Raw genomic sequence first — 69,700 nt, 5'->3', positions numbered from 1 at the left:
TCCTGGCAGGCTGAATTTTATGACCTCGTCAAAGAGTCCTTGCTTCAGCTCTCATAAACTGGGAGTGGCCTCACATATGACATTTGGTTTCTGTCCTCCCTACTTGTCTTCCCCCGAGGAACCCCATCTGTCCATCTGTCACCCATACTCCCACAGCCGTTCATCCGTGCACGGGGCCACCGGAGTGATGAAGGAGGAGTAAAGGATACATAGTGGAATATTATTCAGCTATAAAGAAAAAGAAAACTATGGAATTTGCAGGAGAATGAATGGAGCTGGAAAGTATTGGGTTGAGTGAGGAAACACAGGCTGAGAAAGACAAACCCCACGTGTTCTCTGTCATATGTGGTTCCTCGCTTCTAATTTTTACACATGTGTGTTTATGTAGGAGTGTGTGTGTAAGTCAGACAACTAGAAAGGGGCCCATAAGAGAGACTTGGGGGGGGGGGGTGAAGAAGGTACTAGAACATGTGATAAGGACATAGGAAGGGGAAAGTGCGGCAAAAAGGATAAGAGATGATGGGGAGCAGAGGGAAGAGGGGAAGGGGTGGGAGTGAGGAGCAGGGTCAAGCAAAACTAATACAGACCTATCTATACAGACACATTCCATAAGGAACCTGATACCTCGCTAGCTAATTTTAAAAGTAAAGGCCAGAAAGATGGCTCAGTGGGCAGAAGCTCTTGCCTGACAACCTGAGTTTGATCTGGGGATCCTAAAGTAGAGGGAAAGACCTGATTTCTGAAAGATGTCCTCTGACCTACACCACACACACACACACACATACACACGCAGGAGCATGCATGTGTCTACACTCTTACACACATATCATGCACACATACACACAATAATAATTTTTAAAATAAATATTTCAAAAGTATGTGTAGGCCAGGGAGATGGTTTAGTGAGTAAAGGTACCTGCAACCAAGCCTGACGATCTGAGTTCAATCCCCAGGCCCATATGGTAGAAGGAAAGAAGCAACTACAAGTTTCCCTTTGATCCACACATGGACACCGCGTTTGCATGCACCTGTGTATACACATACACACAGAAGAAATAAATGTAATTTTTAGATTTAAATTTAATAAAATTAAGAGAACTAGCTGTGGCAATGTGCTTGTCGTGCTTGGGATTTCAACTCTTCCGTGTGCGCCTCATAGCCAGTGAACCTCTGCCAGTTGCCATCCATTGCTTGAACACTCGTGGTAATCAGGGGGCGAGTGGTAATACTTATATCTGAAACCTGGGCTCTTAGACTCCAATTCAGGATACCTAGAATTTAGGGACAAGAGACCAGCATTCAGATACTGACTCCATCAATCATTCACCCCGTGACACTGAGCATGTCACCTCTCTGGGATCCCTAGTGGCCTGGTGGGAACAGTAGAGATCAGGGGGCTCTTCTGTCTACTCCACATAGATACAAAGAGGATCCAAAGATAACTACGAGTGTGTTTTGAAAGCCCCTCCATACTTTAGAAGTGCTGGTTAGCCAAAAGGATGGTCTTTGGTGATAGTTTATGGTAAGGGCAGCAAAGGCTCATGGGTATAAGCACTCTGCTGGAGTTTGCTGATGTCTCTGTGCCCCCTTTCAGGAGCAATACGATAGCAGTATAACCAACCCTTCAGACAGTTTATGAGCTGGTCATCATGTAATCCACCTGTTTGGAGCCATGGGCAGGGCTGGAAGACCATTTCCCTTGTAGTCTTCATCTACCCTGAGCCTAAAACCACTTAGACCTTCCTGGTCACCAAACACATCCCAGAGATGACCAACCGCAGAGTAGGAATAAAAAGATCAGAGCCAAATCACTACCAGATGCCTAAGCAAATCAAGAGAGGAGACCCTGAAACTTGTGGACCAAAGACAAGCTCGGTTCTTCCACCTCAAACCCTGGACTTGCCCAAGCGTAGGAGATGGTCCTGCTTGTTCTTCCTCCGTGGAGTCGTTTTGCAAAGCTGGCGTTTATGGAAGCGTTTATGTGCTTCTGAAGTTGTGCTTCTCAGCCTCTTAAAAACACTTTATAAGCTTCTCTCTGAGATTACTCAAGGAGGGTGATTGGCTGTGAAGAACACGCCCGGGATGGTAGACACCTCCACAGCTGCCTGAGAGTGGCTCCATGCCACTCTTGCCGGTCAAGAGAGTTGGGGGTACGTCAGCCTCTGCACCCCAGCTCTAGCTGCCCCATTAGCAACCTCCTTGTGACTGCTTCTCTCCCGGCTCTCCTACAAGGTTGAAGACCACCCTGTCGGGGAGCTTCTTGACTCAGCAGGGTAAACACTGTGGGTTGAGCGATCTTGGGTTGTTCAGGGCTGCCCTGTACACTGCCCAGTGTCTGTGACACTTCTCACCTCTGCCACCTGATGCCGTTCTCTTCTCTGTCTCCCTGTCTGTCACCCCCTCCTGTTAGGCCACTTGCCCTGGGTTTCAAGGTGGGAAGGAACTCACCCTAACTCCCTGCTCCCTTTACAAAGGGGCCCAGGTGGGAGGACACAATGATACAACAGGCTTTCCCAGGGCCTGCTCATTCATTCATTCATTCATTCATCCACTCGCTCAATTAATATTCCCTGGGAACCTACGCTGCACCAAGTTCACTCTAAGTGTTGAAGAGAGACGGTAGAAAAAGATGAAGTTTCTGCATCCACAGAGCTGGCACCACTTCTTGGCCTAGTTACAATGACCAAAATTGCCTAGAGACATTTTATATGTCCCCTGGCAAGGGGCGAGTGATGGTATCATCCCCAGATAACAACTGCTAAACTATCAGCACAGACACTGGGTGATCAGACTTCCCCTAAGCCCCTAATTCTATCTTCTAGGAAAACCATGAGTCTTTCTTCGTTGGCCCACCCAGGCAATCCTTAACACGCACAAACCCAGTTTGCCTTGTTTACCCCACAGTGCCTGTCATGCAAAATAGCCAAGACAGAGGCCTTCTCAAGCCCTCTCTACAGTGTTTCTAACATCAATCAAACACTCACTACCCTAAGGAACAGGAGACCTGGACTCCGGGCCTAGCTCTGCAGCAATTCCCTGAGCGAGCCCAGTGCACTATAAGCCTCAGCTCGTCCATGAGAACTGAGGCAGGGCCTCAGACACCCTGCAGTTAGCTATCCACACGCATTCCATGGAGATTACGAGTCGGTGGGGCATGGCTGTGGCTTATTCTCTATCCCCCATTATCCTGTCCCTATCGCTCATCTACAAAAGAAACAGGAGTTTCAGAGGTTCAAATATGACATGCTTGAGGCTTCTTTTCTTTCAAAGCATCCGTGTACTTCAGAAGTTCCCTTTGTCTTCAGCATCACACACCACAGGGAAATGGCAAGAGGCCTCCTCCCTAGCTTCTGCTCCATGGGCAGTAGCAGCATAGACCCACCTCCCCCTGTGGTTCCTGAGGAGGGCTCCTTCAGAGATCAGTGTCACTGGGCACCAAGCAGACATCCCAGCAGGCCCAGGCTAAAACGTCATCTCTGGCCAAATGCACTGGAGACCTCGAAGTACAGGAAAAAACTTAGGGAACATAGGCGTCTGAGCTGCTCGCTGCCTTTGGGCCTCCTTAGCAACAAGTGAATGGATATCTTGTCAGTCACAGAATTGTCAAAACTATCCCAAAGGGGGCTTGATAAATTAGAAATTATGTCATTGGTTTCAAAAATCAAGACCACTCTGAAACCCACAGTACAGGAACCGAAGTCAAACGCACTGTCCCAGACACTAACCACCTGATGGAATATTGGTGTCTGCAGCCTAGCCCAGTTGTCCAAGAAGAGACAACTGACCAAAGAGGCAGTGTCTTGTGCATGCAGAATACAGCAGTCCCTTTGGCCAGGATTCTCCACCAGCTTCTGACCTTTACTCTAGAGCAGTGGTTCTCAATCATCCTGATTCTGCCACCCTTTGATACAGTTCCTCATGTTCCGGTGACCCCCCTCAACCATAAAATCACTTTCATTGCTACTTCATAACTATAACTTTGCTACTGCAATGAATCATAATGTAAATATGTGCTTTCTGGTGGTCTCAGGTCACCCTTGTAAAAGGATCGTTCGGGACCCACAGGTTGAGAACCACTGTCCTAGACGTTCCTTCAGGTCTAGGTGATTTCAGTGCTCAGAGAACTCTCCATCCACCATGACTCAGTTGTGGGAGGACAGGGGAAGAGAGAAAATGCTACTGGGAGAACAGAAAAGGCCCCTTTTCTCAGACAAGTCTTAGAAAGCCATCAACCTCAAGATCAATAGCCAGATAAACATCTTTGTTGAAATTGAGTCTCATTGGAACGCTGAAGCTCTGCCTGGACTCAGGTAGCAAGCCCGATTGTCCCACCCACCCTTGAGCCATCGCTCCCATCCCGAGAACCCGCGGATGGCTTGCTGTAATGTGTCCAAGGAGGAAACGAATTTTCCCAGAAGGGATCCTTTTTTTTTCTGCTTCTCCAGGCTTTGGTCAGAATATGAGGGCCACCATATTACCATGGAACCCCAAAGACCAGAGAAATCAGACCAGACAGTAACCTGACAAGTAGTCTGGCCACCTACAATGGACACTGGCCACTCAAGATGGCCCGTGGCTGTCCCCCTTTGAGCAGCCTGCCGGCTCAGGCTTTGTTTTTCTGGTTTCCTCATATCACTTGCTTTCACCTTGAGGTCCACACACGGGTCCCAGAAAATTGCCTGCCATAGAAGATACCTGAAAATTAACTCCTTGTCCTAACGTCTTCAGGCCCCACCCAGGACCCCGCCCGCAACTAATCCTCATCTCCTCCACACAACTGTTCTTTCCTTATAACACGGAATTTGTTCAAGCGTGAAGCGCCTGGGATTTCTGGTCCCTCCACCTAGGAAACCTAGTGACTATATATTCTGCTCTAAATAACCATTTCCATAGCTCCTGCCAAATGTGCCGCCAGCTGATGTCAGGCGCTAGTACTGACATGCTGGGACTGGTACGCAAAGTCAAAGAGAGCACGGTGGGAAGTACAGATGCTTACGACGAAGAGATTGTTAACCATTCTTTTAAGTTTTCCGAAGGATCCAGAAAATGTCTCACTGGGTTTTGGTGGTGAAAGACTCAAGGACCATTTATAGACCTAGGAAGGACAGGGTTACCAGATCCGGCAAGAAAAAAACACATTCAATATTTTGGGGTATGGTTATACAAAAATGTTACTGTCTATATGCACAGCCAATTCATATGAGCACCCTGGGCTCCGCATGGAGGTCTTCAATAGGAACATATCGCTATTTAAGGGCCTCAGCCAAGCAAGATGCTACTCTCCCTTCCTTCCTCCCTGTGACCATGAAATTAACTAATACTGGGGACAAGTCCACCAAACTTCATTTGGAAAAAAATATGACCTTTGAGTCCCCATCTCAGTGACCTCTATGTGAGCCTTCCCGGGCTCCATTAGCAATCCTCAGAGTTTTGGGGGCTAAGTGATCTTGACCACTTCAGTGACGTTCTACTCTGATACCAGCTTCCTCCCACTAGGGTGACTCAGCCTGGGCAGGAGTCTCAAATCTCTCTCTCTCTCTCTCTCTCTCTCTCTCTCTCTCTCCTCTATTTCCAATATCTCAGGTGCCCAAAGTTCTGCCCACCTCCACTGTCACCAGCCCTCACTGGACCTAGGACAGTCTGGACACAAGCTAAGTGATCAAGGAGGTCCTTCATCCTCTCCCTGGCCGCCCTTGAGTGGGGATATTCAGGGGAGACGATGAAGAATAGCATTGACCTTAAACAGTGGCTCCCTATTCAAAACTCTAGGGCCTCAACTCTCTAAGACCCTAATACTGTTTTAAAACTCCCCCTGGGTCTAGCTTACCTTCGATAGGTCTTGAAATTCCCTCTTTATCATGCCCAGAATATCACCAGAATATTAATTCCTCAAAAGTACAAAAGAAGAAAAGTCTCTCCCCCAGGAGTGACTTTGGTTATTAACCCAAGCTTTGAAAGCCTGCTCAGAATGAGCCAAGTGTCTTCCCATAGTGAGTACCCAGGAAGCCACTGGGCCCAGCAGAAAGCCGTACCTCTCCAGTCCTCCAGGCCATGTTCTGCATTCATGTTTCAGGGCCCAGAGCCCTCTCCCCGAGGGCCAGCTCTTCCTGCACAATCATGTTGACCAACAGCTCCCATCTGGAGAATATGGCCTTCTGCTCAGAGGTGCTAAGGCCTGACTTCCCTCACTCAGCTTTTATGGTCTGAGAATTCCACAGTACAACCTTTTTCCCAGTGTGTTTAGAGAACCTGGGGTTTATGAGAGATGTACGGTTGGGCATCCTGGAACAGGGACATCAGTGTCTGCGTCCCCTCCATTCAAGTATCACTTAGCTGAACCACAAAGCAAACCCTCCCCTAAACGCCCCATTGGATTGGCTCGGCTGTCAGCATTTACAGATGCTGTGAAGTCCACATAACAACATCCCTCCTGCTAACAGCAGCATCTCGGTGGCCAGGCTCGAGCCTCCAGGCTATCATTAACTGCCCTACACACCAGAGGTTTTACTTTTAAGTTTCTCTGAGAGGCTCAGATGAAAGCAGTCGCATGGCGGTTATGACCGATCGTGAAAGTTAAACAGAGAATAAGTGTCAGACACCTGCCAACTTTACCACAAATTCACCCCTAAAAGGTGCCTGAATGAGTCTCAGCAGCCACCCATCCACCTTCCTCTCCCAAACTCCGTGAGGGGACACAATGTGCCCATTTTTCCCAGAACCCCAGAACAACTGTTCAGAGGAACATAGATCATGTACTCTGCTCTACCTCTAAGGTCCCAAGACTACCATCCAAAAGGACGTAGGCTCCCTGAGATACATGAATCCAAAAAGCGGGAAGAAAAAAAGGGTCCCAGGAGGGACATGGGGGACCCTGGGACAATATATCATTAGGATCATTAGGCCGTATTGGCTACACCCTTACAATGGCATCGCTTCCCAGCCTTATTGTAGGGTTTCCTAGGGCGGAACAGTGGGATTCCCATTCTAGGAAGGCTAGGGAAGTCTCATACTCCTGTTTGGGTGATCAAAGCCACCACCCGAACAAGATGATCCAAGTACCAAAGGAGTCTCAGGCAAGGAACTCTGCCCTCAGTTGCACCTTGGTCTCCAGAGCCTGGCTGCCATACCCAAATCTGGGGACAGACAGAAAGAGCTGCCTACTGAGACCAGGTCTGAGGCTTCGCCCCTCTACCTTGGATCCTAAGAGGTGACCAGAGGTCCCATCTGCTTTCTGGCAAGAGTCTGCCCTCTGCAGGGCCCAGGCAGGACAAACAGCCCCACAGGATGGGCAGACGTGTACTGGTCCATTAACAAAGGGAGGAGCCTTGAGGATGGGGAGGGACCTTTTGCTCAAGGTGAGAAGCCAGGAGCTTCTTAAGAATTGCAACACTAAACCACCATGGTATGTCATTTACCACATATCAGACTTTCCCACCGATCCACCAACCCCCTGCCTGGGCTCCTGACCTAATGCCGAGGCTCCCGGACATCCCAGGAATGTACCTGGTTGACTCTTCTGTCACCTGAGCGAGCACTGGGGCCTTGAAGTCTTGTTCCTCTCCCACATTACTGGAAGCGAGCATATGACCTCTGACAAAGTACCAACCAGCGTCTCAGGGAGCACTTTGGAATTGTGGATCCCGTCCTTTGAACTAGGTTTGTCGCTTAGAAGGTCTGAATTGGTCTCCTGTGTGCAAAATGGGCAGGACAGTGACAGTTTCGGGGATGATCGAAGATGAAATGGCATAAAGCTGAGGAGCCGGGGAGAGGATTCAGTGTGCAGGGTGTTGGCCTTTCCAACCTGGTTGTAACCTAGGGTCTCCTGCCTTAACACACACTCATTCACGGTCCGACATAGCTGGGAGTCAGGCGCCACTGGGTCAGGGCTGCTTGTTCACTACCACAGCTCTGGGAAGCAGTCACAGAGCCTGGTGTGGCCTGAGCACCTAGGACAAGCCCGTAGGAGGGGCGATGTTGACCCAGCAGGTCTTTTCTCCCTCAAGTGTCACCCCATACAGGTGACTAAGGTGATATATGGAGCCTAGGCAGAAAGACAAGATCCCCACCCACCCCTCCCACCTCCCAGGCCAGAGAGCTCAGAAAGGCTGCTTGGTGGCCTGGCAGAAACACCTGCTCCTGACCCGCCCCAACCAGCTTCCCCAAGACACCTGCTGGGACCACAGAACTCGTTAGTTGGGGCTCCTCACAGTCCTCCCTGGGATCGGAGTGAAAGGCTCCCAGGCCAGATTGAGTCACCTCCAAATGCCTCAGGGGTCTAGCTCCTGTCACTGAATGACCCCCCCCCCTCATATTCTACGGACCTTGCTAATAGAGAGTCAGGAAAGATTCTTTGACCTTGGGGACCAGAACCAGCCAGGAACACTCAGCTTTGAGAACTCCTAATCATAACTGGGGCGGGAGGCCCCATTTTTTTTCTTGCCCTTGGTGTGGTGTGCTTACTACCTCTTCCATTTCCCATAGTCCCTGGGTCCTCATCTAGTCCATTATTTCAGCTCCTATAAATACTCTAGGTATGAGGATGTGGGTGACCCCGAAACTATTTCTACCTCAAAGGGAGTCACAGAACCAGAAAGGTCACGACCGGAGAGTTGTTTGGTGAGCACTGACATACTGTGTGTCAGATGTTGTGAGTCCTCGACTTTAATAGCCCACATGAGAGGTAGCAATTAGCAGGAAAGGAAGTGCTCATAGTTAGTTCCTGTTTGTCTGAGAACTCGTTTCAAGATAAACGCCATCTTTTTTTCTTTCTCTTTCTCCAGAATCAATCCAGCCGTCAAGAAAACAATAGCATTCAACAGGTAGCGCCAGCCTAAACAAATCAACCAAAACTCAAAAAGGGTTGGGAGAAAAGGCATGGCCTGTTTTACTATGAGGCCTTAGCTCCTGGGAGAGCTCTGGACGCTGAACCTGACCTGAGCCCCACCTCCTTCTGTAGTGGCAAACAGAGTGGGCTCTGGAATGAGTGATTAGATGTCGTCTCTGCTTTAGCTAGCCCAGGCACCTGAGTAGCCCTGTGTGCCTAAGCCACCTGCCTGTGGCCTGCAAGTGGGAAGAGTCTTAAGTTACACCCGGGTGGGGTGGGAACCTAGAGAACAGAGACAGGAAAGAGAGGGAAAGACCAGAGAAAGGTGACAGGTAGCAAGAGTGCCAGAGACCCTCCAACCCTCCAGCAAAAATTCTGTGACAAAATTCAAATGTCACCTTGGAGACAGTTCCTTCATTCTTCTCTTCTTTCAACAAGCACTAGCTAAACCCTCCCCAAGACAAAAAGACAGCCCTACCCTTAGGGTCATACTGTCAATGTGAGGACAGGTGGGCACAATCCTGGGAGCACCCACAGGGGCATGCCACCCCGTCTGTCACGGAGAAGGGTCTTCCATCTCAATCTGCATTTTAAGAAAAGCTTTATAGTCACAAATAAAACAAAGATGTGCTCTAGAGAGGAAGAAGAGGAAGACTGAGGTCTCCAATAGAACAAGGGCTCTCCAGGTGCCCAACCACATGGCCACCTCACCAAGAGTATTTTGGGATAGCAGAACCTTGAGATTCATGGGGCAGGCTCTTGTAGGAGCCAGGGCTGGAAGGAGGCAAGAAGAAGTCAGATCATCTGACCTGGACCTACAAAGGATCGAGACCTTTCCTTGGCGGCTATGGATATCTCCAGAGGCATCTCTAGGTTATAAGACTTCAAATTTCAACCCATAACCCCAGCTTGAGTGAAGGGCAGAGTCAAACCGGAGGCAGGGAGGCCGGTGAGAATATTGTAGTAGCATATAGTAGTTCTCAAAGCTAGAACTAGGAAAGATACAGGAGCTAAACACTGTCCATGGGAAGGACTATGGAAGATGAGAAGAGAGGGAACAAAATGATACTGTCTTGGAACTCCAGGTCCTTGAGAGTGGAGCAAGGATGGATCAAAGGGGGTGGCCCTATAGATCTGTAGAACTTAGGTAGGGCGGGTGAATCTGAAGTTGGAGAGGCAGATGTAGGGGGTCATCAAACATGTAGTAATTGGGCCCACAGACATGTCCAGGAGGATCCCAGGGGAGGGTAAAGAACAGAGAGAAAACATTTCTGCAGTCAATTTGTATAGGACCAGCATAGCCAGAGGAGGCTGTGACTTTGGGTCAGGTCTCCAGAAAAGCAGGCTGAGGTGCTGAGTGAGTCATGGGTTAGTCCGCTGGGTGGTTTAGAGTCGCAAGACCTTGGGGTGTGCCAAGGAAAACAGAAAAGAAGGATATCTCAGGCCAAAATGGAGTTATCAGCCTGGAAGGCAGCCAGTTGGGGCTGGGATACCTGTCTTGAGCCTCCATTTTCCCAAAAATCCCATCAGTATCTAAGATGTCTGCTCATCCCACCTGTCCCCACCTCACCCATCACCCAAATCAGAGGGGTGGCAGAGGCCACCCTCAGAAACCAGGCCAGACACCAAAACATTTGCAGGAAATCAGGAACCTTTATTGCATTATCTGTTCTTTTTAGTAGAGACATCGAGAACCCAGAGTGGGAAGAGCAGGGTAGGGCAGAGAAGGCCACCAATCAGGAGAGAAGGGGGCGGGTCCACCCTCTGAGGTTGTCAGAGGCATGGGGACAATGGGACTGGCTTCACGTGCAGTCCTCTCATCGTTCAGGCACCATCAACTCTCCTCCTGAAGGCCAGGGAAGGACTCCAAGCTGAGTTAATACTTGCGGAAATCCACGCGACCAGAAGTGGAGGGGGAGACGGAGGCACTGGCAGTGGTGGTGACATTTCCTGAGACAGAGAGAGGACAAGAGGCTCAGGCTGGAGAACCCCCACTTCAGGCTGAGCCAAGACCCCGGGAAGGCTCACAAGCTCCCAAGTAGTTAAGAGGTATGTGGGCGAAGATTCTGTTACTGTCCCCAAAGGTGGCTTTCACCAACACAACCCCATGGCTCTGTGAGGCAGAGACATTCCTATCGATAAGTCAATAATAGAGTAGACGTTTCCACCCAATTCCCTCCATCCTGTACTTGGCTGCCTGCCCTGCCTCCTTCCCAGCCCACATCCACCCAAGCTCAGCATCTCAAACCCCCTCCCACAGAGTTGACTCCTCACCTCCAGCGTTGTTGAAGCCAGCCATCCTGGAAGGGAGGGGAGAAACAGCCATGAGCAGAGGGCAATGGAGGACTGGTGTCTCCTTGTCCTCTGATGTAGGAATTCTGTCACCTTTCAGAGCCTTGACTTGGAATCTCTCCCAACATTGTCTCCAGCCTGGGACCTTCTTTCCCCTGAGGTATCTACCACGTGTGCCTACCTGTCTATCTGTCTTGCCAATTTGTCTGTCTGAAAGCCCTTGAAGGGACATACTATTGGTCCCAAGACTCAGGGTGTCTGGTTCACTCAGCTCTCTGCCCCCACACCTTTCTCCCCTAAGCCCACAAAGATGGCTTAGTCTTCACAAATAATATGAATGCAGTTAAATCGTCATCTTCTCTCTCCTTGGTGCAGGGATAGAGCCAAGAAGGCACTCTGTCATGGAGCTATGTGGTCATTTGGCTGAACCACATCCCAAGCAACTGCTGTCCTGGATTAAATGCTCCTTCCACATCCCTCTTCCGGTCTATCCACAAACAGGGACTGGCACTGGGATGTACAAAGGTACTGACCCTGCCACCCTGCTACAGAGCAGTTCCTCAGTCTAACTCGAGAGATGAGGAGGGGGCTCTGACTCCAGTTCTTTTGCCAGGTTATTTAAGCTCAAGCAGAAGCTGTTGCCTCTCCAACAAGAGGAGGCTGATCTCTAAGACGCTGCCCGTTCTGCGAGCCTTTCTGTTCGTGTGACCCCTTTCTAAAGACAGTCGGTGCCAGGGACCTACTTGGCATCCTGGCCCTCGAGCAGGCTGCGGTAGGTGGCGATCTCCTGCTCCAGCCGTGTCTTGATGTCCAACAGCATCTTGTACTCCTGGTTCTGGCACTCCATCTCGCTGCGGAGCTCGCTCAGCTGGGCCTCGATGCTGCTGATGAGTCCCTGGATCTGCTGCAGCTGCAGGGCGTAGCGGCACTCTGTCTCTGCCAAGGAGCTTTCCAGGCCAGCTTTCTGATGGTCCAAAAGGAAGAAGTTATGAGGAGAGCCAGTCCAGAGGGAGACCTAGTAGTGGGGGGATCACAGGGCATGGGCAGCCGAGGGTACCATGCTCAGCTGGGACTGCAGCTCAATCTCCAGGCCCTGGAGTGTGCGCCTGAGCTCTGTGATCTCTGTCTTGCTGGTCTGGATCATGGCAGCACTGGAGGAGACTTCCTTGTTCAGCTCTGCACTCTGAATGTCAAGCAGAGAGAAGGGGGTGGTGGGGCTTAGCAAGAAGTCCTGACCAAAAGCCGTGCTCCCCTCCCCCCAGCACCACCCACCTTAGTGGGTTAGGAACACCAGTACCTTGCTCTGGAACCATTCCTCGGCATCCCTCCTATTCTTCTCTGCCAGGGCCTCATACTGTTCCCTCATCTCAGCCAGCACACGAGTCAGATCAATGCCAGGGGTGGCATCCATCTCCACGTTGACCTGGCCTACAACCTGGTTGCTGAACTCCTTCATCTCCTGTGGGGATAGGAAAGGAAGATGTAAGAGACTCCTTTTTCTCCTTATCTCTGAGTGGCAGCAGAATGTTCTGGAAGATTCATCAGGACCTCACAGTGGATGGCAGTGTCAGCCTGCAGCAGCGGGCTCCCCTTGCTCACCAGAGGCGGCTCAGCCCATGGCAGGCCCACCAACCCCTCTTACCTCCTCATGGTTCTTCTTCATGTAGGCCAGCTCCTCATTCAGGCTCTCGATCTGCATCTCCAGGTCAGTCTTAGACAGGGTGAGGTCATCCAACACCCTGCGCAGGCCATTGATATCGGCCTCCACACCCTGCCGCAAGTTCAGCTCAGTTTCATACCTGAAATATTTTTAAGAATTAAAGCAAAACATAAATAGCATTAGACGCATCCCACCCCATACCCTGAGCTCCTCTACGACTCCAAGGCCTTTGCTCCCGGATGTCCCAGTGCCCTCCATCAGATGGGCATTCTTCTCACTTAAGAGTCTGCTGGGAAAGACGTGAGGAAGAAAGACTCACTTGAGCCTGAAGTCATCTGCAGCCAGCCTGGCGTTGTCAACCTCCAGGATGATCCGGTTGTTGTCAGTGGTAGCTTCCAGGATCTACAAAACACAGAGAGAGGGAACTCTCTGGGACTGTGCTTAGAGAGCAAAACTCAATGCCTCAACTGTGCTTGAGCAAAGACGACCAACTCTGTGAGGTGAGAGCAAGGCCAGCACCCTCTATTTTCTCTTGAGCGTCCCCCATCGGGTCAGAGTGGGAAAGGCCAATGATGAACGCTCCAGAGGAACACCTGCTCAGGGCATCTTCCGATAGTCATATATTAGACCTGTTGCCTATCTAGGCCACTGTCTCGAGAGCTGTCCCCTTAAGGTCAGAAGGGGTTCACTGTGACTCCAGATCTATTCTGGTCATGTCCCTGGAGCTGGCCTCCCAGATAAGCAACGAAGAAACACATCCAATTGAGTCTCTTGCCCAAACATCTGCAGTCTAAGCATTAAAGCCTGTCCTGCATAACTGGGCTTGATCCAGGCTAGCAGATTTCTGCTCTAACAAGTTGGTGTCACGGTGTGACAGTCAGGCATCACTGAGGGCTTCCAGGCTCCGTACCAGCCTGAGCCTCTACCTCTTTACACCCCACTGAGTCATCATCCACTGAGAAGAAGTTCATGTGTGGTTCTTCCAAAATAAACAGTGAACGAAGATGTCTTTTCTCTCTTGGTTTTGCCATTCGCAGCGACTTTTTAAAACGTCATGTTTCCAAATAGCTCAGTAGGTTAAGTTATAGCAACTGAGTCACAAGTAACAGTTCAGGAAGTCATTAAAAAAAGTTGGCAAGAATAATGACATCAATAAACATGGGGTATGGGAGGGAAAGCGTTTGGGCCATGGCATAAGAAAACTTAAGTAGTAGAGAGTCTTGGTAGCAAAAAGGTGGAATGGTCCCTCTGCAAGAATATGAATTCCATCCACACCTGGTCCTCTGTGACACTATGTGTCCTAGCTCTTGATGCTCTGCTCCATACTGAGAAAGCCTTCTTAGCATCAGAGGCCTCACCTTAACCCGGAGCTCTTCAATGGTCTTGTAGTAAGCACTGTAGTCCCTCTCTGGGCTAGCTGGGCTCTGCCTCAGATGCCAGTCGCGAATCTTCACCTCCAGATCAGCGTTGGCGGCCTCCAGAGCGCGCACCTTTTCCAGGTAGTTGGCCAAGCGGTCGTTGAGGTTCTGCATGGTGATCTTCTCATTGCCAGAGAGGAGGCCACCATCGCCACCTCCAAAGTCACCGAAGCCACCGCCAAATCCACCACCAAAACCTCCACCATAGCTACCTCCAAAGCCACCTCCAAAACCACTACCAGCCCCGCCACCAAAGCCACAGCTCATGCCACCTCCATAGCCTCCAGCTGACCCTCCAGAGACAAATCGGGAAGAGCAGGTAGAGATTTTACGGCCTCCTCCAAGCTGGCAGGAACCAGCCCCGAAACCACCTCCATAGCTGGTGGAGGAACTCTGAAAGCGGCAGCTCATGGTGAGGAGCGAGAGTAGGAGCAGGAGCAGACAGGAGCTGAGCTTGACCAAGGCCAAGGAGGACTGTGTGGCTCTCCCTTGCTGGGCATGCCTTTTATGCACCTTCCACGGGGGTGGGACATCTTCTCTCCTCCCTTCCCCACCCTCTGACCTGATGCCAAGTGCACCTGCACCTCATTTCCCACAAGCCCAGCTACCTCTACTCTCTAGGGTGGGTAGTGTCGTTGGGGGTGACTTTTTTTTCCTTTTAATCCTTAACAAAAGGGCTGACTCAGAGGGAGCAACGTTCTGCTTGAGACTATCCTCTTGACAACCAAATTCTACTTCACCTTTCCAGTTACGAACATTTATCCCAGCCCTGCCCAGTATTAGTCTGGGGACTGAGCTGCAATGGTCTGCCAGAGGGCCTCCTCAGGGGAAGGCCAGGCTGCAAAGTGGCCCCGTGCTGTGTGGGATCACCATAGCCCTCACTACCCTTCTTTCTGCCTCTAAAAGGTCTGACTGGAATGTTCTGGAAACCCCTTGGCACTTCATCTATGCCAATACTCCCAACACTTCTGAAGACAAATTTTGTTAATATTAAAAAATTAACCACCTAAAACATATTTAGCCTGAGGAAAAATGTGGTTCCAGAACCTAGAGAGTTGGTTCCAGGGCTAGGAATACTTGCTGTTTGGGGAGAAGACATGAGTTCAGTTCCCAGCATCCACACGAGAGCTCACAACTGTCTGTAGCTCCAGTTCCAGAGGATCTCATTCCCTCATCTCGGTTCTGTAAGCACCAGGAACACTCATAATGCATGAAATACATGCAGTCAAACACTCATGCCCATGAAACAAAAATAAATAAATTTTTTTTTAAGAAATGGCTCTAAAAAGCAACACTAATAAGAGACCCTAGGGGACCCCAGAAGGCAAACACCATTGAGGGAACTGAGATCCAGAAGGAGGGAGTAGCCCCACTAATATGCTTAGAGCCTGAGTCTTCACACTCATTTTCTTTAATTTTTCAGTTTCATTTATTTATTCTGTGCCCTAGGAGAACACATGTGCTGCTGTATGCTGTGGAGGTCGGGGCACAGCTATCCAGAGTCAGCTCTTCTTCTACTGCGAGTGTGTCCCAGGCATGAAACTCTGGTCTGCTGAGCACCTCACCAGCCCTGGCTCAGTTTCATCCACCTTAGCAACAGCCCAGGAGGTGGCTTCGATGTTATGCCCCATTTTATACACAGAGAACTGAGTTTGTTTTTGTTGTTGTTTTGTTTTGTTTTTTGAGACAAGGTTTCTCTGTGTAGTTTTGGAGACTGTCCTGGAACTAGCTCTTGTAGACCAGGCTGGCCTCAAACTCAGAGATCCGCCTGTCTCTGCCTCCCAGTGCTGGGATTAAAAGCGTGCGCCACCACCACCTGGCTGCTGAGAATTGAATCTTTTTTTAATCTTTTTTATTGATTTTTATTGAGCTCTACATTTTTCTCTGCTCCCCTCCCTGTGTCTCTCTCCCCTCCCCGAGAATCTTAAGGGAGAGTCAGAACTAAACCCCAAGGCTAGTTCTACCTGCCCCCAGGACTCATTTTAGATCTGTATTTTATACAGTAAAGTTTATGAAGCCTGTGTCTAATTGCCTTGTCACCGAAGCATGCTCCCGTTCAACCGCTCTCCAGAACTTTCCAGCCCTCCATAGACTCACAGTACTTTTCCTGAGTATCTACTCACAGCCCACGCCCCTAATAAAATCACTCTTCCAACTTCTGTCAGCAGAGATGAGTCCAGAGGTTCTCTCCCAGGGGCTACTTGGCTCTCCAGAGGACATTTATTCATATCTAGAGCTGTTTGGGTTGTCACATTAGGTTGATGGCCCTCATGTGCAAAGGAGAGATAAGGAATGCCACTGAATATCTTGCCAATGCTCAGAAAAGTCTACTGAGTCAAGGTAAAAATAAAAGGGGGGGGGGGACCTTGGTCAGTCTAATACATGGGGTTTATAGTCCATTGTTCTGATTGTCTTAGCACACCTTCCAAAGCTGAAAAGGTTCTGGAGTTTCTGGGCAGGGCCCTCATGATATCTGCTTCAGTTTGTAAAATTTGACTGAGAGGCAACTAAAAGATTGTGTCTTGGGGATTAGGGTTAGGGTCTCTTTAAAAGATTGTAGAGTGTGATTGAAAAGCTCAGGGACTGCGTAGAGACCCTGGTAGAGGAAGCCCTGCTGGTCCAGCTGGAAGGAAAGGTCTCGAGGGACCCTCTCAGAACCTGGGATAGGAAAAAGGTTTCCAGGGCTGAGAAGGAAGGACCCCAACATGGGCCCCCAAGGAGAGGTGGCACAGATGTGAGGTTGTCCCAGAACTCCCTGTGCTGATTTAGCAAGACTAGAGAAGTCCTGAGTAGGGACCTTGTCACCTTTGTGTTCAGAGGTAAGCAAGGGGACCCCAGAGCAAGACCCAGGGTGTACTGGGGTGTTCAAACACCATGATGAGTCCAGGATTTGGGCTGACCCCTAACCCTGCCCAGCCCTTCCATCCCAAACTGATGGCTCAGCTCTCTCACTGGAAAGGCATGATTCAGCCCAAAGCAAGAACCCTGGCTCTGTCAAGGAAGGATCAAAACTAACAAAAAGGTGATTAATGAAACCTGCCTGGCCTGAGGTGATGATGCCCCAACCCTTCCCGGGGTTGACAAGCAGGTTGAGGCCAACGCCTCTACAAGTAACAATGTCACAGATCCTCCAAAGCCCTGGCAGAGCAAACATGGATGGCATGGCATGCCTCCCCTCACAGGGTCAGGGCACAGCCCTCCCTCCCAGAAGGGACTCATGGTGCCTTGTTACAAGAATGCCCTCTGCCTACACACCGTGACCCCCATTGCCTATGGGCACAGGCCAGGCCCTTCTGGGGGGAGCTGAGCAGACTCATCTAGGGACCCAGTCCCCATCTCAGCAATCGTGAAAACTCACTCTAGTTTGTCTGACAATTTTCTCCTTGGCTCTTGGGCAAAATAACATGAAAATCCATCCCATTTCCAGTTATGTTTCAAGAGCAGGAGGGGAAAAAAATCACATTCACTCACCACCAACCTCAACACTAACACATCGTCGTTTCGCCTTATGTTACGAGAGGGTAATTGCTGTTGGCTGTTTTATTTCTTCAGTTTTGAGATGGAGTCTTATGTATGCAGCCAAGAACCTTGAACTTCTAACCCTGCTGGGTCCACCTCCCGAGTTCTAGGATCACACACGTGCTCCGCCATACCAGATTTATTCCATGCTCGTCATCAAAACCAGAGATTCATACATGCAAACAAACTCACTACCCACTGAGCCACATCCCCCGCTCAAGTGAGGACTTTTTTTTAAATTTTTCCATTCAAAAATTTCCACTTCCTCCCCTCCTCCCATTCCCCTCCCGCTCTGCCACTCACCCTCCTCCCTCCCCCTCCAGTCTTAAGAGAGGGCAGGGTACCCTGTCCTGTGGGAAATCCAAGGCCCTCCCCTCTCCATCCAGGCCTAGGAAGGTGTGCATCCAAATAGACTAGGGTCCCAAAGAGCCAGTACATGTAGTAGAAACAAGTCCCAGTGCCATTATCAATGACTTCTCAGTCAGCCCCCATTGTCAGCCACATTCAGAGAGTCCAGTTTGATCACATGCTCATTCAGTCCCAGTCCAGCTGGATTTGGTGAGCTCCCATTAGATCAGTCACACTGTCTCAGTGGGTGGACCAACCCCTCACTGTACTGACTTCCTTGCTCATGTTCTCCCTTCTTCTGCTCTTCATCTGGGCCTTGGGACCTCATCCCAGTGCTCTGATGTGAGTCTCTGTTTCTATCTCCATCCATCGCCGGCTGAAGGTTCTATGGTGATATTCGAGATAGTCATCAGTGTGACTATGGGAAAAGGCCAGTTCAGGCACCCTCTCCTCTGAGGATTTTTCAGATGAAGTAGGTGAGGTTCAAGAAAGCAAATCACTATCACTTGCCCAAGGACACCTTGAAGCCAAATTTTGAATCTGGCTTCTGGTTCTACCTACACCCAGAAGTGGGGTGCTGAGGTCTAGGAGGAGTTCGTTCCATGACAGTGTGATTCATAGTAAAATATGAACATTTAGGGCATTTTGTTTTGTTTTCTTATAGCACACAATTAAAACCCTTAATTTTTGAGCAATAGGGACAGTGGGGACATCTTTTGTCCTCATACGTGGTCTTTAGTGTTAGTCAGACTCCAATCTCTTGGCTTTTGCTGATTACAGGAGCATCATGGTAGATGGTTCTAGGTGGGCTCATGAACAAGGGCTGGTCACCTGAATGACTTCCAGCCTCTCCCACCCAGACTCCAGCCCCCAGAAAGGGGAAAGCGGCTGGAGGCTGTGAGCATTAATCGTGCTTGTGTGATGAAATCTCCACACATATGCTGGAGTGTGTAGTTCAGACACCTCCTGAAAGACCCTACAGACCCCCTCCTCAAAACCCGCAGCTAGCATGCTCCAGGGGGAATGTCCTGTTTGCTTTAAAAAAAACTCTCCAGATCAGCAGCCAGCCTGCTCCCGTAAGAACATCCCATGTGCCTGAGAGAGCAGGAGATAGAGATAGAAAGACTGCAAGGCAAGATGTCAATAAGATAGGATATCAACAAAGCAGGTTAGCTATAAGATAGGAACAGGATGACTGTTACCAGGCATCCATGCTGAGAGAGGAAACCATTCATGCCCCCGCCTCATTCCGGTCAACCGATAACCATGCTTTTGCTTCTGTAAGCTTGCTTTTTGCTGACACCCTTGCTGAGAGAGGAAACCATTCATGCCCCTGCCTCATTCCGGTCGACCGATAACCACGCTTTTGCTTCTGTAAACTTGCTTTTTGCTCTTCCCTATAAAAAGACCTCCCCCCAGTTGGCAGGCGCGCAAGTCCTCTGAAAGACTTGCTGCCCGCAGGTACCTGTGTTTACTCAATAAACCTCTTGCTAATTGCATCCTGTGGCCTGGTCTCAGAGTGTCCTGGTTCTGGGGTCTTCATCAGAGAGGAAAGGTCCTCTCTGAGGGTCTTTCACTCCCAGTCCATGACCGAGGCCATGCCTTGTGCCAGAATGATGGCAGACACCAACTTGATGAGGACAATAATTTCTGTACTGGGGACCCAGCTAAACCTCAACTATGTGTTTCTTTACCCAACTGCTCACTTGGGGCCTTTAGCAATAATCACAATGCTTTTTTTGGATTTTGGGAGCTAGTCTACCAAAGATTTCAGCCCAAGAAGGGAGTCTTGGGGGCTCCGTGACTTGTACCCAAGTGAGACACATGTTGCAATTAACCTGTAATTATCACCTGAAACAGGGATCATTCAGTCTAGTGGGCCTGAGCCCTAGCCTTTGGGGTCTGTGCTAACTCCAGTGGCTGTCAGAGTTGCACCAACTTGTGTGATTTCCAGAGGGTATCCCAGGAGTGCCTGTTGGAGGAAAACCCCACACAGCAGGTCGCAGGTCACATACATGCCCTGAGTTGGTGAGATTAGTGGGAAGGAGGAAGTGCACCTCATGGACATGCAAGGACCTGAAGCGCTGAAGCCAGTCTGAAGTGACTTGTGAGTTGCACCGTGCCAAACAGGTGTCTCTGAGGAAGGGGGAACTGTCCTCTAGGCCCGGATCGACGATCTGGAGGGGTCTGCTCCTCAGTACAGTCCCCTCCCTGGTGGAAGCCTTGAGAGCCTTGGGAGGTGGGTCAATCATTCTCCACTCATCTTCCACTGATGTCAAAGGATAATGAAAATGCTCACTACACTCTGCTGAGGAAAGTGATGTGCTTTTTATTGCTAATTGATCGCGAGGACTGCGCTAAAGACATAAAGTGGTTTGCGGGCAGTAAAGATGAGGAGACTGGCTAGGCAGGGAAAGGTGCTTGCTGCCCAAGACTAAGGACCTGATTTGGGGGAAGACGCAGGCACATAATGTAAGCATCTATTGTCTCAGCCCTCCTACAGGAAAATGGGAAGTGGAGGCAAAAGACTCTCAGGAAGGTCACGGGCCAGCTGGCCTGACAGCATCAGCAATAACCAAAAGGCCCTGTGTTAAACAAAGTAGATCGTGAAGACCAGCACCCGAAACTGTCCTCCAACCTCCACATGGCACCTCCATTCACAAACAGGAATGTTCTCTCTCTCTCCTCTCCCTCTCTCTCTCCTCTCCTCTCCCTCTCTCTCTCCTCTCCTCTCCCCTTTCCTCTCCCTCTCTCTCCCTCTCTCCTCTCCCTCTCTCTCTCCCTCTCCTCTCCCTCTCTCTCTCCCCTCTCCTCTCCCTCTCTCTCTCCCCTCACCTCTCCCCTCTCCTCTCCCTCTCTCTCTCTCCCCTCTCCTCTCTCCTCTCCTCTCCCTCTCTCTCTCCCCTCTCCTCTCCCCTCTCCTCTCCCTCTCTCTCTCCCCTCTCCTCTCCCCTCTCCTCTCCCTCTCTCTCTCCTCTCTCTCTCCACACACACGCATAACTAATAAAATTAATACTACGTTGAACCTTATATTTGGACTACCTTATTTCAGAACAACTCTGCTATATATCACACTCTTTTATTAAATCTGGGGCAACTGAGGCACAGAGAAGTTAATTATATTGCCCAAATTCAAAATCTCAATAGTCAGCTAGGATGTAGCTCAGCTGATACCACGCTTGCCTAGCATGCATGCTGACCAGGGTTTAACACCCTGCACTGTGTAAAGAAGGCAGGGTGGGGCATGCCTGTAATCTCAGCACTCGGAAAGTTGACAGCAAAAGAATTCGGAGCTCAAAGTTATCCTTGGCTACACAGTAAATTCGAAACCAGCCTGGAATATGTAAGAACCCATTTCAGTAAAAACAGGCGTGCTCCAGGGTCTGCCTCTTTACTGCCTGCTAACCACTGGAAGTCTTTAGCGTGTTCTTCACAATCAATGGGCAATAATAAGCGCATTATTGTACTGAATTCTGTGAGACTGCTAAGCAGGGAGTCGTGGAAACCCACAATTTGTGACCAAGAAGTTGTGGGTTGCTGGGGGAGATGCTGCTGATAGCTGTTATCTGAAGCAGGTTTCTGCCTTGTGGGACTAAGCCCCCACCTGTGAGGTCTTTCTAACTATGGCTGTGTCAGAATTGAGCTGCCTTGAGTCAGATTGCAGCAGATCTCAGCAGACATCACAGAATTTCTCGTTATGTAGTCTCACAAGAGGAGAGGTTCGTTGCTTCATTCTTTTACGTTTGAAACAGAGTATTTGCATAGCTCAGGTTGGCCTCAAAAAGATTATGTGGTCCTGGATGACCTCAAACAAATTACATAGCCAAGGATGGTCTTGAACTTCCGATCTCCTACCTCCACATCCTGAGTGCTAGGATTATGAGTGTAATCACACCAAGCTTATTCTGTGCTGGAGTTCAAATCCAGGGCTTCACGCAAGCGAGACAGGCTCATTGCCCACTGAGCTACAACCACAGTCCAAGATAGGTTTTTTGTTTTGTTTTGTTTTGTGTTTTAAGCCCTGCTTTTTTAGATGAAGCAGCTGAGTTTCAGACAAGCGATCCCTTTGCCCTAGGACACCTTGAAGTCAAGTTTTGAATCTCAGCTCTGGCTCTGTCTACCATAGCTAGTGGTGGGGTACTCAAGTGTCAGCTCTATCCCCGCTGTGCAAGCACATCTGTTGGCCCTTCCATGCTCAGGCACTGCTAGCACCTAGCCAGAAGATGCCCCTGCTTCCCATGGTGGCCTATGATGTTAACGGCCTGCAGTGTCCGCCTTTCCAAAGACTTTCACCGATCTGAGTTCCTAAGCCCAGAAATTCATGGGAGTGCTCACTCGGTGAAAGATTCCCATCAGTACTGTGCCACTTAATACCCCCTTTTCACATTTGGGGAAACTGAGGCCTGGAATAGTATTAAACAAGGAAACAAGAAGAAATTCAAGGACTTTCAAAGCTTCTCGTGGACATCACAGTGAAACCATCCCTAAGCCGGCTTCAGCATGTCGTCTCTGGTCCTCAGCTTTGTGTGTCTTTACCAGATTGCTAATGTGCAGACCCCTCCCTGGCCTGCACCCTGAACCCTAGCTCCTACTGCAGTGTCTTGCTTAGATGGGGTCCCTCCTCCCTCTCCTGAGAAACAGACCTTCCTTCTGACAGTCAACCCAGGCCTTCAGACAGCTCTGTCCTTCTTGAGACACCTGCCTCCTACAGAACTCCTCGTGAATCACTTCAAACTAGCCTTGGTGCCTCGGGCCCTGGCATGTCCATGGTGCCGAATCCTAAAACCCCTTTCTGTCAACACAGCCTGCCCAGGAACTCAGCGGGGTCAGCAAAGACTTTGGATGAGATGAGCCTGAGTTTCAAGCCTCCTTTGGCCACCGGCGAGCTCGGCGACCTTAGGAAAGTTGCTCAATCTTCCAAGGCTTGAATAGCCCCAACTGAAAAGCAAGTATTAGAGGAGTGAGGACATAAGGCTTATCAAATACCTGAGATGAAAAAGGCATGGGGCAAGGAGAGAATTGCCCCATGGGAGAAATGCAAACCCATTGTTCGATGGCCAGGCTGAAAATCCTCCTGAGCCTCCACCCTGCACTGACACACAGCTTCGCCTTCCTCCCTCTCTGGTCCCTGCATGGCACCCATAGCAACCGAGCAGGTGGCAGATGGCTATAGCACTTCCTCTACCCTATTTGAGAACACAAGCCTTGGCTACATCTCTGAACACAGTTCCTGGTGCAGAGAATCCTGAGAAGATGTTTGGGGGAGCCAGTGGTAAGACAAGGCACACAGAGGCAACAGAAAAGGAACTACCCCAGCTCCCAGCCTCAGGAGCAAAGCTGTCCGGGTGGACCTCCTTCCTCCCATGGCCCTTACAGGTGACCACTGCATAGACACACTTCTGAGAGAAGGGAGGGTGTTCAGAACCGTGCATCCCAAGAGCAGGGAAGTGTCTATGTAAAACCCACACGGAGGGTTCTGCACGAGGGTCAATGCCCAGATCTTCTCTGAGGATCCAGGTCACCATGTTCAGCCAGACTCCTCATTCTACAGGTTGGAAAATTGAGGCCCAGAGAAGGAAAAAGACCAGCTTCAGCCTCCAGGGGGATTCGGCAGCCATATCTCTTGCCTGCTCTTGGCAGTCCAACCTGAGCAGAAGACAAACCCAAGACCATAACCTCCAGTCCTAAATCCAACCTCTCTCTGTAGGGATGGGAGGAGGCCACCTGCTACCTGCTTCCTCAGGCTGACTAGAACCCAAGGCCGACCTCAGCCCAGAAAATACAGAAGGTGTATGTCTTCTGCCCTGAAACCATTTAAAGGCTCATAGGACATGATCCATCTCAAGGTACAGGCATCTCCTGGGACAAGGCAGGAAACAAGACTTGACAAGTTCCAAGAACATCTTGACAGCACCACTGGGGATCCCAGGAAAGCAGAAATAGGTGCTCCATGCCAGCATAGTGGTTCACACCTATAAACCCAGTAGTCAGGAAGATCAGGAGTTCTAGGTCATCCTTAGGGATACAGGAATTTGAAATCAGGTTGAGGAGGTCCTGTCTCAAAAAAGCAAAAACAAGGATAAATGGGACACTAGAGAAAGACTTCACACACACACACATACACCTCTCTCCCTTTCTCTGTCCTCCCCCCCTCTCTCTCACACACACACATGCACATACACACACTCTTCCCTCCCTCCCTCTTCTCTTCTCTTTCACACACACACATTCTCCTCTCGCTCTCTCCCCTCCCCCCTCATTCATATACACACATTCTTCCTTCTCTCTCCCTCCCTCCCTCTTCTCTTTCACACACACACACACACACACACACACACATTCTCCTCTCTCTCTCTCTCTCTCTCTCTCTCTCTCTCTCTCTCACTCACTCTCACTCTCTCTCTCTCTCCCCTTCCCCCTCATACACACACACATACACACACTCTTCTCTCTCCCTCCCACTCTCTTCTCTTTCACACATACACACATTCTCGTCTCTCTCTCTCCCCTCCCCCCTCATACACACATACACATACACACACTCTTCTCTCTCTCCCTCCCTCTTCTCTTCTCCTTCACATACACACGTTCTCCCCCCTCTTTCTCTCCCCTGTCTCTCCCTCCCTCCCTCTCTTCTCTTCTCTCTCACACACACATTCTCCTCCCTCTCTCTCCTCTCCCCCTTCTCTCTTTTTCTCCCCCTCCCATCTCTCACACGCACATGCATACACAATATTTTTTTTTGTTTTTTCGAGACAGGGTTTCTCTGTGGTTTTGGAGCCTGTCCTGGAACTAGCTCTTGTAGACCAGGCTGGTCTCGAACTCACAGAGATCCGCCTGCCTCTGCCTCCCGAGTGCTGGAATTAAAGGCGTGCGCCACCACCGCCCGGCATACACAATATTTTTACATTTATTTGATTACTTATTTGTGTGTGGAAGGGGTGAGGTTGTCCTCAGTGCACTAATGGAGGTCACAGGAAAACCTGTGGAGGTTGGTTCTCTCCTCCCAGGTAGATCCTGGAACTCAAACTCCAGTCTTCAGTCTTGGCAGCAAGCCCCTTTTACTCACTGAGCCACATCACCTGTCAGAGAGGCGACTTCTCCTCCTCCCTAGACTGTCTGGCTGCAGGAGAAAGCAAGCAGATGCCACCTTCAGTCTGTACCCTCTCTTGCCTTACTGCACCTTCTGCGGAGGTGTTTGTTGTTCGTTTGGTTTGGTTTGCAGACTGAAGGCAGAAAAATACTGGCTTGTCAGAAGGTCTGAGGCCTCTCCTTGGGGGTCCAAAGGCCTGTGAGGCAGAGCCGGATCAGGCTACAGACTTCTACCATGGGGAGTCAAAGGCAGCTTGCTACAGAACCTGGCTGTCCTCAGGGCAGGGAGAAGCCTAGATTGCCGTGAATGTCTTGAGCTTCCTTCCACGTGAGCGTAAGCCACGGCACGAGAGACAAAGGTCAGATGCCAGGACCATCTTTCTGACATCATTTCTTCATGACACTTGAACAGACTGCCTGGAGGTCAGAATAGGTTCCAGTGAGCACACTTCTTTAAAAAGATGTGTCTCGGTGTCTGCTACCTCCTGTCACTGGGGGAAAATTGAGGACCTGGGGTCAGAGGGACTTATCAGGGCCCAGTGTTCCCTTTTCTGGCTTGTGACCTCATTCATATTATTTCACATTCCTGGGCCTCCACTTCCTTTTGTGAAACTGACTCGGGAAGCTGACACCACTCCACAGTGTTGCTGGGAGACTTAATGACAGGGTATCACGGAAGCACTGCCCATGGCTCAACATAGTATAGATACTCCGTGAATCCCATTTCCTGCCTCCAGCCTAAGGAAGTCTGGCCTCCCTGTGCTGTCTGGAGACACATTGTCCCTTCAGTCTCCACAGAAGAGCAGGCACTGTCTCCATCAAGTGTCTGTGGAGAAGGGTCTTTGCCCATGGATACAACACCAATCCTCTCCAGGGGCTTGGTGTTTTCCTAAAAGACCAGGGAGAGCTTCCCACAGCCTTCTCCTCCCAGCAGGACTAAAGGCTTCTCCCTTCCATCCCCAGCCTTCACCCAGACCTGACAGCCCAGCTGAGCCACCCAGATCTCTCCACTCCCTCTTCTCCTACACTCTGCTCCAGGCAATGGGATCTGGGGTCAGAGGATGTAGCCCCAGAACAGAGGCAATAAGCCAGAGTATATGGATACTGCTACTGTAATGGGCCCTGGGGGATACTGGAAATTGTGAGCAAGCACAGAGGACTGGATCAAGGAAAACAGTGAAGGCAGAGTTACTTTTAATCTTGAGAAAATCAAAGGGGACTTCTTGAAGCCAGCATCTTTCCCTCTAGGTGACTTATGTGCCCTTTAGAAGGAGGTGTCTGCTTCAAAGGGAGAAAGTACAACTTTACAAAGGGACAGAGATGGACTTGGTTGGTCATCTTGAAGGCTAAACTGCCCAGTTAGACAGAAAGGAATGTTCAGTGTGTGCGGTAAGGATAGAAGCCAGGAACAAGGTCTCACAACAAGCTGTGACGGGACACAGCCTAGGATACCAGAACAAGAGCTGGTTAAGGAGTCAGGGACATAGGAGGTCCAGTCCAGCCCCAATGCTTACTGCCCATCCACCAGGCTACCAAGCAAGTTGTTCATCTCTACAACAGCAGGGTCCTCATCTCTAAGATAAGAAGGACAAACCCTAACCACCTATGGTGGTGAGTACTGAATCAGACACACGGACGAGTGTGCCTAGCATAATGTCAGCCAAATACAGCAGTCCCACAATTGAAAACAATTATTAAACATATGTTCTGTACTAGGTAGCCCAAAATACCCTACTGTCCCAGCCCCACTTCTGCCCTTCCCAGTCCTCCCCATCCCATGGGATAAAGCAGAAAAGTGAGCTATTCTGGGGCCACAGCACTCTGCACACTCAAGAATGGATGAGTACACACTCAAGGAAGTAGTGGTGCACGCCTTTAATCCCAGCACTTGGGAGGCAGAGGTAGGTGAATCTCTGTGAGTTCGAGGCCAGCCTGGTCTACACAGTGAGTTCTAGGACAGCCAGGGCCTGAAAACCCTGTATCAAAATGTGTGTGTGTGTGTGTGTGTGTGTGTGTGTGTGTGTGTGTGTGTGTGATCATTCAAGGAGAAAAAGTAAAAGAAACATAGAGGTAAGTGTCAGAATGGTGACCTCCTCAGAACCTGATGCCACCAAGACATACTGAACTCAAGACCACAAGGCATTTGTGAAGAGGAAAGTGATTCTTTATTGAAGGGGCAAGCACACAAAGGTCAGTTGCGTCGTGCACCTCCACACTCAAAAGGAAGCAGAGAGAGCTGCAATAGGGAAAACAGGCTGAGCCCAGGAAAGGGAAGCACGGAGACCCTCTTCAGGTCACTCTCTGAAGGCACGGACTGGAGTCTGCTTTTCCATCTCTGGCCAGTGCCTCTCTCAGCCCAGGGAGAGCAGGGATGCCAAGGGTCTTTTCTCCTACACCAGATACTTAGATTTCTCTCTTACGGGAAGAAACCACCTTTCCATCGACTGATTCCTCCACACTAATGTGGAAATTGCTGCTGCTGCTGCTGCCACCACCACCACCTCCCAGGGAGGCTGCAGAAACAAAAGACAGGCTTCTGCATGGGGGACTTCCAAAAGCAGGCTTAGGCCCTGGGAAAATGGACAGCACCCCTGCAAAAAGCCACTGGCCAATCCCTCTGGAGCTGCCAGGAGGTCTGGTGAATTGCTGAGCAGAGGTGAGAGCTGGTAACCTCAGGAACGCCCAGCAGTGCATGTTACGGAGGATTTTAAGCTATGCACAAACAGGAGTTACAGTGTGTGTTGTATCACACCTGCATGACGGTGAGACCAGGTAGAAAGGCAACCCCTGGTCAAAGCCTGCTCAGCCTGGAATGTTCTTAGGAACCTTCTCATCTCAGTCCCACCCAGAGTCCTTGGGGCAGGAGGTTATCCTGGAGCAGGCATACCCCAACTTATTGGGACATCTGTCTCTTCCTCCTTCCTCCCCACTGTGAGTAGAATGGTGCTGCCAATACTCGGCTCCCACCCACACCGAAGGGTTTTACCCTCTCTCACCTTCCCTGACACCAATGCCAGCCATCCTGAAAGAGAAGGAACACTGGATGTTAGCCAAGGAAGGAAGCTCCGGTCTCCCTAAGGGAGCCCTCTCCACTCACACCACATGTGACTTTTCTAAGGGCTAGGGTATCCTGGGGGTCAGTCCCTCAGGCCTGGCATCCCAAACAGACAGATTGGGAGCTGTAGTCCTGTCATGTCATTTACAGGTGAAGCACAGGTCCAGGGAGTGGAAGCAATGCACAGGAAGTAACAACCGAACACCAGAACAGAGACTCCAGGCTCCTTATGTCTCTTCCCACTCAATAAATCACATCTTGGGATAGCCTGATTTCCTCTTCTGATGGCCCTGAACCCCAGCCCATCCATCCCCCTCCTTTCTCTCCCTGCACCTGTACACCTACTTAGCATCCTGGCCCTCAAGCAGGTTGCGGTAGGTGGCGATCTCCTGCTCCAGCCGTGTCTTGATGTCCAGCAGCATGTTGTACTCCTGGTTCTGAGCTTCCATCTCGCAGCGGAGCTCACTCAGCTGGGCCTCCAGGCTGCTGATGAGCCCCTGGATCTGCTGCAGCTGGGTGGCGTAGCGGCACTCCACCTCTGCCAGAGAGTTCTCCAGCCCCGCTTTCTGGTGGGGCAAGAGATCCATAGACCCATCAGGCTAAAAGGCGACCCACTGAAGGTAGAGGGGTAGGAAGGAGAGTCCAGAATGACAGGAGTGTGTGGGTAGGGGTGAGGCTTTACCAGCCACGGAAGATGGGTACATGTGTCACCCAACAGGGCCAAAGTGACCATACCATGCTGAGCTGAGACTGCAGCTCGATCTCCAGCCCCTGCATGGTGCGTCTCAGGTCTGTGATCTCCGTCTTGCTGGTCTGGATCATTTCTGTATTGGAGGCTACCTCCTTGTTCAGCTCTTCAGTCTGCAAGTCACCCATGAGAAACATGAACCTCACGGGCCTCCTCAGAGGCCCATAGAATCAGGAGGAGTGGGAGGGCAGAGTGGGGGAGGGAGGCAAGTCAGACCCACCTTACTGAAGAACCAAGCCTCTGCATCCCGGCGGTTTTTCTCTGCAATGGCCTCATACTGTTCCCTCATCTCAGCCAGCACGTGGGTCAGGTCCACCCCAGGTGCTGCATCCATCTCCACGTTGACCTGGCCAGCCAGCTGACTGCTGAACTCTTTCATCTCCTGCAGGGCGGGGCGGGGAGGGGGCAGGCAGGTGGACCATTTAAAGACAAGTCTATAAAACAGACCTAAGAATCTGGAGTCCTGGAGCTAAACCTGACTGTCTCTAACTCACAGTATGACCTTAACACTTCATATCACCCTATCCCTGTTCCCCACGGGGGCATGAGGACCCCTCAGCTCTGACGATCTCTCTTGTTCTGGGTCCTATGCAACAAGGACCTTCAGATAATAAGCCCATGAAGCAAACCAATCTGCAGTTCACACCTAGCCTGGCCTTGGGTCCAGATTACCAGAGAATAGTGCCTCCATATCCCCCAGGGCCCCTGGGGTACATTTCTGAACCACTAAGCCCTCAGCAGACTGAGACAAAAGACCTGCGGTCCTGCTCTTCTTCCTACCCCCCTGCCCTGCTGTCACCTCCTCGTGGTTCTTCTTCAGGTAGGCCAGCTCCTCATTCAGTTGCTCAATCTGCATCTCCAGGTCGGTCCTGGCCAGGGTCAGCTCGTCCAGCACCCGGCGCAGCCCATTGATGTCGGCCTCCACACTCTGGCGCAGGGCCAGCTCATTTTCATACCTGGGGAATGGAAAGGCGCCAAAGTCAGGAAAGGTGAGGGGCCCGGGTTTCTGAGTCAGAGAGGAGAAAGGCTGGGTAGAGGGGGTGCCATAGACAGGGCTGTCGCCGTGGGAACACACTTGAGCCTGAAGTCATCCGCTGCCAGCCTGGCGTTGTCAATCTCCAGGATGACACGCGAGTTGTCGATGGTGGCAGCCAGTATCTGCAGGAGACAGAGAGTTGTACCTAAGGGCTGCTGCTTTTTCTGTCCTCTGCCCAGGTCCCCCTTTGCCAACCACTCCCCAGCTTCGCTTCCTGTGTGCTGCAGTTGTACTGACCCATGCTACCTCTCCTGTGACACCTTCAAGGCACAGAAAACTAAGGAGGCAGCATTGCCTGGGATTGCCTGTGGGACATGACTAGCCAAAGCCACGCTGCAATGGCTACAGTTGGCTTTGTCCAGTAAGAGACACTATACCAGTGTCTTCTTGGGCACAGGTCACAGTGGCTGCCTCCTGCAAGCCTTGACAGAGCTCTTCGTCTCCAAAACACTGCAATCATTGAGATCTTGGACAGCAGCTAAGGAAAGCATTTACAACTAAGGAAAACAGTTCTAGTTAGTAAAAGGGAAAGTGAGGGGGCGGCACAGCCTGTTTTAAGTTCCCTGCTCCTCTAAGATCCAACAATGCTTTCAGCAATAAAGATATCCTTCAGAGTTGAAGCAGCAAACGGTTCTGGCACTTAGAACTCGTGAGGCTGCTCCTGAACAGCATGCAGGATAAAAGTAAAAGCAATTGTTTACAAAAATCCCTGTAAGTGTTCGTGGGGCGGGGAGAAGGAGTTGTTCTCTTTTGTTGCCTCCATCTGCAGTCCCATGTATCCAAATCAGATTCCCAAGACCACTCCCTCCCGCAGCATCAAGTAGAACAGATGCGTTCCCAGTGTGCCTTGAAAGCAGGCGGATCCCAGGCCACACAGCAGGAAACGGCTTCTCCTAGCGGTAGTGTTGATGTTACAGATGTGTGCAGCATCCCAGCCGCCTGTTCCCCCTCTGTCTGACATAGGAGAACTTACTTTGTCCCGGATCTCTTCTATGGTCTTAAAGTAGTGGCTGTAGTCTCGCTCTGGACTGGCTGGGCTCTGCTTCTGGTACCAGTCTCGGATCTTCACCTCCAGCTCTGTGTTAGCCTGCTCCAGGGCACGTACTTTGTCCAGGTAGGATGCCAGGCGGTCATTAAGGTTCTGCATGGTGATCTTCTCATTGCCAGAAAGGAGACCTCCATCGCCGCCACCAAAGTCACCAAAGCCACCACCAAAACCCCCACCGAAAGCTCCACCAAAACCGCTACCAGCACCACCACCAAAACCACAGCTCATAGCGCCACCATATCCCCCTCCTGCCCCGGAGGAGACAAACCTAGCAGAAGAAGCAGAGATACTTCGGCTCCCACCTCCCCCATAGAGACTCCCTCCACCGAAGCTGCCTCCGCCAGCACGGAGGGAAGCCCCGCGGGTAGAGCCACCTCCAAAGGCGGAAGAAGTTTGCAAGAATGTGGTAGCCATGGTCAGGCAGCCTGTGCCTTCCTGTCCTTTTCAAGCAGGAGAGACTCTAGCAGAAGCTCCTGAGCTGGGCTGAAACCAGACTTCAGTGCTGTCGCCCCTGGCCTGGGACTCCTTATATACCCTTAGGAGGGGGTGGGGGCCTCGCCTCCTCCCCCTGAGTGGAGCCAACTCCTCTGCCTTCCAGACAAACACAGCTGCCTGCACACCTCCACAAGGCTCACTTGTGGGGAAGTTTTCTTTTCTTTTTTTTTTTTTCCTTAATGCAACAAAAGAGATGATTCAGAATTAATGGGGTTCTGCTCCAGGCCACATTTTAACACATGGATTACAGGTTCATTTCTTATCCAGGAAGAAGAGAGCCGCAAAAGCAAATCCTCAGCATAGCACAGCTCCCAAGATTCTCTCGTGTCCCACCCCGTTAGAGCAGCCGGGTCAGCTCTGTCCCCCACAGCTAGCATGTGAGCCTCACCCTGAGGTAGACGGCTCCCTGTTCTCAGTTTCTCCCATCGCTGCTCTGTACTCCCTGCTCAAAGGCCCTGTGCATGAGCCTTCAAGACATGGAAGTCGCTAGGAATGAGAACGCAGGTGACCACAGGGCAGCCTGAGGATAGGGTCTCGAGTCAACCTCCCACTAAGGTGACCAGAAAAGCCAGTCCCCGTCCCTCTTTCCCATCCCTGATGCCTGGGAATGTTCTCTCCTCTCGCTATCCCTTCCACCACTCCAGTCTCAGAAGTCCCTCCTGCCTCTTCAGTTCCCCCCAACTCATGGTCCTGGCTAGTTGACAAAAGCCCAGAAGGCTCAGGTTGACAGGAATCTGATTGATAATCCTGTCACCTGCCAACTGCACATGTCACCGAACCTCTGCTTGCTCCCAAGACGCGTTGGGGCAAACCCCTGCAGATAAGACTCAGGCAAGTTCCAGAAAGCCCCCGCCTTCTCCAGCAAGAGACATGTCCCTGCTTAGCAGGGCCAGATTAACCCCCATTTGCCTTGTCAACTGCTGCCAACTGGGGAGGGGCTGAGTTAGAGGCTCTGCGTGCCTAAGTGCTGGGAGGAAGGCGGGGGCAGGGGGGACTGGCAAGCAGGTGGAAGGCATCAGAGCTCAGAAGCCAAGGAATGAGTCCCATGGAATACCGAGGCCGAAAAGGGCAGGCGCACACTCAGGAGGATCCTCTGCCACCGGTTCAATAGCGCTATTTCTCTAAGGCAATGGCACTGTGGGTGGTGCCGCTCCTCATGGGGACTGCAATACAGGAAGGTGAATAGGGGTCTGGCCCGCCTTGGGCCTGTGTTTAAACCCCATTTCTATCAATGACCCCTGTGAAACACATGTCGCTTTTTAAGGCTTAGCTTCTTTGTGATATAGGACACTTTTATGGGACATGCTGAGACTCAAGATTCCCATCCTGCCGCCCACCCCCCCGCCAAATCCCCAAGTCATCCGTCAGAGGAGAGTGACGGCGGCAAGTCTGACACCTGAACCTCCTGAGAACCCTCCTCGGACTTGGGGCGTTCTCAGGCTTGGCCGCTCCAGCTAGCCATCAGATGACCCTTCTTTTGGCTGTAACAGGATAATCCTCTACTTCTGCCCCAGACTTTCAGGACTGACAAAGTACTTTTGTATCCACAATCCCCTCTAATCCCATGACACAATGCACAACTGTGGCCCGAGTTTCAGAAGGAACAAAATTAAGACTCAAAGGGATGACGCTGTGAGCACAGGACCGCCCACCTGAAGAGGGGATTACCAGGATCATGTCAGCCCTTTGATAACTCCACTCCCACCCACCCACCCAAGCAAGATACAGAAAACTTTCCTGTTATCTGAACTGGGTTAAAAGAGCTACAGGCCTCAGGTAGAGGGCTCCCCGGCAGCTTCACAGCAAGCCAGGCATCCTGGGCCTGCCCCAGACAGTATAGTATTGTCTTATGGGTGGGAGGATATTGTCTTTTCCTTCCATAGAAAAATAATCAAACCAAGATCAGTCAGAGCTCATTAAAACCTCGGCAGACATGGCGGCCCCAGCAATTAACACAGAGAACAATTAATCTTCCATCACCCCCGGGGTGAGGGAGAACTGGACTCCAGCCCGCCTCTCTTCTGCGCCCTTACACCCCGCTAGCAGCCCTTGGGGAGACTTTCCTTACACTCTCTGGCCCAAGTCAGGAGTGACACCTGCCTTCTTCTCTGGCCTAATTCAAAAGCCTCTAATCTTGGGGCTGGAGAGATGGCTCAGCCAATAGAGTATTCCCCACGCAAGTATGAAGATCTGAGGCAGGATCCCCAGTCTCCATGTAAGAGCCAGGTAGGGTGCTAAAGGTTTATCCCCCCCCCCCGCCCCCAGCACAGGGTTATAAACCCAGGGGATGGGAGAAGGAGAAGTAGATCATTGAAGCTCACTGGCCCGCCAGTCCAGCCCTGTCAGTGAGCTCCTGTCTCAGAGAACCACCCTCTCTCAAATACCAAGATGGAAAGAGATTGGAGAACAACTCTGGCCTTCACGTGCTTGCACACACGAAAGGAAGGAAGAAATGAAGGGAGGGAGGAAGGCCCTGATCTCAGTCCCAACAGCTACTGTAAACACATATCTGGGTAAGGTTAGGAGCGTCTTCATCAGCAGTCTGGGCAGATAGGTGCCTGTTTCTGGTCTTTGCCCACAGTAGCCAAACAGGTGTCTCTGTAACATGGCCTCCCTCCTTGAGATGAGGTCACGCTGCCCACCCGGGGTCTATCTCGGAGGCCTCTCTGAGCATGGATCGTGGTTCAAAATGGTTTGTCAGGGCCCGGCAGCATAGTGAGCACATTAGCTCTCATCCCACCTTCCCTGCCCTCTAGATCAGTTCCAGGGCTAGAATAATCAGCCTCTAGCCTTAGAGTCCCGCCTTTCCATGTCTACCAGGTGTATGGCTCTGTACAATGGTTTAGCCTCCTTCTGAGCTTCCATCTATGCCGGGGAAATGGAAACAGCTCCATACCTAGACGTGACTGATGCATAAACAGAGCAAGGCGACTGATGGGAAATGTGTTGCAAACTGGGATAGCCTTGATGATACCCACGATGGGAAGACCCAGCTCCGCTCTCAGCCCCAGAGCTCCCCATAAACAGCTCTGGGACTGAAAGAGCAAAGCCTTTCCATTCTGCACACACGAAGAAAGGCTTCGTCCCACACCTCAAGCCGCATCCTCCTGTGCTGGTGACCCAGTCACCTGCCACACCTGTGTGGGCCTGCACCCCGCCCCACAGTCACATTCCAGGGTCCCCTGAGGCACAGGGAGGGTTTCTGTTTTGACAAGAGAAGCTTTCATAGGCAGGGACAAGGATCTCGGGGCAATCTGAGGCCGGGGTGCGGCCTGGCCTCTGCCACCCGTTCCAAAACCTCCTGCGAACTTACGTGATGGAAGGAGACTGAGGGTATTGTAAGGCAGAGAAGGGGGGCACAGGGGTGGGCAGAAAAGGGGAGAGCGGGGCTCTGGGACCACACTTTTATAATCAGTCTTATGATTTGGAAAAAGCTAAGGTACGGAAACCCATGGGGGAAAGAAAGATATAGTGCCTTGTTCAGGCACGGGCAACCAACATTCAACTGTGTTTTCCTAAAAGGCCTCAGATGGGGTACTGAGTAAGACAAGGGTCTTTCACTTGTTGTTGCTCCCCCACAGGCCCCTGCCAACTGTCCTGAGAGCCGGCACCCTGCAACCAAGGCCTTGTTTCATGGGTCCCTTGTTTACCCTGAATTGGCCTCAGCTCTTGGCAACTCAACTGTAAACCACAAGGTCACCATACCTACCCAGGGGCAGAGCTAAACCAGGAAGCTACAGTTTTGTTCCTTTGTGAGCTCAGGGCGGGTTCCAGACAAGGCAGGTTGGGGACCCAGGTGGGAGGTCTAGGTCACAGCCCAGACCCATATTCCAGGCTCTGGGCCCAGGTAGGAGTTGGTGAGTGTTAAGGGGCTTATGCGGGGCTGCTGCGTAAGGAAATGTGTTGGTACCTGCCCACAGACCTACACCAGCAAGGACACCCTCCCCAGCCTTGCTTTAAACAGTGTCTAAACCCCAAAGTCCCAGTGTGGGTTAAGTAATGTGTCAGGACAAAACACCTGGGGAGATCCCTATCCTGAGCCATCACATGGAACAAGGCTAGGAGAAATGATGTTAGCGCTAGGAGACCACCAGGCTCACAGTGGCGGAGAACTGGACCGCTTTCACGCTAGCTCTGATTGCATTGCATCGCCTGCGTGTGGCCTCAACCAGAGGTTTAGCTTCTCCGAGCTCACTCCCTGCTATATAAAGCGCAACTCATCCTACCTCTGGGGTTGTTTCTATTAACTGACCGTAGTAGGTGTTCAGTCTGCATTCATTTCTTGCACACATCCCAACCCAAGGGAGTACAGTAGAAAGAAAACTAAGTCTGAGCCTGTTTCAATCACGCTTGTGAGGCTGGAGTGAGGAGTCTGGCAGCAGAGTCACTTACTGCACAACCATGAGGATCCGAGTTCGGAAGCCCAGCACCCACCTGGAAAGCTGATGTGGGGCCACAAGATGATTTTGTGGGTAAAGGCAAGTACCACCCACCGAACCTGACAACCTGAGTTATGTCCCTAGAACACATGTGGGTGGAAGGAGAGAGCTGACTCTTAACCTTCACATCCACACAGCGGCATGCTCGTGTGTGCACACCTACGCACGCTACGTAAATAAGAAAGCAGGTGCAGCGTTGCACATCTGCAATCTCAACCCAAGACAGCTAATGTTAACCTCTGGTCACACACACACACACACACACACACCTCACTTTTGCCATGTATTGTAGCACTGACGTATGCACCGACCACTGGGCCTCTCTAAGCCCTACTCTACCTCTCTTAAATGGAGGCGAGACTGCTGTAAAGAGCAGGTTAGATACAAACCTGTACAAATGGGAATTACCATCACCATAGCAGTGTGCTCTTGTCCCCTGCTCCCTATCCTGGGACAAGGTGGTCGTGGTTCAGATAAAACAAGGGGCCAAGACACGACCCATCACTCCATGGGCTGCAATAAGCAAAGCATCATTCTGCCCCCCGGAGAATAGTTTTATTGACAAGTCATGCCCCTCCCCAGGGGAGTCTCACTGACAGCAGGGCCGGAGCCCAGGATGGGCTCAGATGGCCTTGGTGGTGGGCAGGTTGTTGTAGTGGGCTTCCTGTCCCTCAAGCAGGCTCCGGTAAGTGGCGATCTCCTGCTCCAGCCTCGACTTGATGTCCATGAGCTGCTGATACTCGAGGTTCTGGCGCTCGGTGTCAGCGCGCACATCGCTCAACTGGGCTTCGATGCTGCTGATCACGCCCTGGATCTGTGCCAGCTGGGCTCCGTAGCGGGCCTCTGTCTCTGCCAGCGTGCCTTCCAGGGCGGCTTTCTGAGGGGAGGGAAAAGGGCCATGAGTCAGCAGAGGCAGGTTCCTGAACACAGGTACTGTCACCAGCCGAGCTACCAGAGGTTGAAAGGGCACAAGCGTGTGGCCCGTAGGGTGGAGACACACGTACCATGCTGAGTTGGGACTGCAGCTCAATCTCGAGACCCTGGAGGGTGCGTCGAAGGTCGGTGACTTCCGTCTTGCTCACCTGGAGCTGCTCAGTGTGGACAGCGACCTCCTTGGTCAGCTCCTCGGTCTGTAACAGGACAGGTCAAGGAAAAAATAAGCAACAAGGCTTATCATTGCGTGGGGGAGTCAGGGTCTCTTTTCTCACCAACCCTACAGGACACCGCCATCCTCTGCATACCCGAGTGATGAACAAGGCTTCAGCATCCTTCCGGTTCTTCTCAGCCATGACCTCATATTGACTTCTCATGTCACTCAGGATCTTGGCTAGGTCGACGCCTGGAGCAGAATCCACCTCCACACTGACCTGGCCACCCACCTGGCTCCTCAGGGCACTAATTTCCTGTAAAGACACCATAGAAGTGGGCATGTCAAGACCTACACATGCTGGAGCTGGACCAGGTCACTCCCCCAGGCCCTGAGCCAGAAAGGGTTTGTTTTGGAGGTGCCAATCTAGGAGCCAACACTGAAGAGTAATGTGATGGTCATCACGCCCGGCTGGGACTGTGAGACGAATGGTCACAAGCCATTCGTCTGATGATGTAAGAAATGAGGTCATGGCCAGTGAGTCCAAGATAATGATGTCTCTCAGCTCTAGGACATGGTGGACAGAAGGCCCCGCTCGACCCACCTCCTCATGGTTCTTCTTCAGGTAGGCCAGTTCCTCCTTCAGGCCCTCAATCTGCATCTCCAGGTCGGTCCTGGCCAGGGTCAGCTCGTCTAGCACCCGGCGCAGGCCATTGATGTCGGCCTCCACACTCAGACGCAAGGCCTGCTCGGTCTCAAACCTTTCAAAGGAAATAGTTACAGTCAGACTAGTGTTGGCTCTGTGTCTCCATCAACATCCCCAGCGTTTAGGAGTCTGTGGGGGTTTGCTTCAATCCAACTCAAATCCACTGCACTGAGCACTATAAAGGCCTGGGGTTGCTCCTAACCCACCACCCTGGCTTCTGAAGCTCCCAAAGCAGGGATACTTACTTGGTTCGGAAGTCATCTGCAGCCAGACGGGCATTATCAATCTGCAGGACAATCTTGGAATTGTCAATGGTGGCACCAAGAATCTGGAAGGGAGGAGGCCGGAATTTGGCACCAGTTTTACAAACCAGTGTTACCTATCCACTTTCTTCCCAGAGAAGGAGGGAGAAATGAATGAATGGGTCACACTCCCTAAACGCTACCATCCAGCCTGTTCTCTGGGAGGCTGGTCCACAGCCCCTGAGCACACACTGCATAAGAAATTGGGTGAAGGGAGTCGGGCAAAGAGGCAAATCCAGAAAGACATGTCTAAGGCTTGTGCAGGTAAAACTCGAAGTGGTCTGAAAGGGACCTATAAACCTGAAGCCGTGAAGCCTTGAGAATCGCTTATCCCACAGGGCGGAGTGGTGCACACCTTTAACCCGAGCACTTGGGAGGCAGAGGAAGAAGGATTGCTGTGAGTTCAAGGCCAGCCTGGTTTACAGAGCTAGCTCTAGGATAGCCAGGGCTACTCAGAAAACCCTGTCTTAATGAAGAAGGAGGAGGAGGAGGAGGAGGAGGAGGAGGAGGAGGAGGAGGAGGAGGAGGAAGAGGAGGAGAAGGAGGAGGAGAAGGAGGAGGAGAAGGAGGAGGAGAAGGAGAATCTCTTTCTTTTAAAAAAACTTATTTATTTATTTATTATGTATACAATATTCTTTCTGCGTGTATGCCTGAAGGCCAGAAGAGGGCACCAGACCTCATTACAGATGGTTGTGAGCCACCATGTGGTTGCTGGGAATTGAACTCAGGACCTTTGGAAGAGCAGGCAATGCTCTTAACCGCTGAGCCATCTCTCCAGCCCAAGAATAGTCTCTTATCCCTGTCTATATCCCACACTCAAAGCATATTCTGCCTTCCAGGGGGTTGGGGTTGGGGTATCTTTCATTGATCATCCACAATGTGCCAGGCACCTTGGGTACCTTACCCTTCAGAGTCACTCAGTCTCACTCCCACATGGGTACCACCCCGGTACCACCCCGGTACAGAATTAGATATCCTGAGCTTCCCCAGTCTGAAGACTCTCTGATCTGAGGGTTCATTCAAATCATCCAAGTCTCCACTGATTTAAATACCTGGGCTCAGTGTTTTCAAAGATTAGGTCACGACCACTCATTGTGACATCATTCGCAGGATTTGTTGTTGTTTTATGTTTTGTTTTGTTTTGTTTGATTTGGTTTCATCTGGCTTGACTTTTCCAAACAGAGTCTCACTGTGTAGCTCAGCTGGCATTAGCCTCATCATCCTCCTGCCTCTGCTTCCTAGTGCTGGGATTATAGGTGTAAGCCACCACAGCTACATTGGTTGGGGAGGGGACGGAGAGGGCAATGGCTGGAGAAAACAGCAGGATATGAAAATCAGAGGAGACCACAGCAGAGTAAGAATTGCTTCTAGCTGGCCATGGTGGCGTACGCCTCTAATCCCAGCACTCGGGAGACAGAGGCAGGAGAATCTCTGTGAGTTCAAGGCCAGCCTGGTCTACAGAGTGAATTCCAGGACAACTAAGGTTGTTACACAGAGAAACCCCGTCTCAAACTTAAAAATGAGTTGCCTTCAGATACATCTGCTGTGGGCATGTGAAAGGGGATAAGACAGGAGAAAAAGGGTGTTTGCTGCTTTGTTAAAAAAAACACTACTCTCACAAAGAATAAATAAAAAATAAAATAAAAAGAAAACACTACTCTCGCTGTTTGATTGGGATCTCTAGCATCAGTGCCCAACACCATGCTGGGTTCACACAGCGCTAGAAAATGCTCTAGAGAACTGCATGATGGGATATCTAGCAGGGAGGGAGCTGTTATTAAATACTTCCCTGGTCTCTGGTACATTTCTTCAGGGCTCAGCTCTTCCCTAGAAGGGAAGACCACGCCCCATCCTACAGGCCTGTGTTTCAGACAGACCTGGTTGCCTTCTCTGTACCTGGTACTTCAAGAGAGAGTCCACATAACCCCTCCCTGTCTCTCATTTGCTAAAACAGTTTTTTTTTTAATTTTTCTTTTCTCTTGTTTTGTTTCATGTTGGGGTTTTCCTGTTTGTTTGTTTGGAGCTTTTGTGGGGGGAGAGGATTAGGGAGATTCACGTAGCCCTGACTTGTCTCATGTTAGCATGTAGCTGAGCCAGGAACTCAGCCTCTATCTAGCCCAGTGATTCTCAACCTGTGGGTCACAACATTTACAACATTTACTGTTCATAACAGTAGTAAAATTACAGTTATGAAGTAGCAACAAAAGTGATTTTATAGTTGGGGGTCAACACAACATGAGGAACAGTGCGTATTAAAAGGTCTCACATTAGAACTGTAGAAAACCTCCGCTCTAGCCTCTACCTCCCTGGTGCTGGGATTACAGGCCTGAGCTACCATGCCTGACTAGAAATTTTTTGAGACGGGGGAGGGGAGGGAGTATCTATGCAGCCCCCAGCTCTTCCATTCTTCCCAGAGCTCCTTGTGAGCCTGGGTGGTCCTCTGGGCTGGAGAAGAGGGGGAGGAGGGCTGACGTGAAGAAAACCAGACGCGCACTATCAGGAAAAGAATGCTGAAAACTCCCTGAAGAGGGTCGCTGGCTCAGATGAACCAAGAATCCCACAGGCTAATATCCCGGTCCCCAGCCGAGGCTATGGCTAGCAGCCTCCAGCTCTGGGCAGCCCACAACTGTGTGGCATTGCTCTCTCTTTGGATATCCCTGACCCTCTCTCCAAGCAGGTTCCCCACCACCCCTGAAGGCCCCACCCACTTACCTGTCCGTCTCGGCTACCCCTGAAGGCCCCACCCACTTACCTGTCCGTCTCGGCTTCTTCCACCCCGCCTCCACTCGAGTTCCAGGGTCCAGCCCAGCCTTTCTGCCCCACCCTGCCGGTTCTCCCACGAAGTTGTAACGGGTTCGCCCGCCCGCGGGCTGAGTTTCCACCACTTCCCCGCCCAACCCCAGCAAGTGCACCTCCCAGGGCCCCGCCGCTGCCCACCTTGTCGCGCAAGTCCTGGATGGTCTTGAAGTAGTGGCTGTAATCGCGGGAGGGTCCGGGCCCCTGCTTCTGGTACCAGTCGCGGATCTTCACCTCCAGCTCGCCGTTGGCTTGCTCCAGGGCGCGCACCTTGTCCAAGTAGGAGGCGAGGCGATCGTTGAGGTTCTGCATGGTGACCTTTTCGTTGCCAGCCAGCAGCCCATCGGACACAGCCACAGTCCCACCGAAACTTCCGCCATAGCCTCCGCCATAGTTCCCGGAGGACGAGGTCACGATACGGGTAGAGGACACGGACACACCGCGGCCGCCTGAACCCCCGTGGATGCTGGGTGCACGGAAAACACCACCTGACCCAAAGCGCACCGAGCCTCCGCCCATTCCCCCGAAAGAAGAGGTGGCTGAGGACTGGCGATAGCTATAGGAAGTCATGGTGAAGAGGAAAACTTTAGCGAAGCGACAGGGGACGCAGGCCTGAGAGCAGCTGACCGCAAGAGGAGTGGCAAGGCCCTCACCTGGGGCTTTTTATGCCCCAGGCGGGAGGGGGATGGAGTTGTTGCAGGGGCGGGTATCACAAATATAGGCGCTCTCCCCATTGGTCAATTCCTGGCGACTCTGGCCCTACCTCTCCCCTCCCAAGAGCCAGAGGCCCCAGTCCTCCCCACAGCTGCCCCACCCCAGGCCACTCCAAGACAGAACGAACCCATTCTGACTCCTCAGCCCCCCACTACACAGGCTTAGACAACACTGACTTCCGGAATGACAGTATCACCGTGGCCCTTTAAGACCTCCAAGAATGTGACACCCGCAGGAATGACACCCCTTTGAGCCCCCACTCAATAACTTCTCTGAAAGTGCCTCCTTTGGAATTATGCTGATAAATCCCTCCCTCCATGTGATCATTCACACACACACACCAGATTTTTATACACCACTGGAAATAACAGCCTCTCAGAGTCCCCCTGGTGGCAGAGACCACCACCCCAATTCCCCATTCATTCCCTCTTGACAAAGACAGATCCTGTTCCTTGACTGTCTGAGGCAAAGTTGCCCCACCCTGCTGTAGCCATACAAAGCCGTAGGTGACAATAGATACAGCTTCAGGAAACACCAGGCTGCCAGAGTGGCTTCTCCACTGTGTAGGTGCTTAAACCTCACCTCCAACATGGTTGACCCAGCTCAGAAACTCAACTCTCACCCCTACAGGGACATCTCCCTACCCCAGTCTCAAGATTATGCATTTAGCAAGACCTCTGAGTGTCTTTAACATTCCCATGATGAGGACTCTGAGCCTGGCAGAAGCTAATTGCTTGCGCATGAGGCATTTGGCACCTGCCACCCAGAAAAAGAAATGGAATGGAGCCTGCCTTCCTTGGACAGTTCTGGGGTGTTAAACAGTGTGTTCAAATGGGGGAGGCTGAATCCAGAGGACCTCAGAAACCTCCTTAGAACAGAGGGGAAGGGGGAAGTGGACTAAAATCAGCAACTCAGAGTGGAGCATCTCCACTTCCAGCCCCCAGTGCAACAATTCCAGACCCTTCTTGCTAGATCTCTTCCTTGGGCCAGGCTCCCTGATCCATACTGTGGGGCTCTTCAACAGCTTCACCCCCGAGTTCCTACCCACGCCATCTCACTAGTCCTTAGTAGTGTCCCCATGGTACTTTCTAGTTTTGTCAGAGCTGTCTCTGTCTCAGGACAGAAATCCTGGGCCTCCTGAAAGAGGGGTTAGGGATATGGGGAGACAGCTCAGACGCTCCCTGTCTCCAAGCCCTGTTAACTCCCGTGAAATGAAATGAAGAGTGTTCAAAGCCAGTCCTCTCTTTTGAAGAGCCATTTCTCTAAAACCCAGCAAACTGCCTTCTAGTCACCATCTAGAAGGCAACCACAGCGCGCGCGCACACACACACACTATCATGGTCATACATGACTATAAATTAGGGAATCCGTTGTAGAAGGGCCCTAGGGGGTCACGAAACAGGGTGTAACTGAATCTCCATAAAGGTTTTAGTGGCTAAGGTGAGCTGGCCACTGTGAGTCATTCCTTATCTGGCCCTGAGGAGGAGGCCTGCTTCCTGGGAGAGGTGAAGGAGGAGATTGGCCAGCTAGTTAGTTACGCTGCTCCATGCTCCCGGCATAGAGTATAGCAACCAGTATTTCCGCCTGACTGAGGGGTCTTGGGAAGGGGCTTTGTGTCCAGAAACAAAAGTACCAGGAAGAGGTCTGTACTCTGAGCTTCCTCAGCGTCTAAGGAGGTCTCTGTCCACTCCTGCCACAGTGACATTACCCTGGGTGCAATATTACAAAGCCTTTCCAGAACTCTTTGCAGCCCATCTTAAAGATAAGGAAACCACTCCATGCAAGGCAGTAACTGCCAGAGATCCACAACCAAGATTGTCCGGATTCCAGCCTCTTGACCCCAGCCCACACAACCTGGGATTCTGAGTGTGGGAGACTCTGCTCACCCTTCCAAGAGTGCACAGCCCACAAAGAACTCTCTAAGGTTCCAACAATCAGTCCCAGACTGGCCTGCGATCCTGGTCACTGAGGGCCCAGCCAGAGAGAAGACCCTGCTCCCTCTCTCTGGTCTCAGCAGTGTCTCCCAGAGCTCAGTGGCTTATGAAGAACTTAATCGGAGTACCTAGCAGGGAATGAACACTCAAATGGTTTCATTATTATTCTTATTATTTTATTATATAAAATTATTAGTATTAAATAATATGTGGTTATCATAATTATAATTACTAGTATTGTTATCTAACTCTGTTTAATAGGACCATAGGCTCTTTTGTCTGGTGACTCTCAGCAGTAGCCCCAAATGACATAAAAGGCTGGTCCAACCCAAGAGTGCTCAGAGAAGTAAGGTGAGGAGTTATCTTACTTAGGTCACATGCTTACTGACGAGAGCTGAGATCGCCTCCTAAATCCTGGCTATCAGGTAGAGACCCCACATCTCCATCTGGACATATTCTAGAAGTCTCTTCCACTGAGCAAAGACTTCTACGTCTCCCAGAAAAGCTGTTAATGGTAGGAAACTTGTCTAATCCCTGAGAAAATAGGGAAAGGTTTGGGGGCTGCTGGGACTGAGAGCACCCAAGTAGAAATAGCGTGTGATGATGACAGTGACCGCATGGTGACAAGATAATAATGAAGGTGACAATGGTGACAGCAGGCAATTATTGTGTGCCACTTCTGTGCAGGGCCATTCTGCAAGAAACTGCATACACTGCCTCAAGTAACCTGTAGTCACAAAGCTGGGGCTCAAAGGGCCAACAACTGAACCAAAGTCCCACGAATAAGAGGTGGACCTAGGCGTCAGGCACAGCCCCCCTAGAGCCACAGTCCCAGCCATTATGGCTTTTTCTGATTTCACTGGGCAGAGGTCAAGGTGCTTTCCTCCACTGGCCTGGAGAAAGACTTGTCCAGTTGAGGAGGTTGTAGCTTCACCCACCGAGGTCCTCACTGTCCTTTCTGCTCCTGTACAGTCATTTGTAAGTCACTGGAGCGTTGGAGCAGAGTTCCTCCCCCAAGTTCAGCCTAGCAGAAGGGATAGACTCATGCTGGAGAGGAAAAAGGTAGACTTGAGGAAAATTTCACGGAGTCAGCCGCAGAATAAGTAAACAGCCCCGTTACCTAGGGGACAATGCTCTTCTCTGGAGACCATCAGCCCTGAGCACTCAAGGTCCCTCTCACCCTGTCATTCACTGGACACGCACCAAGCCCCTTCATCCACACCTGGCATGTTGCATGTTGCTAGGTTCTGAGATACAGGTGCAAACATAAGCTTTTCCTGTCACTAAGAGTCTGACGTACATAAGGGGTAAGAGAGAGAGAGACAGATGAGCTTTGAAGGAAATGGTGGCCCACACCTGTGATACTAGCGCTCAAGAAACTGAAGCAGGAAGATTGCTCTGTCTGAAGCCAGCTGGGTTATAATGAGATCTGGCTAAAAGGAGGGGGGGGGGGAAGGAAGGAGAAAAAGAAAATAAAAGGAAAGAGCAAATTGGATGTGTGCATCTAACATCAGCCCCTTCCTAAAGCCCTGAAGAGACAAGAAGGATGCCTAAAGACAGCGAGAGCCTGCAGAAGATGAGTAATCTCAAAAACGGGAGCTGTAGTAGGAGAGGCTCCAAGACCTAAGGTGTAGGAAGAAAAAAAGAGCAGGAAACCCAGAGGAGGTGGAGGTGGGAAATCCAGGGCACCAAATCTCTGAAAGTTTCCATGAGTAACACTGGGCCCCCACTTAAACCCCATCCCCAATGAAAGAAGCCAGGTGACCTCCTCTCTCCATCCAGGAAAAGATGCAAGATTCACCCCCCCCCACCCCACCCCACCCCACACCCACACCCACCCCCGCCGTCTGCAATGAATGCCAAGGGATGGTTGGTTGGGTGGTTGGCTTCCTGTTTTGAAGACTGGATCTCATGTAGCCCAGGCTGGCCTCTACCCTCACTGTGTAATCACAGAGGATCTTGAACTTCTGTTCCTGTTGCCTCTACTTTCCAGGTACTGAGATTTCAGGCAGGCTGAAGAGGTGGCTCAGTTGTTTAAGGCCAGTCTCACCACCAAAAATATAAGAGATTTCAGGCATACGCCATTATACTTAGTTCTATGCAGTGCTGGAAATCTAACACAGGGCCTGGTTCGCCTTCAGCAATTGTTCTAGCAACTGAGCCACATCCCCAGTCAAAAAAAATTGCAGAATTCCATCTCGTCAAGTGTTGAGAAAGCTGCAGGCTGGTGAGTTGCAGCAGCCATGAGACAGGTAACTTCTCGGGGCCCGCCGTTTTTAAAAACTCCCACAAACCACCTGCTCGAGTCTACTTGCCCCCAGAGACTGCCCTGAGCTGTATGCAGGAAGACACACAAAAGGGAGAGTCTTTGAAGCCTGGTTGCAATCGTGAGAAGACAGAAACAATTGCAAATGAGCAGACAGCTACGTACACTACGTACACAACATCTAGGGAGGAACGGGGGCGGAAATCAAATAGAATGAGTAATGCCAACATTCAGCGGCTCAGAAAACCCTAAGAACGGGTTGCTGCGTATAATAAACGCAGTGGGAGGCCATGGCACACGATATGATGAATGCACCTTGGCATACGGCTAGAAGATGACTTTTTTCTGCAGGAGCAGATGAATACAGACGGAAGCATGTTGGCAAGGAGAAGTACAGACTGGCTGGAGAGGTTTCTCCAGGGAGACATGGATTGGAGAGGTCAAAATCCACCTGTTTGGTTTTCATTTTTGCAAGGATGTATCTGTGCAATATTAATTTATTTAAATTAAATACTGTCTCAGAAACACTGTCTAATTGACTTTCGGAGCTGGCTGCGTTCCGGGCTGCGTTGGTAGAGTTTGCCACACAAGCCTGAGACCCCGAGTTAGAGTATGTGGTGGTTGAAATGGGATGTCTTGTATAGTCTTGGGCATTTGAATACTTGGTACCCAGCTGAGGCTGCTGTTTGAGGGTAGCTTAGAAGGTGTGGCCTCGTTGAAGGAACTACGTCCCTGGCAGAGGTTCGAAAACCTCGGGCTGGTCTCAGTTTGCTCTCTCCGCTTCATGCTTGCAGTTCAAGATGGGGGCCCTCAGCTTCTGCTCCAGACATCATGTCTGCTACTTTCTGCCATGCTTTCCCTCCACGAGGGACACTTCTCCCTCTGGAACCATAAGCCAAATGAGCCCGCCCTTCTGTAGGTTTCCTTGGCAATGATGTTTTATCACAGCAATATAAAAATGACTAACAGATCCAAAGAAATCATGTTACTAAGTAAATAAAGCCGGGCATGGTGGTGCAAACTTGTAATCGCCATGCTGAAAGCAGAAACAAGTGGGTCCCTGGGGTTTGCTTGCCAGCCAGTCTAATCTACTCCATACTGGTAAAAACCCTGTCTCAGAAATTATACCTACCTACCTTGCTACCTACATACATAAATACATACATGCATGCATATATGCATACATATGAATGGTTCCTGAAGAACTGAATAATGAATGATAGATACCAGAGTTGCTTCTGCCTTCTGTACCCATACGTATATGTGCACATGCACACATATACACACACAAAGAAAAATTAGAATTAGCTGCATCCAATACAATACCACCATCTTCCCTCACCATGTGCACCCCTACATCCCATTGACACATAAGTCCTGATCTAGAAAAAAAACAGGGTGTTTTAGAAAAAGAAACAGGTATGGGAGAGGCCCCCCTGGCCAGCCCTGGGTCTTTGGAGATGATTTTAGAGGGCAGAGAAAGTCTTGATAAAGTCAAGAGGGGTCTGGAGACATCTGATAGTAGATAGACTCTTAAGGCCCCTGGGACTTTGACCCAGAGAAAGAGTCTTTCTTGCTCTAATTCCCCAAAAGTCAAAAGCAGTGGTGGCATTGTCAGATCCCTCAGGCAGTCACACACTGGACAGGAAGGCTCCAGGTGGTGCTTCTGAACCCCACAGGAATGAAGTTGGCACAGGGCACAGTGTACCCTTCATGGGCCAGCAGCCACCTTGTTGGCACCTGAAAGACAGCCCTTCAGAGACTGTATTAAACAACCGAGGAAGCTTAGGGGGCACTGGAGCGGTTAGTCACCACGCACCAGCCCATAGTACTCAGACGGCCAGCCATCAACATTCTGAGGGTGTGAGAGTCATCTCGGTTCCTTCCAGCGCAGGAGCAAGAAACCCAAGGTTCAGGTGAGACTTATTTACCAAACCAGAGCTGACATCAAAGCCTTAAGGAAGAAAAACACTGTGAGGGCAGGCACAATGGCTGAGCAGCTTAAAAGCACTTGTTTCTGTAGAAGACCTGAGTTTGTTCCCAGCACCGATGTGGTAACTCACAACCATCTGTAACTCCAGGCCCGAGGGACCCAATGTCTTCTTCTAACTCCAAGGGCACCGGGCACACGTGTGACACACATGCATTACAAGTAAACACATAACATTTTTAAAAAATTAAAGAATAAAGCACTGTGAACAGAAGCACCACACCCCTGCAGGGGAATGAGGTCCTTCTTCATCGGAAGAGAATTTATCTAACTTGGCCTGCTGGGGTGCTATTTTCTGGAATAGGGTTCAAAAGAGCAGCTCTTATCTTGAGGCAGTAAATTTGATAATGCCATGCTTCCTCTCTGGGACCAGCCCTTTGAGGTGAAGGCACCGGGGCCCCTAGGAGTTAAATCCTAGTTGTCAGTGTAAGGTATCAGAAAACACTGGATCAGATTCCAAACAGTTAGGGTCTGTCTGCCAGGCTCAAGGGTATACCCAGACTGGGTGAGTGGTATCCTGGGAACTCTGGGGATAATAAAGGCTCATCTCAGGCACTTCCTGCTCTGAGTCAGAACTGGCCCTGGTGTTTGTTCCTTTATGAGCCCTCGGGGAGAAGAAAGCAGCCTGGCCAGAACCAGAGCAAAGGTGGGGGGGAGAGGGGGAATCCTGTGAGTAACCGTCCCTACCCTAGCAAAAATAGAGGGAGGGAGGGGCGAAACCATGGGGAGCCACATTCCATGTCCTAGGAAGGCTAATGATTTAGCTGAGCGAATGTGGACCGGAGTAGGCACAGGCTTCCCTCCAACAAGGTGAGGCCCAGCTCTCCTTGGCCAGGGGTAGCTCAGCCTCGCCCTCCCCTGTTCTATGTGGGTCTGTTTGGAGCCCCTCCCTGCCCTGCCCCAGACCAAGGCCTCTGTAACCTGGAAGGAGGGATGGGATGTGCCAGACTCAGTCAGAAAGAGGTATCCCAGAGCTGCCCTGGTTGCCTGGAGGCTCTTCTCCCGCCCTGGCCAGCCATCTTCCCTCCCCTCACCCCCCAAGATCTGTCTGCCTTGCTGGGGACAAAGGACTCCTGCATTTAAGAACTTTGCATTTCAAGTCCTGTGAAGTCCAGGAAGTGGATGCTTGGGACTCTTATCTAAAGTTCACCAAAAGAAGGCCATAGTCCTGTCCAGGACCTTCAGTGGACTTCCTCTACGACAAAAGAAACCCCTGGCCACCAGGTGCCTTGGTGAGCCTCCAGGAAGTTCCTGCTCTGTGTGTGGTGACCCCGAACTGAAGGAAGAAAGCACACAGCTTTCAGGAGAGACCAGGCCTGTGGCCTGCAGCGTTCTCCCTGTTCCCCTGCCTCCTCTGTTATCTGGGCCACCGGTTCTCTGTGGCTCTGCTCCGTTCAGAGGCAGCACCTCTGCTGAGACCCTTGGGCTGGGTTCCACCTGGCCCCAAGGCCTATGGAAACACCCTACCAGGTCACAGGCCTCTACCTCAGATAGAATCTAGCCCCAGGCTGACCCCAGTGCTCATATCCAACAGTCATTTGCTGGAGCAGAGGAAGAAACCCTTTGGAAATGAATATATCAAGTAGCTGCAGACTATCTTCTTTGCGTCCGGCGCCTTCTAGACCCAGCCAAAGATTCCTACCCTGCTGGAACTCGTTCCCTGGGAGGAATATAGGAAGTTAGGGTGATGGCCCAGCTAGATGGAGACCCTGAGGGGAGGGCCATTGTGGGAGGTCAGGGTGACCTAGGAATAAAAACTCAAATGAGGAGCCTTGTTTCTTCCTGGGGGGAGCAGGGAGGAGCCTTGCCTGGAGAGGAACCTTGTGGATGAAGGATATAGGCAGAGTCCTCGTGTGGGAGAGAGGTCAGATATGCTAGAGATACATCTCCCAGACCACAGATGGGGAGCTGGGAGGTGACTAAGACAGGATGCAGGAGGTGAGGAGGGGATCAGCTTACCTGAGTCTCTGGAGCAGAGTGGCAGGGGGTGTGGAGGAGAAGGGACATGCCCACAGAGCAGCTGGGAGACATTTTGGTGGCTGTAAGAACAGAATGCTGAGCCCCAGGCCTAGCTGCTCCTGCTGCGGTGAGCTTCCACATAACTCATCATGGTAGGAACCTCCCTTCCTGGAGCTGGAAGCATCAGATGGCTGGGGGGCTGGGACCTGAAGACAAGGGTGTCTTCACCCAGCGAAAGAGCAGCTGATGCTCTACCCCATGCCGGACTTGGTATCAGAGAAGCACTTTGAACAGTACCGTGGAAGGACGCTCACACATTGATAGACGTAGGCACACAGAAAGTTAACAGATCATCAAAAGCTCATGGATTCCCATGAGCATCTCTCACCCATCCCAGGCAGAGTCCTCCCATTGCAGCCTCAGGCCTCACCAGGAAGGGGTACTAGCTGGGCTAGCACCAGGGACAACAGGGATCTACCAAGAACCCACATTTCAGGAAGCGTCACCTGGTCTCCACTGGTTCAGTCCTGCCTTGATGCTGTCTCCTCTAGGAGAATGCCCTGGGCTATGGGGTATGGGGTGTTCTGCTCACATAGATAGCCTGGGATTAAGCAAAGGTTTAGGGGTGTGAACCTTCACCAGAGATACGCATCCTGAATCACTAGGCCACCCCAGTGAACTCTCAACCTCCCTGCACATGGGTCCTGGAACACACAAGCCAAAGACACAGTCAGACCTGTGCCTGTTGAGCTCAGAAGGCTGGATGTGAGCCAGGGAGGGGAGGGGTGAAGTGAGAATGCATGAGGAAATGGGGAGGGGAGAGGGGAGAGGATCTGACTTTCCCACGCTTGCCAAGCCAAGTCTCCTTGTCCTTAGCCTCACCTTGACACTGAGAAGTCATTTATGTTACACAAAGTAATCCAGAGTCAAGGGGACAAATGCCATGTTTTCTCTCCCATGTGGATCCCAGCTTTTCTCATGTGAGCATATGTGGGGAGGTACCGATCATGAAACCAGAAAGTGACCACGAGAGGGAAAAGGAGGTCTGGGGCTGTAGAGGGATGGGCTTGGAGTCTGTGTAACATGAAAGCAGAAGGGGAGTTACACACTGACACACCGGTAGGCCCACTCAGGCTGACACACACAATAGCTCACTGACACACGATCACACTGACAGACGCCCTGGCTTATATCACACAATGAGACAAGCATCCAGGCTTCACTGTGATGTGTTTAGACACACTTATGACACCTGCTTACACACACAGGCACACATACTCAGAATACTCTAGCATTCTGACATTCACACTTGCATACGCTCTCGTATTCACACACGAGCACGTATTCACACTCACTGACATATTCATACACTGAGGCACATCCTCAAATGCTGGCGTGCTCATACTTACTGATACACTGGCTAAAATTAGCATGCGGACACAGACTGTCACACACACTAAAGCACGTGCTCACACTCACTCACCCACTGACAAACAGTAAAAAAAAAAAATCACATGCTCACACACTCCTGCATTGCCTGCCTCATACACTGGCACATGCTCAGAATCAAACACTGGAACCTGCTCTCTCGCACACACAAATAGACACATACAATAGCATGATCAGGCTGACGTGTGTATGCACACAACACATACAGGCACATGACACTCTGACATGTCAAAACACACATATGCACACTCCAGCATACATTCTGACTCACACATACAGTCACACACACTGGTACACACTATCATTCTCGTACTTACACAATGACACACTTATTCACGTGCCCACACCAAAACACATGCTTACCTTGCACACTTCCATTTACACAATCACACTCATGAACACTAGCACATAGTGACCCATACCCCTACAAACTGATATGCTCTTCCACACTGACACACAGTCGCACCGATATAAACAGAATCACCAACATACACACACACACACACACTGGCAGGCATACTCACACACTGACGTGCTCATACAAACACTGACATGTTCACTCACTGCCTTGGGTTCTCATTCACTCAATGACTCAAAACACACGTACACCAATACATCTTCATATGAACACACTCAAACTTATACACTGATGAATATATCCTCACAACCCCATGCTGGCACACACATATGGATTTATATTTGCACAAATTTCACACTCTTACGCATACTCCCATGTTTACACATATGCTCACACGCACACAATATATCCACGTACAAATACACATACAAGGACACGCAAACATACACATACACATGCATACACATGCATACACATAAAGGCACGTGTACACACACTTAACTACCAATACAAGTGAATATGCATGTGAATGGACATTTATTTGAACACACATACATACCAATAAATGCACATGCATACATAAACAGACATATTTATGCATACATATGCCCACACATGTGTTCATTCATATATTCACAGGCACTAAATACTAATACACATAAAAATGCACAAAAGCATGTATACACAGACGTACACACATACACACAGGCCTGTACGTACACCCAGATACACACACACACATACATATGCATGTACACACATACCAAGGCACTTGCACATGTGTGTATACACACATACACAGTTGGATACACATATACTCACACATAAACACATGCAAGCACAAAAGTATACATATATACACATATGCAGATACAGTGCACACATGCAAGTATATACACACGTATGCATGCATGCACACACATATACACTACTCTTGCACACAAACATGCATACACACATAAAGCATCTCTTGTCCATTTTGCAAACCCAGCTTCTGTAGCATTTTGCTTCAGCCCACTGGGTCAGCACAACCTCGGGTTATAGGTCAGAAAACTGTGTGGGAGGGAGCAAGGATGTGACCTCCCTTCTCTGAATCCAGGCTGCCTGGCCACAGGAGATAACTTCCCATCATGGATACTGGAAGAAAAAGGCAAGTGCTGGAGGCTCCTGACAGAAGCTGGGGACAGAGGCTGAGCAGGATGGAGCTATAGGAACTCAGGAGGGAGAGTCTCTGAACTGGGAGCCAGGCCTGGGTCAGCAGAATGGGCATGCTGGATGGAGAAGGACACCCTGAGCAACCAAGGGGAGCTTCTGTGGGTGATTCAGGGGGTGACAACACAGAGGACAGATGACCCTGAAGACACAGGCTTGATACATATCGCACCCTCTCTGTGTGCTGACTCCAATTGTGGGTGACACACACGCGAGCTTGCTGAAATCATCCCGGCTCCCCTCCATTGTGGTGACTGGGGAACCAAAGGTCTTTGTGTGTACCCAGTTTAAGGAGGAATAGGAGTGGAATTTAAGCTCAGGGGATCTGGCCCTGCACTCTGAAGCCAAACCATTATGCAGAAAAGGAATGGGGGTAGCAGAAGCTGCAGATCCACTGTAGACATGGAAAGTCAGGCCACTGGGTTTGGTCCACCTGCCTCCCCCACCCCCGCCCTGAAAAAGCCAGCCAATTTTGAAGTCAGGAGATAACACATGCAAAGCTTTAGGTGAGTCAGCCTGCCAGGTGCGAGCACCCTAAAGCTGGGGACATAAAATCTGAAGCTGCCTGAATGCTGTCTGGCCTTTTATCTGTGCCTGTGTGATCTTAACAAAGACTTTTGCTCTGTGTTTATTGAGCAGCGCTGGAATCACACGGGGAAGGAATGAGGGAGACTTTATAAAAATCTTTAACTGAGTTTTACGAGGGATTAAGTCACTGGCTCCAATGACCCAAACAAGACCGAAGTGCACCATCGCTGCAAACAAATGTGCTGACCTAAAGCCGTGCGGGATCTAACATGCATGGTGGGATTCACTTTAGAAGATTGCTTCCAGCCTGTTTGCTGTTTCTAGCATTTATTTACCATGACACACATCCACAGGTACGCTACTCTAAGTCAGGGCCATTGAGGACTATACAGCTTAAGGTTACAACTTACAACTATACATTAACTTAGATTGTAAAAGGTGATTAAATGGGAAATCCAAAGCGAGTAAGGCTGGTTGTTGCAGTGTTCTCTTAAAGACAGGCTAAACAAACAGACTGGGTACACAGCAGGAGGGCAGTCCCCGAATCTTAATGACCTCAAGGTGTATCATTAACTTGGCTGTGAGGTCCAGCAAAAGCTCCAGTCTCTTTGAATATAAGAGACATTTTCGTAATATGCATTGCCACAGGTTACATTTTTTTTTGCAAGTGAAGTTGCATGTGTAATAACTCTAATTGTATTTGGGTTTTGTTTAGTTGGTTGGTTTGAGACAGGGTCCCACTCTGCAACCCGGGTCAATCTCAACCTCCTGCCTCAGCCTCCCAAGTGCTGGGGTTACAGGTGCGCACTCGTACCCTGGCCAACAACTCTGAGTTTTTAAAGCACTCTGAAAGCTGCTCAGAGGTTGGCTGAAAGCTAGGGAGAAGCATGGAACAGAGCACAGCAATCAAGCAGTCAGAGGTCCTGGGACCATGAGCAGAGGAAAACCGTATTGATACAGCAAAGCTCAAGGTGTGAACTGGGAGACCTGGCTGCAGACCCAGCACCCCAGCCCAGCCGCGACCTAAATGATCACACGCTGAAATGACTCTTATTTTTGACAAGCTAACTTGTTGTTTTGCTAAAGCTTTTATAGACACTCACTGAAGACAAAAACCCCCTCAATTTCCAAGTGTGGTGGTTCACCTGTAATTCCAGCACTTGTGAAACTGAGGCAGGAGGATAACCATGAGTTCAAGACTAGCCCAAGCTAGCTAATGAGTTCCAAGCAAACCTGGACAATAGTGTGAGACCCTGTCAAGGCCTCCAGGTGCTTGAGCATCGTGTTTGCATCAAATACTCTTGTCCATGAAGTACTGTGGGGACAATGCAAAACTTGCCCCTGATGGATGTGACATAAGCCTTAGATTTTGCATCACAGGGGAACAAAAGAAAAAAAAAAGAAAAACAAATCTTTTGTAATGAGCCTCAAGCAAAGCTGTTTGCTAATTACTCCAGAGAGACACCCAACCATTCAAGAGAAAGAGCAGCTTGCTGCTAGCCCGTGCATTGTTATTGCCTCTGTTTGCAAGGTGTGAAGATACGCAAGGAGACACTGCGGAGAGCTGCGCTGGCCTATGGTCGGTATCACCTCTCATCTCGAAAGGAAGTTATAAGCCATAAACCAGATAGCACTAGTGAGAGTCCACGGCAATATGAGGGATCACCCTGGAGGAGATAAGACAAGGAGGTGGATGACTAGAGGCCACGATGGACAGGGAGGAATGTGGAGCCTCTTTCAACACAGGAATATGCTCACAACCCTTATGCGGTCAGAAGGCTGAAATCCCGAAGCCCAATAGGTGCCTACGGACAAAAAAGACACCAGAAGGCAACCATGGAAGGGAAAGGCGTAGAGAACATGAAGACGGCTCCCGCCAAAGGATATGCAAACCGCACTTAAATATATGGAAAATACCCAGCTTCACTGATGAGAGGAGAAATGCAAATTCAGATTGCCAGGAAATCTCACTTTTCACTGGCCAGACCTGGCAAGGATTGTGCCAGTGCAGGGATGCGGGCACGGGGGTGCGGGCTTGACATCCCAGCACCTGGGAGGGACAAGCAGGAGAGTTGGTGTCTAAGGGTAGTCTGGGCTACCTAACAAGACTCGGCTTCAAAAACTTTAAAATAAATCAATAAATAGTTAAAGAAAACAAAATGTTGATAGCTTAGTATTTATTAGGGGTTGGGGGAACTGGACATCATAAATTCCTTGAGTATAATAAAAATCAGTACCATTCTATAAATAATAATACCCAGTGTGTATCAAAAAATTAAGGGAAGCTTTCTCCTTTTCTCCCTCTCTTCTCTCTCTCTCTCTCTTTCTCTCTCTCTCTATCTCTCTCTTTCTCTCTTTTTTCTTTTTTTCTGAGACAGGTTTTCTCTGTGTAACCACTCTGGCTGTCCTGGAACTTGCTCTGTAGACCAGCCTGACCTCAAACTCTCGGAGATCCACCTGCCTCTACCTCGACCTCCCGAGTGCTGGAATTAAAGGCATGCACCCCCACTGCCTGGCTGCGTATCAAAATTTTAAATGTGGACTGGAGAGATGGCTCAGCAGTTAAGAATGCCTACTGCTCTTGCAGAGGACCCAAGTTCGGTTCCCTGTAATCACATGAAGTGTTTCACAAGCATGGAATTTCGGCTCCAGGGAATCTGACACTCTCTTTTGACTTCCAAGGGCATGTAAGAAAATACATTTTTAAGCTTTAAAAATAATGTTTTACATGTATTTATTGTGGGGATTACCGCAGCACATGTATGGAGCTGAGAGAACAGCTTACACGAGTGGGTTCCCTCCTTCCATCACGTGGAACCTAGGGATGGATCTCAGGATGGGGGGTTTATCAGAAAGTACCTTTGCCCACTGAGGTATCTCACCCTCCCTAAAGGCAATTTTGAACCATCCAGATGTACCTTTACAAAATGACATGCATCCAAGTCATGTGGAATTCTCCTCTGTATGTTGTGAATATGTTTTATTACCATTGGTTAATAAGGAAGCTGCTTTGGCCTATGGCAGGAAAGAATATAGGTAGGCAGGAGATCTAAATTGAATGCAGGGAGAAAGAAGGTGAAGTCAGTGCCTGAAGGAGAAAGGTGCCGGAATCTTACCAGTAAAGCCACAGCCTTGTGGCGATATATAGATTAATAGAAATGGGTAAATTTAAGGTGTAAGAGCTAGCTAGAAATATGCTTGAGCCATCAACTAAACAGTACTGTAATTAATATAGTTTTTGTGTGATTATCTGGGTCTGGGTAATCAAGAAATGGAAGTGCAATCTTCGTTTATATCCAAGAATGTTCACTGCAGTGTTGTTTATTTCAGCAGAAGATGGGGAAGGCCTGACCACCCACCATGTACTGCCCTGTGCACTGGTGTGCACCACCCACTGTGTGCCATCCCTGTGCACTGATGTGTACCACCCACTGTGTGCCACCCCTGTACACCCACTGTGTGCCTCCCCTGTACACTGATGTGCACCACCCACTGTGTGCCACCCCTGTACACCCACTGTGTGCCATCCCTGTGCACTGATGTGTACCACCCACTGTGTGCCACCCCTGTACACCCACTGTGTGCCTCCCCTGTACACTGATGTGCACCACCCACTGTGCGCCATCCCTGTGCACTGATGTGCACCACCCACTGTGCACCATCCCTGTACACCCACTGTGTGCCTCCCCTGTGCACTGATGTGCACCACCCACTGTGCACCATCCCTGTACACCCACTGTGTGCCTCCACTGTGCACTGATGTGTACCACCCACTGTGTGCTGTCCCTGGGCACTGATGTGTACCACCCACTGTGTGCCATCCCTGTGCACTGATGTGTACCACCCACTGTGTGCCACCCCTGTACACCCACTGTGTGCCTCCCCTGTGCACTGATGTGCACCACCCACTGTGTGCTGCCCCTGTACACTGTTGTGCACCATCCACTGTGCACCATCCCTGTACACCCACTGTGTGCTGCCCCTGTACACTGTTGTGCACCATCCACTGTGCACCATCCCTGTACACCCACTGTGTGCCTCCACTGTGCACTAATGTGTACCACCCAATATGTACCACCCCTGAAACCCACTGTGTGCCTCCACGGTGCACTAATGTGTACCACCCAATATGTACCACCCCTGAAACCCACTGTGTGCCTCCACTGTGCACTGATGTGTACCACCCAATATGTACCACCCCTGTACACCCACTGTGTGCCTCCACTGTGCACTGATGTGTACCACCCACTGTGTGCCACCCCTGTACACCCACTGTGTGCCTCCCCTGTGCACTGATGTGCACCATCCACTGTGCACCATCCCTGTACACCCACTGTGTGCCTCCCCTGTGCACTAATGTGTACCACCCAATATGTACCACCCCTGAAACCCACTGTGTGCCTCCACTGTGCACTAATGTGTACCACCCACTGTGTGCTGTCCCTGTACACTGGTGTGCACCACCCACTGTGTGCCATCCCTGTACACCCACTGTGCGCCACCTCTGTGCAGTGGTGTACACCACCCACTGTGTGCCATCCCTGTACACCCACTGTGCGCCACCTCTGCGCAGTGGTGTACACCACCCACTGTGTGCCACCCCTGTGCACTGGTATGTATCACCCACTGTGTGCTGCTCCTGTACACTGATGTGCACCACCCACTGTGTGCCTCCCCTGTGCACTAGTGTGCACCACCCACTGTGCGACACCCCTGTACACCCACTGTGTGTCATCCTTGTGCACTGGTGTGCACCACCCACTGTGCGACACCCCTGTACACCCACTGTGCGCCGCCCCTGAGCACTGGCAACCACCAAACAACAGTGACAACTCTATGTGAGGCCCGTAGGAAAGCTGTTCAGTGTATTCTGTGGAACGGGAAAGTCGTGTGCCGGAGCGCACAGCGTCTGTTGCCACTCGGGGTGGTTTTAGCGTATTTGTTTACTGTGGAGGATGGAGGTGTGGGAACACAGGCCACAGCACACATGTGGAGTCCAGAGAACAACTTACAGGAGTTTGTCGTCTTCTCCCACCACGTGGGCCCTGGGTGGCGAGGCTTAGCAATGAGTGCCTTTACCCACTGAGTCATCCTCCTGGCCCCTGGAGCTGGCTATCTAGTGTGTGTGTTCTAGGGCAGCACATATACACAGCTCTATCTGTAAACACCGGGTATCTTCAGAGGGCTGCTGAAGAAACTGATAGCCCAGGAAGGCTTCGGGGAGGGGATCTATGAGATCAAAGAAAATACTGTTCTACTCCATATACTTCGTAGTTTTGAGTTTCTGAATTGTATTCTACATCTATGATCACTTGCATATTTGTAATACGTTTGGAAGAACAATGCAGGAAAAAACATTCTCCTGTCTCAGTCCCCTGACTTCTGCGATTATAGGCGTGCACCACTACACCAGACTCAAATGTTCCTATGGGACGGGAGGCTTGAGCAGAGCTGGGATCCAGGCCGACCTCAGCAGGAGCTTGCTGCCTCAGCCCCTCTGCTTGCAGCAGCGGCAGGCCCCTCCCTAATCAGTTCCCTGCTTTTCTCAAAGTCAGTTACAGGAAGCATCACTCACTTCCCCCACTGACTCCTGTGCCAGGAAGGCATGCACTCTGAGCCAGTTCCTGCACCAGGTAGAGAACATAAAGATGAATGGGAGGCAGGTCCAGGACCGAGTGAGCGCCTCACAGAGTGGCATAGTTAGGGGTGGGAGAAAGAGCCGTACAGAGAACTATAAAACCGAGGCCAGGCAGCACAGCAATAAAGATTAATAGGTGAACATGTGGGAAGGCAGTGACAAGCTTGACCTTTGGAGTGCACCACGCCTGGTTTGAGGGCCGCTCGTTAGCCTGGCCCAGTTATGTGATCTCCCCAAGCTTAAGCTTCCTCCCCTACAACACGTGGGCAGTGATAAACTCAGCACAGCCCAGGCTAAACACACAGTCCTTGGAACCAAAGCGGTCCTGGGGGGAGACAGGTCCCTGTTGACTTAAGACTGTGTCCTGTGAGCCGGGCGGTGGTGGCGCACGCCTTTAATCCCAGCACTCGGGAGGTAGAGGCAGGCGGATTTCTGTGAGTTCGAGACCAGCCTGGTCTACAAGAGCTAGTTCCAGGACAGGCTCCAAAACCACAGAGAAACCCTGTCTTGAAAAAACCAAAAAAAAAAAAAAAGACTGTGTCCTGTGAAACCAGTACTTCTCTTCCCCCACACACACACACTCACATGCATGCACACGCGTGCACACACAAACCATGCAGTCCTTTGAGAAAGCCTGGTGACAGGTTCTGCCTTCAAATCATGTCCATAATCTAACCACCCCTAACCATCTCCACTCTGATCGCCAGGGACACTCTCCTCTCTCCTTCCCTCCCTCTCCCCCTCCCCTCACATGCACACATGCGTGCATGCACCGCCCTGACACACACACCATGCAGTTCTTTGAGAAAGCCTGGTGACAGGTTCAGCCTTCAAATCATGTCCATAATCTAACCACCCCTAACCATCTCCACTCTGATTTCTAATTTCTAGGGACTCTCTCTCTCTCTCTCTCTCTCTCTCTCTCTCTCTCTCTCTCTCTCTCTCTCTCTCTCTCTCATTTCATCTCTATTCCAGCCTCTTCTCAGATGGCGTGTTACTCCTCTGCTTGGAGCCCTGTGTGTGTTAGTCATGCTCATCAAAGTGTTGACCTTGCAGTGTTTGAGGGAGCTGAGCAAACAATGTCAGAATAGCAGGGCCTGGCCCAGTCAGCCCCAGTGTTTGATAGCTACTTCTCACCACCACCAGCTCAGGGACTGAAAGGCATACGCCCATCATGCGAAAATAGAGACAAACCAAACAGCAGGGGTGGGTGTTTCCACAAAGCCTGGTGGGAACCTGCTCCCTCTGCCCCCCCCCCCGTGCGGTGGGAAGGAAAGAGCTGGCCTGGGTATGAGGAGGGTGGTTCTACCACAAAGACAGCTTCACAAAGGACCCTGGTGCAGGAAGAAGCAATGTCCTTAGAGAATGTGCAAGGAGCAGACAGAGTCCTGAGTGAAATTGAACTATTGACGAGACCTCCAATTCCTCAGACCTGTGGGAACTGACACAGCCTACCTCTGGTCCATGTGTGAATTCTGACGGAGTGAAGGGAAAGCATCTGTCTCCCCCACTCACCTCCAGACGCCGCTGCAGGGAGTAGCTAATTCCTCCTCCCTGTCTTAGTGTGGTAAACTGCCGAGGTTCAAGGTCAGCTTGTAGTTGGTGTCTTTCATCGGAGCCCACAGTCTGCAGGATCCCAGCACTTCTGTACATGCGTCTGTGTGTCTGTCCTTTGTCATTCTCTTGTCGCCCCTCTCCGTTCAACCCCTGAGCCGTGCAGAGCAGAGCAGGCTGGCGTGGGGAAAAAAGGTGGGGTGTTCAGATGCAACTCAGGATCAGAACATAGAACCAGGAGAGCGTTAGAGGCCTAAGACGGGGGAAGGCTGGAGAATGGAACGGCACTGCCTCTGTCACCAGCGGTGACACTGGAAGACACTTTTGGGTAGACGGTGACAAGGACCAGAGAGGAATCAGCTTTGAACAATGACGCTCTGGACACCCAGCACGCCAACCCCAGTCAGTCTTGATTTTATAGCTAAAATCAAGACATCTTCAGAAGGTGTTCTTCAGGAGGCTGTGGGGCAGAGGAGACCCCACAGGATAGCCTTTCCAGTTGCAGAGACCCCTGAGTTGTCCGCAGTGACCCCTTCCTCCACCTGTTTCCACAGCTGGACATGGTAGCTCATGCCTGTAACCCCAACCCTCGGAAGGATCACCCATGTGTTCCAGGCCAGCCTGATTACAGATTTAGATCGCATCTCCCAGACAAAATAAAACTAGCTTCTCTGACCTCGGATGCAGTGCTTCCCCGAGCCCTACCCTAACCCTCAGGACACACTTGACGGGGATAAGGCTCTGGTCGTGTCAGGTAGGTTTTCTAGCCCTGCTCCCCAAAGCTGTACCTCCCTGCAATCACCCCAGGGGAGCTGTCATGGGTCACTTAAGTCTTCACACCCCATCTTTGCTCAGCAGGCCATCCCACCTGCAGCGCCCTTCCCTCAGTCACCCCCATGTCAACTCTGCCACCTCCAATGCCATCTGCTGATGAGCAGCCCTCCGAAGATGCGCATGCCGTGTGAATATGCACCGGGAATATGCACTGGGAAGGGCCATTTGGGAAGTCAGTGTTAGTACCTTCCTCATCCTGCATGGGACAGCCAGCCCATAGATTCAGCCAAATGAGACACAGAAGGAGGTAATTAAGTCAGATGTCCTGAGACAGGAGGTTATCTGGTTGAGTGCAAGGTCATGACAAGGTCTTCTGAGAGTGAGGCAGGGATATCTAAGTCAGAGAGAAGGGATGTGGCCTTGGACACAGAGGCAAGGTGATGCACTGCGGGGAAGGGCCCTCCAGCCACGGAAAGAATCCAAGCAGCTCTAGAAACTGGACAAACAAGGAAGTGGTGTGTTCATTATTTTTCTGGTCGCTATGACAAAATACCCAACAGCAGCACTCCAGCGAAAGAAGCATTTATTTCTGCTCCAGGCTCGAGGGGGACAGTCCGCCGTAGCAGGGAAGACATGGGCACCAGGCAGGTGGTCACATGGCTCAGAGTCAAGCGGCAGCCAAGTGCTCGCGCTTAGCTCCGTTGCTGTGGAGTATCCCCTAGACAAGACGACTCAGACACGGGCTGAAGCCAACAGAAAGCCTTGATTCGCAGAGTCCCGAGTCTTTCTCAGGCTGGGCTTTAAAACACAAAACTATGCCCTGGGTTGGTATAACTCAGTTAACAAACAAGAACAGCTGTTAATCAGACGCGGAACTACAGAAGCCAAAAAGCAAAGTTAGTACATTTAGAGACTTTCCCAGAACTATATATAGACTTTGGTGAATTAGGTCTTTGTTTTCATTTTGGCTGGTGGTGCTGTCTATGTGCCGAGTTTTATGACCTGAATGATACTTCCATCATGCTGTTAATTGTGCTAAGGTCTGGGGACCTACTAAGGTCTGAGGACCTGTTACACGATGTCTTTTTGGTTTTGGTTTGTTTTTTTTTTCAGTCCTGGTCTCTACCCTACAGATGGTGCTGCCCACGTTTAGGATGGGTCCTCTGACTTCCCTTAAGCCTTTCTGGAAACAAGCTCCCAGACACACCAAAGGCCTTGCCTCCTGGCTGATTCTAAAACCAGTCAAGTTGACAGTTAACCATCAAAGTGGGTTTTCTCGGCCCTCCCCACCCCGGCATTTCTTACCTTCGCTCCGATTTTAGCCATACAACCCGTTTCAGACTTGTAAACCACCACCCACCCAGCCCTGAAACTATGAGACAGCAAGTTTGAAACAGGCCTGGTGGCACACCTGTAGTCCCAGCCAGCACTCAGAAGGTTGATCTGAGGCAGGGGGATCCTGGACTGGATGACAATCTGGGATACTAGAGAGACCCACCTCAGAAACAAAGAGATGGTGTATTTGTATTGGTTTGTGTTAAAGCAGCGACCAGTTACATAGAACCTCTTCTCCCAGGAAGCCCCCTACCCTGGCCCCAGGCCCCCTCCCTCCTCTGAACCCCTACTGCGATCCACCTGAGCTTCTCTCTCTTCTTTCTTCTCAGAACACTCAGGTACCCCTAAGCATCCATCTAGTACCGATGGGACCAAGCGTGTCTGAAAGCCTACATAAAACTTAGTACACGTGTCGCCTGTGTCTTAGAAGGGGTGGGGGACCGTCATGAAGGAAGGAGGCCTTGATGACCAGGGTTCAGGGAAAACAGGAAGAAGAAGGTTGCCTGCCCTCCCTCCCCCATCTCAGAGCCCCACACAGCCTCACAGGTTGAGATTTCCAGGCCACATTTCTTTTTCACCCCACCCCCACCCTATGGGTTAAACAGGGTAGGGCAAGGCCTGGCCAGTGGGTGGGGCTGGCAGGGTGCCATGCCCTTCCCCAAGGCTGCCTCCCTCCCTGGTTTGACTGTACCTGGTGCTGCCAGGCAGCGGAGTCTCCTCACTCCTTCCGCATCCCACCAAGCTGAGCTGGGGAGCCAGTGACTCATCCCACAGCCCTCCTACCTGCCCTGTCCCTCACCCTGCCAGGCCTCTGTCCCTCTTAGCTCCATGTCTGCACTACACTGATTCCTGGCCTTCTGAATGCTTTAGCAAGGTCCAGCCCCACTCAGGTCCTGGACATGGCCTCTCGTAACCTCTCTGCCTGCCTCGGGGAGTAACAACAGGTTCTGACTGTCCCAGCCCAATCTCCAGGGATGAGCCCACACATAAAATCCTAGCTACCCACCCCCACTCACTGTCTCTTTACAGCCACTATGTGCTTGCCTTACCACAGCCTTCCAAAGGAAAATGGTTACCACCCATTTCACAGATGAAGAAACAGAGGCTCATGTGTTTGTAGCACTGACTCTTTATAGTCCCTGCCTTCCACCACTTTCACGTACTCCCTAAGCAAACTCGGGAGACACGTAAGGGTAAAGACAGCCTTAGAGGCCAAAGCCCTACAGTACAGGCTGTGTCGTTTACCCATGGCCTGGCTTTGGAACGTGTGTATGGCAGTGATCAGCACTTTGGAGGCCAGCCTCTGCTCCAGATGGAGGCAGCTGCTAGCCTTTCTACAGGTTTAACTGCATTGACCCACCTGCAAGTCCCTGGACCAAACTGCACTTCTCTCTGGGTCTCCAATACCAGATAAAGGGAACAGGTCTGGGTTTTGATCCCTGAACAGACTGGGAAACATTTGCAGGGAAGCCAAGAGCCTCACTTGCACAAGCACAAGAGCAACTAACTGGAAAAACAGGGACCCTTTGTTCGCAGGTTGCAAAACTTGGCCTTCCCAGATGGGGCCAGGGCTGGAACAACTTAGCTCCACAGCACCTCCTAGAGGCCAAAGAAGACGTGACACTCAGCAGCCTAAGCAGGCTTCTTCCTCCTCCAGCTTCTTTTTCTGCCCCGCTGACCGAAACTTGCTCTGACCAGAGGAATTATGAGAGCAAACATGTCTGGGCACAGCAGAACCCACACTCCGGACTGCCCCCCTGGCCTCCCTACAGCAGCAAAAACGATTGAATTGATAAGTATTACGAGAGGAAGAACCCAGAAGGGCCAGAATTCCAAAGTTCCACCTGTGCAATTCTGGGTTTACGTCTCTTCATCTCCGGCCAACAGAAGTATAGGGGAGGTGCTGTCTTCCAAGAGGGAGCACTTCCCTCCCAGCTGGAAAACTAGTTTATCGGACAATTTCCCGGTGTGAAATATGGCCACAAGGGGGCACTGCAGCCATAGCTGTGAGACAGCCTGCGAAGCCGCAGGTTCACTCCGCTCTGGCCTGCCTCGGGCTGCCTTCAGAACAGCCCAGCCTCCTGCCTAAGAGTAGCTGGCCTGCTAGAGACACAGTATATTCAAAGCTACAGTCCTCTCACGTCTCATTTCTGCTGGGAGTAGAGTTCAGCGCCACCCTTGGGTAGCAAAACTGCGGCCACCTTGGACAGACTAGGAACACACATCCAGTGAGATCCAGAAGCGTGACTAAGCCCCTCCACGTAAGGTTTGAGCCAGGTGCCTGCAGCAAATCCCACATGGCCTCAAAACCAGGTTCTGCCTACCTCAACTAGCTGTCTGTTCTTAAACAAGTTTGCTAAAACGCTCTGAGCCTCAGCTTCCCCCTGGAGCACCTGACAGGAAAGACATGCTGGAACAGCGGTTAACTCTGGCTTAGGGGCCTCCACCACACACAACCTTTTTCTGGTGTCACCTACATAGATAGAAAACGTGGGCACGGGCAGAAAGGCCTCAGGACTCTGAGATGTGAAAGTTGGTGCCGGCATCCACAGCCTGAAGGGAGCCCGAGTTCTCAACTCCAATGTGGCTTTTAGTAACCATTCTCTCTCTTGCCTCTGGGTGTGTGTGTCCTCACCTCCTCTTCCACCTCCACCACCCCCTTTGCCTTCTCTCATCTTACCCTCCTTCCTTAGCCCCCTCCCCTGGCCTTCCCCCAGGGTCTAGATCAGTGACCCAGTTGAATATCTTCCCCATCACAGCCTATGGCTTCCGTGTGACCTGCAGGTGGCATGGGGTGCCATGGAACAGGAACTGTGTGCTGAGCATTTGTGGACTACGTGGGTCAGTAGACCAGCAAAGTATGGACTACAGTGTAGCCTTCCGGGAGCAGTGGCTGTAGGGCCAGCCTCTTTTTCCTGTCCTCTTAGCTCTGTCAACTTGATTCCACCCCGTGGATTTCATGGGCTTTGTTTCTTGTTTGTTCCCATAGTCCTCCTGAGTTTGCCAAACTTTTCCTTTGGAAATTCCAGGGTAGCAACTGTGCCCTTGCTGTGCCCCCTGCAAAGGGGGCTGTGCCAGCTCTGGGGGTTCAACATGCATGACAGTGAGGTCATCAGAGAAAAGCAAGGGTGATGGCCTGGCCAGGGCGCTTGGGATAATAACATAGTTCCTATCTGATCATTTGCTGGGAGGAAAGAGACGCCGAGAATTGAGGAGGTGGAGGGCATAGAGGAGGCCTCTCCCCGCCATTCCTCATGAAGAGTTTCTAGGACAGGACGCAAGTGTCTTCCTTGTTGCACACTGCTGTGGGTGAGAGCTTCTCAGGAACTATGAGTGTTCTTGTTACCTTCTTCATACTGGGGACCCTGAGCAGTCTAGACATTCCCCACTCAGCAAAGCAAAGTGAGTTGAGACACCCTAGTTGCCTCAACAACATCCTTCAGAGGCCATCATTCCCAGATGGATGCAGTAGAGCTCAGATAACCTGGGAACCTCTGAGAACCTCTGGGTCCTGTTTCCTCTTCTTGGGAACTCAGAAGGCACGGTAAGGAATTGAAACGTTTGAGAGTCCTGTAAACAAGACAAGTAACTCCTTCATGATGAGAGTATTGGAGAGAGCAGGGATACAAGGAACATACCTAAACACAAGAAAGCCAATATACAGCAAGCCAATAGCCAGCATCAAACTAAATGGAAAGAAACCCAAAGAAATTCCACTAAAATCAAGACCAAGGCAAGGCTGTCCACTCTCTCCATATCTATTCAATGTAATACTTGAAGTTCTAGATAGAGCAATAAGACAACAAAAGGAGATCAAGGAAAGGAAGAAGCAAATTGGAAAAGAGGAAGCAAAACTTGCACTATTTACAGATGATAGTATACATAAGTAACCCAAAAAATCCACTGGGGAACTCTTACAGCTGATAAACACCTTCTGTAATGTGGCAGGATACAAGATTAACTCAAAAAAAAAAAAACAGTAGCCCTCTTATATACAAATGTTAAATCAGCTGAGAAAGAAATCAGAAAAACATCAACCTTTACAATAGCCACAAATAGCATAAAATATGTTGGGTAACTCTAACCAAACAAGTAAAAGACCTGTATAATAAGAACTTTACTCTTTGGAGAAAGAAATTGAAGAAGATGTCAGAAAATGGAAAGATCGCCCATGCTCTTGGATAGGTAGGACTAACGTAGTAAAAACGGCAATCTTATCAAAAGCAATACAGATTCAATGTAATATCCATCAAAATCCCAGCACAATTCTTCACAGACCTTGAAAGAACAATGCTCAACTTCATATAGAAAAACAAAAAAATCCAGTATAGCCAAAACAATTCTGTACAATATAGGAACTTCCAGACACATCACCATCCCTGACTTCAAGCTCTACTATAGAGCTACAGTAATGAAAACAGCTTGGTATTGGTGCAAAAACAGCACATGGATCAATGAAATCAAATTGAAGATCCTGGTACTAATCCAGACGCCTATGAATGCCTGATTTTTGACAAAGAAGCCAAAATAGTACAATTGGGGAAAAAAAGCATCTTCAACGAATGATGCTGGTATAACTGGATGTCAACATGCAGAAGAATGCAAATAGATCCATATCTATCCCCATGCACAAAACTCAAGTTCAAGTGGATCAAAGACCTCAACATAAATCCAGTTACACTGAACCTGAAAGGAGAGAAAGTGGGAAGTGGCCTTGAATGCATTGGCACAGAAGAGTGCTTCCTAAATATAACACCAGGAGCACAGACTCTGAGAGCAGCAATCAATAAATGGGACCTCCTAAAACTGAGAAGCTTCTTTAAGGCAAAAGATATGGTCAATAAGACAAAATGGCAGCCTACAGAATGGGAAAAGATCTTTACCAACCCCACATCTGACAGAGGGCTATTCTCCAATATACGTAAAAAAAAAAAATCTCAAGACACCAAAACACCAAATAATCCAATTCTTTAAAAAGGGGGTACAAATCTAAACAGAGAATTCTCAACAGAATTCTCAAATGGCTGAAAGACATAAGGAATTGCTCAACATTCTTATCATCAGGGAAAAGCAAATCAAAATGACTCTGGGACACATCTTATACCTGTCAGAGTGGCCAAGATCAAAAACACTGATGACAACTTATGCTGGAGAGGATGCAGAGTAAGGAAACACTCCTCCATTGCTGGTGGGACTGGAAACTTGTACAGCCACTTTGGAAATTAATGTGGCAGTTTTTCAGGAAATTGGGAATCAGTCTACCTCAAGACTTGGCAATACCACTCTCGGGCATATACCCAAATGATACATACTACAAGGACATTTGCTCAACTACGTTCATAGCAGCATTATTTGTAATAGCTAGAACCTGGAAATAACCTAAATGCCCATCAACCAAAGAATGGATAAAGAAAGTGTGGTACATTTACACAATGGAATATTAGTCAGCAGTAAAAAACAATGACATCTTGAAATTTGCAGGCAAATGGATGGAACTAGAAAAAAAAACAATCTGAGTGAGGTAACCCAGGCCCAGAAAGCCAAACACAGTATGTACTCACTCATAGGTGGATATCAGATGTAAAGCAAAGGATAACCAAGCTACAATGCACAATCCAAGAAAAGCTAGATAAAAAGTGATACTCTAAGAGAGACACACATGGAGGACCCAAGGAAGGAAAATAGTTAAGATCTCCTGGGTAAACTGGGAGGGGGTAGAAGGTAGGGGATGGGGGTGGGAACATGAGGGATCAAGAAGACCAAGTTGGGGGAGGGATAGAGAGGAGAGCAATGAAAGAGATGTCTTGATAGAGGGAGCCATTATGGAGCTCTCTGGTTTGGATATGCTGCCGCCTTCTTCAGTGAGCCATCTCCCTAGCCCCTGGTTATTTTACTCTTTGATGAGAAATGATTTTACATTTATAATCTAAGCAGCCCTTAAAATATTTGCATTTCACAGTAAGCAAAACACAAGACTGTATACAAATTTAAGCAGTCAAGTTTCTGAGGAGCCAATAAAGGAAGAGGAAAATTATGGCCGGCCACAAAGCCCAAGGGTATGGTTATTGATGCCTCCATGAACTGGGCGTGGTGGAGCACAGCTTTAGTCCCAGCCCTCAGGAGGCAGAGGCAGGTGGATCTCTATGAGTTCCAGGTGAGTCTGGTCTACAGAGTGAGTTCCAGACCAGCCAGGGCCTCATAGTGAGACCTTGTCTTAAAAAGATGGAAAAGAAGAAGTTGTTGCTAAATAGATGCCTTAATGAATTTAAATAGAAACAATAACTGTACTCCTACCCAGACTTCTAATTTTAAAAGATTTCATTCTGTTCAGGTTTTTAAGACTTTTTTTATTGATGTGTGTGAGTGACAAAGTGTGGGGGGGTGGGGGAGTGTGTGTGTGTGTGTGTGTGTGTGTGTGTGTGTTTATATACACCCCAAGTGCAGGACCCATGGATGTCAGACAAGGGCCTTGGGTTCCTGGAACTAGAGTTACACCCAAGTAAGTGCTGGGAACTGACCCTGGGTCCTCTGCAAGAGAAGTGGGTGCTCTTAGCCATCTCCTCGGCCTCAGAGCTATTTCTTAATTATTGACACCAAAAAAATCCACAGGCCCAGAAATGCAGGAAGGGGCTCAGACCGCTATGAAAGGGATTCTTCAGCTGCCTCCTCCGCCAGTCATTGTTTACATGTTAAACCTGACTATTTGCTATGGGTTTTAAATTTCCTTTGCTTTCTTGGTATTCCCCCAAGGTTTCTATTAGACCTGGTGGAAGCACCTTTGGAAAATTCCAGTACTTGTTAAGTCACGTTGCAGGGGCTGGGGGAGTGGCAGGACTTAGTTTTATTCACATTTCTGTCTGAGAAAAGAGAGAAAAGTCCTGAGGGTGATGGGGGCTTGTGACAGCCGAGATAGAAGAGATCATTCCAGAATACTGTGTATGTAAACTGGGGGGATAACTCAGGTGGTAAAATCTTTGCTTTGCATATACAAGGACCTGAGCCCAACCCTCAGAACCCACATTTTAAAAAGGAGGTGGGGGGAAGAAGAGGAGGAAGAGGAAGAGGATGGCAATGGAGGAAGAGAAGGAGGAAGAGGAGGAGGAGAAGACGCTAGACCAGATGCA

The 69,700-nt window shown here is 50.4% G+C and overlaps 3 protein-coding genes and 1 long non-coding RNA gene across 5 annotated transcripts; all 4 read right to left on the bottom strand.

Annotated features, from left to right (window-relative positions):
* Positions 1-10,469: 10,469 nt before the first annotated feature.
* Krt13 (keratin 13) lies at positions 10,470-14,605 on the bottom strand. Of its 2 annotated transcripts, none has more exons than XM_075942196.1 (8): positions 14,135-14,605; positions 13,096-13,178; positions 12,759-12,915; positions 12,414-12,575; positions 12,174-12,299; positions 11,860-12,080; positions 11,099-11,124; positions 10,470-10,798 (listed from the first exon to the last, which is right to left on the bottom strand). In XM_075942196.1, exons 1-8 carry the CDS (start codon positions 14,603-14,605, stop codon positions 10,701-10,703), a joined length of 1,344 nt encoding a protein of 447 aa, XP_075798311.1. In that variant the 3' UTR covers positions 10,470-10,700. The 2 variants fall into 2 exon arrangements, with proteins under 2 accessions (XP_075798311.1, XP_075798312.1); XM_075942197.1 differs by having other exon boundaries at positions 10,470-10,774.
* A 12,951-nt stretch (positions 14,606-27,556) lies between these two features.
* Positions 27,557-31,454, bottom strand: Krt15 (keratin 15). Its single transcript, XM_075990770.1, has 8 exons — positions 30,966-31,454; positions 30,032-30,114; positions 29,756-29,912; positions 29,177-29,338; positions 28,944-29,069; positions 28,554-28,774; positions 28,150-28,175; positions 27,557-27,666 (listed from the first exon to the last, which is right to left on the bottom strand). The coding sequence occupies exons 1-8, from the start codon at positions 31,452-31,454 to the stop codon at positions 27,557-27,559; spliced, it is 1,374 nt and encodes a 457-aa protein (XP_075846885.1).
* A 5,053-nt stretch (positions 31,455-36,507) lies between these two features.
* Positions 36,508-41,516, bottom strand: Krt19 (keratin 19). The gene is made up of 6 exons (XM_075990769.1): positions 41,007-41,516; positions 38,013-38,095; positions 37,666-37,822; positions 37,216-37,377; positions 36,979-37,104; positions 36,508-36,851 (listed from the first exon to the last, which is right to left on the bottom strand). The coding sequence occupies exons 1-6, from the start codon at positions 41,433-41,435 to the stop codon at positions 36,597-36,599; spliced, it is 1,212 nt and encodes a 403-aa protein (XP_075846884.1). The 5' UTR covers positions 41,436-41,516; the 3' UTR covers positions 36,508-36,596.
* On the bottom strand, positions 40,436-40,995 carry LOC142860051 (uncharacterized). Its single transcript, XR_012912287.1, has 2 exons — positions 40,822-40,995; positions 40,436-40,781 (listed from the first exon to the last, which is right to left on the bottom strand). It is a non-coding gene; the product is annotated as an uncharacterized LOC142860051 (long non-coding RNA).
* Positions 41,517-69,700: the final 28,184 nt, after the last annotated feature.

This window comes from Microtus pennsylvanicus, chromosome 11, assembly GCF_037038515.1.
Source record: "Microtus pennsylvanicus isolate mMicPen1 chromosome 11, mMicPen1.hap1, whole genome shotgun sequence".
NCBI lineage: Eukaryota > Metazoa > Chordata > Mammalia > Rodentia > Cricetidae > Microtus > Microtus pennsylvanicus.
The sequence above is the reverse complement of the archived record's forward strand: the minus strand, read 5'-3'. Positions and strand labels throughout refer to the sequence as shown.

Excerpts from the sequence above, each read along its gene's own strand:
- Krt15 (XM_075990770.1), bottom strand. The coding sequence starts at position 31,454 with ATGGCTACCACATTCTTGCAAACTTCTTCCGCCTTTGGAGGTGGCTCT. Across the intron at positions 28,775-28,943 it reads TGCAGTCTCAGCTCAGCATG|AAAGCGGGGCTGGAGAACTC; the intron begins GTATGGTCACTT and ends TTGCCCCACCAG. Across the intron at positions 27,667-28,149 it reads TGGCATTGGTGTCAGGGAAG|CCTCCCTGGGAGGTGGTGGT; the intron begins GTGAGAGAGGGT and ends TTGTTTCTGCAG.
- Krt13 (XM_075942196.1), bottom strand. The coding sequence starts at position 14,605 with ATGAGCTGCCGCTTTCAGAGTTCCTCCACCAGCTATGGAGGTGGTTTC. Across the intron at positions 12,300-12,413 it reads AGGAATGGTTCCAGAGCAAG|AGTGCAGAGCTGAACAAGGA; the intron begins GTACTGGTGTTC and ends CTTGACATTCAG. Across the intron at positions 12,081-12,173 it reads TGCAGTCCCAGCTGAGCATG|AAAGCTGGCCTGGAAAGCTC; the intron begins GTACCCTCGGCT and ends TTGGACCATCAG.
- Krt19 (XM_075990769.1), bottom strand. The coding sequence starts at position 41,435 with ATGACTTCCTATAGCTATCGCCAGTCCTCAGCCACCTCTTCTTTCGGG. Across the intron at positions 37,378-37,665 it reads TGAAGAAGAACCATGAGGAG|GAAATTAGTGCCCTGAGGAG; the intron begins GTGGGTCGAGCG and ends GTGTCTTTACAG. Across the intron at positions 36,852-36,978 it reads TGCAGTCCCAACTCAGCATG|AAAGCCGCCCTGGAAGGCAC; the intron begins GTACGTGTGTCT and ends CCCTCCCCTCAG.